A 71,723-nucleotide genomic window follows, 5' to 3' on the forward strand; every position below is an offset into this window, starting at 1 on the left:
GTGGGCTCACGTATATCTCAGGTTATTAAATTTCATCTATTTCTTTTTTGGAGTCTGGAACTGATCCAAAGCCTACTGCAGCCTCTGGAATGACTCCAGTAAGTTCAATGGGTTGTGATTCAGGCTTTGAGTCAAGTCTCAACTTTATACATTTTTAATTATTGAAAGGACTCTAATCCCCCTTCTGCCTCCATGTGTGCTGACACAGAGACCTCATTTTCCAGTGGTTAATGCTGGAATTTGTCACTTTTTGTAGGAAACATACAGCATTTTCATTCAATGCAGTCAAAGACTGTATTTTTCTGATAGGTTTTGTGGGTGTGTTAATGAAGTTGTGGCACAGACTTAGGATGTGGCTGACAAAAATTATTTCTAAAACTCAATGTGTTGTGAGCGTAGAAACAGAAGTATTGTCCTTCAGCTTCAAATTACAAATCTCTGTTCCCTGAGTTGCACTCCCATAGGTGAAGGGTAACGCCCACAGAGGTCTACCAGCATCCCTGTTCAGGTAAGTATTCCCAAAGCTTTGAGGGGAAAAAAAAAATCTGGCTGGTTGCTAGAGTAATGAAAGCAGGCATTTGCCTCACACCATTCACAAAAACAAAAAGTGAAATGCAAAAAATTATTTCAAGACAAAATATTTTTGCTTCTGGAAGCAGAAGAGAAGAAGGGGACATAGAGAAATGACAAGGAAACTCACAAAGCAAGGGTGGCATTTGCCATGCAAGCCTGAGCAAGCAGAACAAAATAGTTCTCTCCGGCTTGGGAAAAATCTTTATTTTCTGTCTGTCAGCAGCAAAGAGGCAGCAAGTGTATGCACATGAGAAGAGGCTGGCACAGCACCAGCCCATATATAAAATTATTTAAAGAAACTTAGATGTTGAGTGCTGAAAAGGAGAGAGAAATCCCTGAGACCACACTGATAGCAGCTGTGTTCAGAGTTGCTTAGGAAATACCCACTAACTTAATTCCCTTTATCGTTTCAAAAAGAAGATAGAATTGAGTGTTGAAAGAGGAGTGCAAGGGCTAATTGTTTTATTGATATAAATAACATGAGGTCCAGACCATTCTGTAAATACGACTTCCAGTTTTGCCTGATTTAATAGGGTTTCTTTACTCGTGGTGGTGTAACAAGACAGTTCAGCACATGGCCAAGGTATTTAGTGAAATGCTGTCACCTCCACACCACTTTTGTGGAGGTGCCTTCACAAGCTGCTGCACTATCAGTGTGCTGAGCTGCTCTCAGAGGGGAGTGCCAGGTATCAGTGAAGTTGGCAGGTTGTAGCATGGGTTCCATTCCTGGTCTTTTTCTTGCCTGCTGTCCCAGCATTTTAATTCAGTACTGGGGACTAATCCTAGCTAGCAGCTAACTATTGCAAGCTTCAGAAAGGTGTAATTTTTCTGATGACCTGTCCTGAGCAAATACTGAACTTCTAACAAGCCAATTAACGAATCATCAGTGCGATTAATGGTTTCCTTTTATTTAGGACATTTAAAAATCCGGATAAAGAGATATATACCTCTCTGTGCTGCAGTGGTTTGTGAAGTGTCATAATTCAGCACTAACTCTTAGCATGAGCAAATCTCTGGCTCCTCTTAAAGCTCTGGAAAATCAGACTGCAGTTACTGCAGCCACCAGCAAAGGATGAATTGGTGCATATATAGCAGAGGTTATTGGTGAGGGAGATGCCTCCTCCCCATAAGAGGAGAAGTTCCTTCATGGCTTGCTTCTTCAAGCTGGGAATGGGATACAATAGTTTTGATGCCCACTTGCCTTTGCTATCCCTTCCTTCTGGCAAAACAAGTGCTCTTCAGGATTTATACAGAGTCTGAGACTAGGGCCATGAGAGATCTTTAACCTCTCAGACTGATGCAGTGCTCCTGCTGACCAGCCCAGCATTTTAGAGGACAAAATAGAAGCACTATATTTATCATCCTAAACACATGTATCATCAGTATTTACTTCATTATTGATGTTTTTTTTCCAATATCTTTAAGCACATTTTTTCTTTTGCTTTTGTTTATTTTTAAAAAGAGATTTCTCCCTTCTGGTATTTACTTTGTTGATAATTTTTCAAGTTATTTATGCTTCTTTAGTTTTCAATTTGACAGACTGAGGTAGCCAAACTCTCTGGATGCCCTCCCACTTTCAAGGTGCCTCTTCTCTTCTACTGAAGATTTCCTTTTTATGGCTATTCTTGAATACAGCTGAACAAGGTCAACCCCGTCCCTTGTAGAACAGCACTTGTTCTTCCACCTCTCTGATGTTAATTTCTGTCCTGTTATATATATCCTGTTATCTGTTTGCTTTTTTTAATTTATTTTATTTTGACTGTTATATCTGTAGGAGATCAAAATCATCCCATCAGTCTACATGTCTTATATCCACAGCAAAAACTGTTCATATCCCATTGGTAGATGATCTTGCACTGTTTCATGCCAGATTTCATCTTAGTTCTCTTGCTTCAGTTCTTAACTTCTTTTTTGCCCACTGTCCTGGTCCTTTTGCCCACCAGTGATTCTTCCCAGCTTGATGCCAATACAGTATATTGGCAGGCTCTTCCTTGCTGCTCTAGAAAGGCTTCTGAAGAGTTGTGTCCTTTGCAGTTCTTTGGCCTCCTGGAAGATCCACATGGATACTCTTTGTTGTTACTGGCTGCTCAGCAAATGCAGCCTTGAGCTTCATCACAGCCTTTAGATATATACAACACCTGGGACTGGAAACTTACCGCACTGTAAATTCTATTCCTCACTTTTTAATCTACAAGATGGCCTAATGGTTCTTAAAGGAAATGACTAATTTCAGTTCAGACATCTTTCCATATTTCTGATGATGAATATAAATGAAAGGAAATCATGTACCTTCTTGTGGCAATTGTGTTGATTTAAAATTTTGTCTTTTATCCTTAGTGACCCAGAAAACTCCATTACCTTTCTTTAAGATCTTCCTTTCAATACAGGTAAAGAATACCTTACTGTTTGCTTTAAACTTTGTTTTTGTGCTTCTCCTTATGAAATCTATGATGACCCTTCCTATTCATTTTCTGCCTAATATTTGCCAGCTGTAATTTATGTTTTCTTTATTAGGATCTCAAAAATCTGAACTCACTGTCTGACACAGGACCATGACTGTCACACTTGGCCTGTCAGCCATGTGACTGCAGACTCCGGGACAGGCTTATTTATATTTATATATATCCATTTATAGATATTAATGTGTATAAAAAACATCTTTTTTGGCAGTATCCTAATCTTGACTGATTACATTCTGCAAAAAACTCCCAAACAAGCCACTGTTGGAAACAAACCCAGGTGTGAAGTGAAAATGTAGATAAATTAGGAAAGTTGATGGATAAAATTATGCTGGCATATATAAGTACACAGAAGGCTACAATAACACATTGCTTCTGCATATGGTTTATTCATAATGTTCCCTATGTTTTATTTTTTCAGTTCCCTACTCTAGACAGTAATAAAGCTGGTTTTGTCAGTTTCTGTAGTAGTTAGAATACCAAACAATAGATTATTGTAATCTTTCTCTGGAAGAGGTGGCTTATGAAGTCATCTACATTGATCCAGAAATGGAGCAATATCCTTCTCTTCTGAAAATTGCAGTTCTGTGCTAAGAGATGAAAACACAGGAGAAGAATTGCACAACTTTCCCAGTTTATGGGAATATGTCAGGTCATGTAAATAAAACAGCATTCTTGAAATCAAAATGTAAGGTAACATTACCAACTTGAAATTATGCCTGTGCCTGCATATTAGGTAAATATCAAAGTGGCAAATAAGATACAGTATACTCAGCAAACTTGGCATAGCTTTTTTTCCTTATGAGAGAGCTATTCAATTTTTTTTTTTTTTTAATAAAAGGTGCCTTGTGAAAATATAAAACTCAAATATTAGGAAAACAAACTAATATGAACAAATAATGTGACAAAAATATTTCAAAGGAATTCCAAAAGAGATGCTTGAGATAGCATTTCAAAACTCTGCTAGTGGGACTTGATTTTTTCAAAGGATATCTCCAATAAGAATCATAACAGCCCAATAGTGATCAAAGTTTGTAATGAAGCAAATTTAATGCCATGATATAACTTTTTGATCTATGTCACCACACCCTTCAGAAAAAAATGAGTGACCTTTGCACTTCAAAATCCTTTTAATATGAGTATAGGAAATGAAAAATCTTTCTAAAATGCTATTTTATGTTCAAAGCAGTTGTCAAATAAAGTAAAAATTAACCTAAATATCATATACAGTCATATTCTTCTACTTTTTTCTTGTATTAATATTATCTGCATTGCTGAAAGTGCCGCATAATCTCATTTTCCTGAGGCGGCATGCCAAACACTTATCAATATTTTCATAAAACTATGCATTTTTTTTCAACATTTCCTGTCATTTTGTGTACATAGGAACAGTTAGGATTGCAATCACCCTGCCTGTTCAAGCCACATCAACCAGATAATACTGGAGGCAGAAGAGACTGGAAAGGAACTGTGTGCATTTTTTGGATCCTGTTCTTGTTTTTCATCACTCTCTGTTCTCAAAATCGTTTAGAGAAGCCTTGGCATCCCTGGGTTGCCCAAGTCCGTCAGAATCTCCTTCCCTCTCAGGTATCTATCTGCTAACTCAGTCCAGCACTGCAGCGAGCACCTACTCTGCCTGTGCCACAGGCACAGCTTAAAGCCTTTTTGCCACAAAGGAGCGAGCACTGACCTGTCTTTCCCTTGACCCAATTTTCCTCTGGTGCAATAAATGGGAATGCGCTACTGTCTGAAGACAGACAGATGGAGGAAGAGTCTCAGGATGTGACTGTTGCAATAGCTTGAAAATGAGCCAGAACAACTTCATCATTGCACAAAGGAGTAAACAAGCTCAACTGGAGTATGGAGTTGAGATAACCCCAATGTTCAGTGTCAGCTCTCAAGCTGAGGAGAGTCACCATGCCGCAGGAATGTTTCCCGTTTTTCTCTCTCTTGTTCTTCTTTTTCCTATATTCTTTGAGAAAAAAAAAGAGTAAAAATTAAACTCAAATAAATGTAGAAGATGGGAATCTGGTAGTGCTTTAAATAGCTTTTTTTCTGTACTAGGCTCCTATTTGGATCTTCTTAATTTTGTCTAAAAGGAAGAGATCTCTTGGAGGAAAAAAAAAAAAGTCTTCCACAAAAGTCTGTTAAAAATTTCCAGCAAAAAGCAGTGGTCTGTTTTGGCTTATTGAAGCTTCTTAATTTATGTTAACAACTGCCAGAAGCCCATTTGGAGCAGTGATTTGGGATGGAAGATATCCTACTTGATGATGATACTACTTGGTCTATCCAGTCCTGACAAGCTACATTCAATGTTCTGAGTTTCTTCCATAGTGATGGTGAAAAAGAACCCCTGACATGAGGAGATGTACATATTGGTATAGCTTGTTGAAGTTTTTTAACCACCTTATAGTGAGTTTTAGAAGCCCTGATCTTAACTCAGTCTACAGGTAGTATGGCCAAGCAGAAAGACTTTTTATATAAGATATGCAGAGGTATGGGTTTTGACCAAATGTTTATGAAATCCCTAATTAATTCTGATGTAGTTATTACAACTATATATATATATATATATATATATGTTATGTTTGGGAAAGAGCAATACTTGCAAAAATATTCTGTTGTATCTAATTAATTATATTTCAAGATTAAAAGCTACTATACTACCTCTGAGTAATGTCACTCACTACTTAAATCCCTCAGCAACTTCAGAAAATATTTAATTTAGTATGCTACAGCACATTTTTTATTATTTTTTTTAAATTACCTTACACTAGAGTGGGCACCACTTGGTGAGAGGAGAGGGAAGCAGGAGGGTGGTGGTTTACCACTCTGTAGCAGGCATAGGCATCCCAACAAATTTAAGACTTTTATTGACCCTGTTGTCCTCAGGATCAGTTGTCTGGTGGCTACAGAAGCCTCTTTATCTGCATCCTCCCTCTACATGATAGCAGCAAATCCAGTGACTCCAGCAGATGCAGTGCACAGCCTCTTTGATGAGTGCCAGATGTTGCTAGTACAATGCACTTCAAACTCAGAGAGCATCTGAGCCCAGCTGATCTGCAGGGAGCAAAGAACTGCCTTGGTAATATCTGCCAGTTCAGAATCCAGAGACAGAGAATTTCTGCACATTTCTGGGAGTATGTGTGCAAAACAAGTAGGGTACCTGCTGGCTGTGAACAGAAAGTAGAATAATGAAAGACACTATAAAGAGGAAGGAAAGAAGCAAAATCTGAAAGCAGCCCTTACAGGACTATGGAAGGATTTCATAAAGTTCTGAATCTACTTTATGAAATCTACTCCCCTGCAGGGTCATGAGCTGTTGTGTTAGTCTGGTTTCAGACAGGAAAGGATCTCCTGGCTCCATCACTGTGCACTGCCACCAAGGGGCCTCGAGGCTGTTCTGTCCCACCAGCTCCACGCACACTGGAATCCCGTTGTGTTTCTTCCAGAGGCGCCTCTAAATCTCCAGGGGCAGGAGTCAGTTTTGGATGGCATGCAAGAGTGCTTGAAATGCCTGTGTAGAGCCTGCTCCTCTGTTGTGAGAGGCTGAGGAATCTAAGTGAACGGTCAGCTTCTTGAGATTTAGGAAACAGTCTGGTATTTAGGCTAGAGTAAAAACAAATGTTGCCTGCAAGAGCAGATGAGGATGCTGTGTCTCACTTCCTGGAATTTAGGGCTGGCAAAGGCAGAATCCTTTTAATTCATATCATATCAAGGTCTTCCGCACATTCCTTCTGAATGGGAGATGCTGGAAGTGGAAAGTTGGCTCTGGTTCTTATTGTTTCCAAAACAAAGTCCTTTTGGTGATATTCCTAACTGAAACACTAAAAACTTTTCTTAGAACCCCACCTTCAGTATACTGATTTTTCTGAGAGATATCTAACAGATCCCTGTAGGTACAGCTTGTTACATATAAAGTTGTCCTTACAGATTTTCTGATGTACCATTTCAGTTTTCTAAAAGTGAAAAACATCATGGGTGATCACTAGGAGCTCAAAGAGAAAAAACATCCTCTTGGTCCCATTCTTTGCTTGCTGTAACTTTGTGGATTTCAGCTATCATCCCTCATTTACATTAATGTAAATGATGTAATGTAATCACTGTGAAGTGATTGGTCTTTCTCCCTGCACAGATAGCACTAAACATGAGCTGATCCATTTCATTTACTAGGTTAACTAGTCTTCTGGACCATAACTCCAAAGGGGATTTCATGTGTTGGTATACATGGGCCCAAAGTTTTCCAAGCAAATATGGACAGAAATAGTAGGCAGTCTGAACTTTCACCTTTGTAGCCCTGTAGCTGCTTTAGTGAATGCTAAGTGCATCATTAACATAAATGCCAGCATGAGGGCACGGGCCACTGCCTATGCTTTCTCCACAGGCTTAACTGTTGTGTCTACCCTGAGTTTTGCCTGCTGCAGAGAAACTTGTGTCCCTAATGTGGACCTAATTATCAGCAAAACCTCTCTCCATTCAAATGGAGGTTTTGAGGACTGGCACCAATGCATTTCACTATGCCTGGAGACCTGTCACCACCAACCTGAAGACTAAGAAGTACCCTGCCTGTACCTCTGCACGTGGTGTTTCTTGCGCTGGGGTCCTGCTCTGGTTCCAGGTCTCAGCACAATCCCTGACCTCAGGAGACCACAGATTGCATCCAGGTCTTTTACAACAGAAAGCCTGTCCTCCAGTGTGTTATTCTCCTGTTCCTCTGGCCACATCTATGGGCTCAGATGTGGGGGTCCGGATCCTTGGTCCTCCCCAGCAAATGGTAGAGACACAAGTCCACAGGAGTTAGTCATTACACTGCCATCCCGATGTGACACATTCAAACTGACATCAGGATGACATCGTATTTCTCAGCACTGACTCCTTACCAGAGCCACAGTGCTGCTGTGTTTTGGATTCATCACCTGCTCTCATAATGAAATGGTTATTTTTTTTCACCTGAACAGGTTAAAAACCATCATCCCTGGCACTTTTTAATGTCTGTAGAGATCTGAAAGCTTTTCTCCCTGAAGGACACCTCACCACAGACTACTTTGGGTTTGACTTTTGTGGTGTCTCCTTTCTGTTGTGGTTTCTGGAGATTCTGCAGGAGTTGCAGAGCAGGCAAAGCCATGGAGCTGGGTGGAGGGAGCCCATGGTGCCTGTGCTTACAGACTATGCTCATTTTATTTTTGCTTCTGGGTGGGAAGCCAGCAGTTGGTTTCAATCCCAATTTGAATGTGTCTTTCTCAGATTCTGGCTCTCTTCTTGTGTAACGCTGTGACGCTGAGATATTCTGGGACACTTTTACTAACCATGGCAGAAATGCATTCCTGGAGACTGGAGAGTGGGTGTTTTTCAGTGCAGGGCCACATGTTTGAGTGATTCCAGCTGGGAAACCCACTCTCTCTGGTGGTCTGACGGAGCCGAGGTTTACTGACCTTCATAAAGCTGTGCCACCCACTGCAGTGTGACCGCCTCCCCCCTGTCACACACATCCCCCTGTCACACTGTACACCCCTGAGACTGGGGCTTCACCCCTGCTGCTCCTGGGTTTGGGCAGGCAGGCTGGTTTAGGAACAATGATGGCAGAGAGAAGGGAGGAAACAAAGCTACCCAAGAATGACAGCAGGCTTTACTCAGGCTCCAGTGGATGCTTTGAGGGATCCAACATGGTTTTTTGAAAGACGGTTTGTTACGTCCTTAATTCCAAATAATCCTCACTGCTGAAATGGGATGCAAACATCCTCCACTGTGATCCTGCTTCTCTCCTGTTCTTCAAAATAATTGAGGAGTGATACTTACACAAGGTGACTGCCTACTCTAGCTCCTCTTGTCCCTTTATCTTCATTCAGATGCTAATGATGGTTTAAACCAATGTTTGTGATTCACAGGCCTAAAGCAAAGCTAGGCAGAGGGTCTGTGGACAGTAGGGGAGCCAGTTATTTTTAACTTTCCTTCTTTCCTAAGTCAATATTAGGATAAGCAGCAATGAAAAAGGCCAACATACGGAGAAGGAATTTGAAGCCAGGAGAGCTGCAGAAGCTGTCAGAACAAGCAGCCTCACAGGGCAAAGGGCAGCAGAGAGACACTGGCAGGTGCTAAGTGGGCTGGGGGACCATTTGTCTCCCACCAAAAAAAAGCACTAGACTCCTCAGATATTTACAATGGCTTCTGTCCACTCAAACTCTCTACCTACCTATATATTTTAACCTCCCCTAAACAGAGCTGCTTGCCTTCAACATCCCTGTTAATGGCAGAGGCTACGATTATATTTCTGAGCACTGTTTTGGTCAGCCCCCAGCTGTACAGCTGGCAATGTTTCTGCAGTCAAGCATTTCCTCAACCCTTCATCTTGTCAAGTTGACTAAATCCTACAATGTTTTGGAAAAGGATAATTGGGGCAGGCTTCATAGATTCATTCAGACTACCAGACACTCTGCTTGCAGCTTGCTTAGCAAGGGATTCCCAACAAAGTTTCACAGAGGCATGGATTTCAAGAATACCTTTTTACGACAATAGTATATAATGCATTGGTAGAGAAAAAAAAAACTAAGAAAATAAGAATATAAGATTGGTGGTGGAAATGATGGATAGGAATTGCAAGAATTTATTTGGATTTATGTTGGCTTTACAGATGTTTTCTCCCATTGCAAAGAAAGAATATTCTGTATTCTCTTGACAAAAAGGAGAGCACGCTTGTATTTCCTTTGGCTATGAAATAAAAACCAGATATGGAGTGACCTGTGCCTATTCCTCCTTTGTGGTGTCCATGACTGATGGACAAAGAGGACTGTTCTGAATTGGGCATCTTTTTGTAGCCTTACTGCTATTCCTTCAGCATTTAGCCTGTTAATGAGGGACAAAGGAAGCAAAACATGGATTGTAATAGGGGCCAGGTTGGTGAGGGATTACCCTGCAATTCCCTTTCCCTGAAAGAAATCTCAAATGTATAAAATCAGAATGGGCTCCATCTCCCTGGCTCTTGCAGTACATATTCTTTCAAAGCTGCAGTCTGGGTTCTTTTCCCATGTTTGCTTCCTGCAGCCTCCCAAGGCACTCATGCAGGACAGAGGAGGGATGGTGGATAAGCTCATTACTACACAAGGTTGGGGTGTGATGTGTCTTGGTACTTCCTAATTCTACGAACCTACTTAACAAAGAGGTTAAAAGATTGTTCTGTGAAAGAGTCAGCTTTGCCATGGTGTCTTTGTTCACTGATTCACCAAGGAGTCCTCTGGCAAAAAAAGGCTGACAAGGTTTGATACTCATGTGCTTTTGACATAACAAAATAGATTTGATTCCTCCTACATGCCAACCACACTTAAAAAGAGGAAAATATATTTTCCAAATACACATTCTTCATACACCACAAGGAATCAAGGAATCCCCTTCAACCCTTCTTTTCCTATGCACCCTAAAGAGAGATCTGATTCATCCATGATGGAAATCTGGGGCCAGTTGAGGGAATGACAAATGTCCTTGTGATTTCATTGGGGCTGAAAGCCAGGCCTAGCAAAAATTGATCAGCATCTTCTCACCCAATTGTAATAAAATTAAGGTGACATGTTTCCTATGATGGGCATGGGCCTAACAAATACATTGATAGTGGACACAGAAACTTAAATGACATCTTGTTTTCTTATAGAAAATTGTGTAGTAATTTACAGTATTTCAGTGTTCCTCTAGGAACGCTTTGCAGAGTTTGCTTTCCAGGGATACTAAGGAACTTGACAATTGCTCCTTCTCAGTGTGTTGAGTTTAGCAGTCAGATAACAAGATTTGCACCATGAATAAAACCCATGTTAATTAAGGTATAAATTAAGAATTATTTCAGTGCTTGTGCAGTGGCTAGAGCAGTGAAATTCATGACTTTACCAGCAGGCAGAAGCTTGCAACTGCCACAGCAGCAATCGTATCCTTTTAATAGAATTTCGTGTTTGTTTGGACAATGTCCTGCAAAATTAGAAGTTTCTGTACATAACAATTTAAGCACAGTTGGTTGTCAAGGGTTAACTTTGTTAGTGGAATCTAAGTGAAAGTTTTAAAATACTGCTGTCATAGAGAACAAATGCCTTCAAAGCGTCTATAGCATATGTTATTTAAAAGAGCACTGAAATAAAGTCCTGGTTTTAATTATTTTTCTTTGCAGAACTTCTCTAATTTTATTGCCAAAGAAAAGACTTCCAGAGCCAATTTTTAATCTTAATTATACCAGATTCAATCTTGAATATTTCCCTTGAAGTTAGAGTTACACCAGGTTTACACAAAGCAGAATCTGGCCCAGTTTCCACATTAGACTCTCTCAAAAGATAATTTAGATTAAGAAGCAAAATATCTGACTAAAAAAACTCAGCAGTCTGAGGATCACAATGTAACTAAATGCTGCTGTATCCTCTGTTCTTGAGCCACATCAGAGCTTTCCTGTCAAAGCTTGAACTGTAGCTTCACGTGCATGGCTACAGGAACCTTTACCTGTATTTTCCTATCATCTCACTCTCTCATTTCTCTCTCTCCACAACCACCTTGCTCAAGAGGAGAACATATATCTGAGTTCTCTAAAGGATTTCCAACAATAAACAGGCAAATGATGGTGTAACTGAGGCAGAAAGTTCTCTCTGCAGAATTAGATGAATTACAGACTGAAAACAAGGTGATCTTAGAGAAAAAGGCCAAACAGTCTTTTAGAGAATTAACAAAAAAATAGAGGAATGGTTTCCCCTGACATTTCAGTGTTTCAGTCTTTCCTGTCTCTGAACTAAAGAAAAGAATGAGGACATGGACATTGGCCACTCCTTGGAATGGCTTGAGGTGCAATTGGTGCCTGTTTGATGTCTTCCATCACTGATTAGGGCCATAGAACCTTGAGTACAGGAGACACACAATGCTGCAAGAAGAATGACAATGTGATTCATGCCTCCTGCTGACATATGTCCAGCATAATCTTGGTAAATATGAGTAAAATGACTGAAAAAATTAAATGAATAAGGGGAATGGTTACATTCATTTCCAGGTCTGGAGCTTTTTGCTGACTGTGAGAACATGGATGCTGCTTCTTGAAACTCTTAGTAATGGTTCCACACAAAACCCAATTCTGCAAGCTCTTAAGAAACATTAATGCTTTCCATCTTCTTAATCCTTAGGATGGGAAGATCCATGTTCAGTAGCACTGCATGTCACAGAAATAGAGGGACAATGTTTTGTTTGCAGGGGTATTTTGGAACATGAAAGATCCAGTGAGGAGAAGGATCCTTTTAGAAACCTAATTACAATTCATAAACCTTGGCTGTAGCTCCAGTATTTCCACAGCAAATCACCCCAAACCTGTGTGTTAATCACTAAGGATCAGAAGCAAACCTGAACAAAGCAGAAAAATTATATCCTTTGCCTGGAGCATGGGCGGTTCTGGGTACCCAATAAACAGATACGTTTCTCTCCTGAGTCTGACACTTCATGATGCTCATCCTATCTTGGCCCTTCTGTGCCCATGGCAGGAATGTATGGTAGATGTGATCAGCCCAGGCATATGTGGGGACCGACACAGACACAGATGTTGGCACATGCCCACAGTTTCATGGGGACCACGACCACGACATCCAGGGTGGTCTCCACACTGTCCAGCTCCCCCGTGCAGAACTAAGGGCTGGGTTCCCAAGGACAGTAGCTCGAGGGAAGCAAAGCTGGTACTAACAGTAAATAGCTGCAGAACGAAAGCAGCATGGTCTAGCTGTGGTTTTGTCCTACTGTAATCCATTAATTGCTGCAGCTCGAAAGAACAAAGGCAGAGAAAATGGTATCGGGAGTTACGAACTGAAGTCAAACCTGAGCTGAATCAGCGGAGGATCCTTTGATTTCAGAGAGAAAGCTTCTCATTTGCGGCACGGGAGGAATTTATCTCTCAGCTTTACTTGCAACATGCCACATCCCCCGAGCTGCTAAGCCCGGCCCTGGTTGGACCTGCGGGGCTGGACCTGCAGGGCTGGAGCCATGAGGTTCCCGGGACGGCCCCTCTTCTCCACATTCTCCAGGGCCGGTCGGTCTCTAAAGAAGCGCAGCGGCAGCAGCGGCTGGCGGGGCGCGGTGCCCCTGCCGGGCCCGGCCGGCTGCTCCCGCGGGCTCCGGTGCCCTCTAGTGTCGCGGGTGGCGGTGGCACTGCCCCAGAGCCCTCGGCCGGCAATGAAGGCACCCCGGAGGCGCCCGCAGCCCGGCTGCGCTGCCCCTCGGGGCCGGGGCACCCCTTCGGGGGTCGGAGCGGAGCGTGGAGCCCGGCGGCGGCCGAGGGCCAGGCGGGTAGCCAGCCCTTTCCCCCTCGCTTCGCCTCGGCCCTGAACTGCCTTCAGCCTGCTTCTGGACCAGAGCGGGCTGTTTATCCTTCGCAATTAAAAAAGTCAGGGCGGGAGCAAAAGGAAAAACAAAGTCTGTTTTTCAAAGAATAAGGCTTCCACGGCTGTTTTGGCGTCTTTTAATGTCGAGGGCCAAACGCAACGATGGAAGCCAAGCAGCTCGACGTCGTGGCAGCAGCGGCCGCGGTGGGAAAACGACGGGCATGGGGAAGGAAAACGACGGCTACGGGGAACTACCTCAGCCATGTGGGGAATAAAGAAAAAGGCTAGGGAGGGCAGGCTAGGAAAAGTGAAATTCTTTTGTCTGTCGGCCTCTCCTCCCGGTGACACGGGATCCCTGCTATTCAGAGCCAAATTCTGTTGAACAAACAAAATGAGGGAATCTGTACTTGTGGAAAGATTGAAAGAAATAGAAATCTAAAAATCTGGTAGGACTGTAAATGTACACAAGACCCTCCCTCCGCAGAACACATTTCCCGGAGAGGCTCGGGCCCTTGGCTCTCCTTCCTAAGTGAGGCGGCGCTCACCGCTGCGTTCTCCTCCCTAGGCGATAGATGTGAGCACAGACGTGAGGCCGTCTGCTTTCTCCCTCTCTCAAGGGTTTGAGAGGTCTCTGCTCCAGGCCGTAGCCGCTTTTCATGCAGGCGTTCCTGCTCTAAAAGGTAAAAAGGGTGACTACTGCTCTGTGCATCGCTGAACGTGGGTAACGATAATTAAACCCAGACATGCCTTCCTATCCAGTCAAAAGGCTGCGGCTCTTCAGCGGGGGTTCCCGTGGAGCCCGGGCCAGGACACCCCCTCTCGCCTGCCCAGTCCTGAAGGTGGCCACACAAGTCACCTATTAGGTTATTCAATAGGCTTATCCAGTTAACCGCTCCCCGGCTCACCCTTGGGAGAGAGCCGTAGGAAAGGATTTATTACTTGAAACAAATTGTGACTTCCCCAGGGAGAAGGATGCTGAGCGGGGGAGGGGGAAAAAAGAGGTCTCGAAGGCTCCCAGTCCCTACTGGAAGCGTCTGAGAGTGGAGAGAGCCGCCCCGCAATAACCCGAACCGTCGGTGCTCCCGCTGCCCGGACTGTGACGGCGCCGCTGGCCCGGGGAGGGGGCCACACACCCCCGCCCACCCCGGGGGACAGGTTGGGAGCATAAACAGGCGAGAGCGGCTCTAGCCTGGGCGCCGCACTTTGCTTGAGACGTGCAGTTTCCATCTGTTACCACATAAACACACGCTAACGGGATGCTTTATGCTCCAGCCCTTCAGGGGAGGGGAAGGCGGGAGGACAGGGGAGAGGAGAGGTAAAAAAATCCCCCCACCCCCAGCCTGTCCTCTCGCTAACCCCACGTCCCCCTCGCCTCCCTGGACGGGACCCCCTGCACCACACGGGGCGGGAGGTAGAGCTCAGCAGCCGTCTCGGAGGGTTTATTTTAACTACTACCTCCTCTTCGCGGGACCAGTCCATCGGCACCGCCGGCACAGCGGAGCGGGACCGGCACAGCCACCAGAGCGGCTCGGTGCTCCTCGGCCGGCCCTTAGTGTGGGGAAGGGAAAGCTACGTCGGGGAAAGTGTCACCGTTCCCCAGAAGGGTCCCGGGGCGACGGGACACCTCCGTCCCTATCTCCGCAAAGCCGTCGGGCCCCCACCCGAGGGGCCAGACTGGCCTAGCAGGCAGCCTTGCCAGTTCCCCAGTTTGCAATTTTTATTTTTCGCTGGGTCTTGTGAGATCCCACGTGGAAGCCGTTAACGACCTCTCGATAATGATCATGACAAAGGCATTATTCAAATGAGGCAGGTAATTGCAACCAGAAGGCGCCTCCTCCCCTTCCTTTCATTTTGTTCCTTTCTTTTCGAAATGGTAACTCTCGCATTACATCCCATCCTGACGGTATTTCGCCAGGAATCGCCCCGAATGTTCAACCAGATACGCTCACGCCGGTACATCGTGCCCGAGCCCTGCAGGATCGCCCCGGCACATAGGCAGTTGACGTTCGTCTTCGAGGGGCTTGAATTTGCTAGAGCCCGCAGCTCTAATCCAAGTCATGATAAAGCATTTCCCTCCACAAATTAAGGGTTTCAGGATGCTGGGTGCGCTTGCCCTCTCAGATGGAGAGTTCCAGGGCGCGGTATGGGTTTTTTTCTCCTGTGTTGTTTGTTTGGTTTGGATTTATTTTTTTTCTCAGTGCTTTTTGACTCACTGGGAGCCTGTTGTTTATTCACAAGCGTTACGGTATCCTGTTAGCATTCCGACCAGGGGCTGCTCATAGATGTGACTCCGATGATTTCCTGGAGGAACATGTGGAAGCAATAGCGGGGTTGTGCACTCACCCGAGCCGAGGATGCACTAGTGGAGGGCGTGCAAAGGGCCGGGAGCTCCGCCGGGAACCCTGAGAGCCCAGACAGGGGTACCTCAGCCTGAGCGCGCATCCTTAGGAATCGCCTCTGTTCTCTTCGGGGCATCTTCGTTTCAGAGGCTTAACTCTCCCTTGCTTAGGAAAGAGAATAACCACCGGCTCCTGACTCTTGACTTAGAGAAAAACTTTTGTTTAATACTAAATGAGAAAAAGAGGTGCGGGTGGTGATGCTGCTGGACTGGGGAGGCAAAGAAACGGGAGAAGCCCCGGCACGCAGCTGTGGCGCCGGTGCCCTCCCCAGAAGGCAGGCGGCGGGCAGGGACCCGCTCCGCTCCGTTCCTGGGGCTGCACTGCCCCCTCTCCCGCGGCCGCCGCATCGCCGCGCCCCGCCGGCCCCGCTCGCCTCGCTCCGCACGAAGCCTGCAGCAAAAGGGCGGCGAGGGCAGCTCCCCGGCAGCTCCCTCGGCCACCCCTTATCGCCAGCGATAGCGACGGCCAACAAAGCAGAGATACCCAGCGCTGGTTCCCCGGCGGGGATCAAAGCTCCGTCTGGAGCGTGTTCAAACAGGACGGGCTCGGACGTGCGCTGCCCGCGCCTCCGCCGCCACCTCCGGCCCTTGTCGTGTCCCTGGTTTGGTTATTACTGGGGACTGTTTGCGCTGGGCAAAGCGAAGACAGAGACGAAGAGAAGAGTGTTCTCGGTCCCGACGGAGCTGTGGGCTTTGGGGGGGCTGACTCCTGGCGAAGGTTACCTTTCGTTGTGTCTTTCATTCATAAATGTTAGTGATTCGTCTCTCCTCCTGTTTCTCTGTGCCCCCTGGTCCTGGCTGGCTCACGGCCGTCCATCCAGCTTTCTAGCCCAAACCCGAGCTCAGCGGTGTACAAAGGACCGGAGGAAGCCGCGAATTCGTTTCCAAATCAAACTCCCCATCCATAAACTCACACTGTAAGCGTGGACACCGAGTCCGGCGCCCAACCCACCGTCCTGGAGGGTCTGAAGAAGGAAGGCTCATTCATGAAATTTGGGAGCACTCTGAGTTTTCATGAAAGTTTTTTGGGTCTTTTATTTTTTTTTTAATTTTTTTTATTTTCTCCCCCTGCAGTGCAAAACTCCCCGCTTCCCCCTTTCCTCCCCCTCGCCCCTGCCATATGGCCAGCCTCCCCCTCCCCTGCAAGGCTGCTGAAATCTGGAGGCAGAGACGTGGCCCCCCTGCCTGCGTAAGAGCCTCCCGCCGGCGCGCCCGCCTCCGGCCGCGGGGCTGGGGGCGCCGGGCGAGCCAGCATGCTCTTATTCTGAAGGGGCCTGAGGGGGGCTTCATTTCCTGACAGCTATTTACTTAAAGCAAATGATTAGTTTTGGAAGGATGGTCTATAACATTGAATCAATTACGGGACGCGGTTTGTGAGACCATTACAGTCGGATCGGGAGGGAGGGCGAGCGAGAGGAAAGAGCGAGGCTGAGCAGGGAAAGTCACAAAAAGACGTGGACATATTTTGGATGTTTTACAATCTGCAGGATTGGGGCTGCGGATTGTAAAGGAGAAGGTAAGAGGTGCGGGACATTTTTCCCACCTTTTTCTTTTTTTTTTTTTAAGTACCTTTTCTGCCTCGGCTTTTTTCTCGTTTATTTTATTAGTTTTTCTTTCTTTTTTTTTTCCCTTTTCTTTTTTTCTTTTTTTTTTGGGGGGGGGCTGTGGGTTTTTTGTTTGTTTTTTCCTTTTCCCCGATGCTGTGAGCCGAGAGGAGGGCTTCTTCTCGCGGGGCGCAGGCAGCGGGCGCGGGTGACCCCGCGGAGGGCAGTGAGGGTGCAGCGCTGCGCAGCGCCGGCCGTCGGGGTGCGGCGGCGAGCAGCGCGGGCAGCGCTAATGACAAACACATTGGGACGGCGGGGCCACCGCGCCGCATTCCTGCCGCGGGGGCGGGAGCGACCCGCCGGGGCTCCGCGGGCAGCGGCGGTGCCCTCCCCAGGGGGGAAAGCGGGGACGCGCACCGACCAAGTAAGCGGCTCCCTCTCTTCTCGCATCCCTCGCTTCCTTCACCCCGCCGCTCTCTCGTCCCTTCCCCCACCCTTTGTTTTTCACCACCTTCCCTCCTTTAGATCCCTTTTCTCACCTCGCTCCCCCTGACCCGGTAGCCTAAAATGCCCCGAGATCCCGAGCGGAGGCACGCATACAACCCCCGAAAGGCGACCCCATCTCCATCCCTGCGCGCCCCGTCTTTTTTTTTTTTTTTTAAAAGCGTCTCGGTGAAAGGGAAGATGCTGAATTTAAACAGGGCTGGTACCTGGAGCCTTTCCAGCCTGCAGCCCCTCTCTCAACGGGAATGCCAGCACTGCCGTATGTCCTGCCGGACTTCTGGACCCCACTGCTTCCTACCCCGGGAAGGGCAAAGTCGTCGCGGCCACCTTTTGGATTTTGTCAAGCGCGGAGTTGCAAACTTGCCAGCCTCTGCCAGGCTGGAGTCCCCTGGAAAAGTCCTAGGAGCAAGTAGGAAATAGCTTTTTGGCTGTCCGCGGCATTGCTCAACATTTTTGGACGCGGATCCCATAGCTCAGGAACCGTTCCAGAGAACAGGACTTGGACAGCTTTTTCTGGAGCCAGCAGCGACAGATCTAGCGAGGCAGCAGCAGTCCCAGGGCACAGCCGCCAGCCCTCGGGGCTCGTCCGCACCCCGTCGGGGAGGCAGCTGCGGACCAGAGGCGGGAGCGCTGCCCTGGTCCCCACCAGTGCCCGGGGCACGTTTCCAGCGCCCCTCGACGGTATTTTCGACGCGTCTCTGGCCAATGTTCGAGCTCCCTAGCGCTCCTTCGGGGCCTAAGTCTGCAAGCCCGGAGAGTGCAGCGCATCGCCTCGGCCCTTACGGGAACCGACGAACCCGTTCCCTGCGCTGCGGGCGCATCGCTCCCTCTTGGTCCCGCAGCTTCCAGGCGGGCAAAACCTCTGTGTCCGCCGGGACTCCCGGCCCTCTCCAGACCCCCCGCCCTGCAGCTTCGTGCTTCTCCTGACGGAGAGGGCTGGAGAAGAAGCGTCGGGTCGTAGGGGAACACGTCTGTGCTCTGCTTCTCTTCGTCTGCCCTACCCCGCTTTTTCTTTTTCGCTGCTACCTCGCATTAAGAAAAAAAAAAAAGTCTCTCCGGCTTGGCAAAGGCTTTCCTATTGTTTCCCAGACGAACAGTGAAGTGGCTGGGAGCTGCCATCTCTGCTAGGTTTGCTCGGTGTCCGGGGCATATTTTGATCTGTAGCGGCTCCCGCCGTCGGGCTGCGCCGAGGGTGGGCGGACCGAGGGGAGCCGCGGCAGCGCCTCTGTCCCGCTCCCCAGGGGCTGCAGCCCGGGCTCCCCAGGGTCTGTCAAGCGCCTGCAGCCTGATGGGGGCTGGAGAGTGTGAACGGATCTTCCCACCACCACCCACACCCCAGTCCCGACTGGCTGCAGGCGGCCGCTGTCTCCCCGACGGGACGTACCGGGGAAAGCGGGATGGCTTGTTATGCTCTGTGCATCTCCCAGGGCCGATGCAGAGCTCAGCTGGAGTCCCAGGTCGGCTGACTGAGCTCTGTGTCCTTAGATGGGACAAGACACAGGATCAAAGCAAGGAGACAGGCATCAAAGGTTCCTCTGTCATCGTCTCATCAAAATCTGAGCTGTGGAGATCCGACTTTTAACTTTGTGTGTAGAAACACTAGGGAAGGACTTCCCAGCAAGGGACTTCGGGTTTAGCTTCTAGTTAACAATGAGTATTTTAGAATGCCCCACAACTAAACAGCAGTTTAGCCAACCTCAAAGTCTGGTGAAAAAAAGTTTGCACAAAAATGAGACCTCACAAAACACTGGGATTTAGGAGTCTACAAGCAAACCAGCTCTTTCAGCCTGCAGGCACTCTCCTGCTGCTTTTAAATGAGATTTCTTGTTCTGATACTCCTCTCCAGGCACTGAGGGGCAGGAGGGATGCTAGTCCAGTTGCCATCGGGTACTGGGGCCATCTTTGCTGGTGCTAGTTTGTTGATGTATGGGAAATCTTCATGTGGCTGTGAAGGCAATATATAGGTATTAGGTTTCAAGAAAGCAGGAAGTAATAAATATTTTTTAAAAATACCTCTCTTCTGTACTACAGCATTGGGCTAGGATTGAAGTATGTGTAGACAGAAAGTCTTGTGTAGCCCAGACCTCACAGATTATTTCCAGCTATACCAGTTGGTCTAAAAAGGAGGCTGAAATGTATAACTTTGTATAATTCTTGCCTTGCTTGCTTCTTTATTTCATCATGACTGCAGTGGTACCTACTTTTGCATGTGAACTCTAAAATTTTTAATAGAAGATGTTTCCATTTTTTTCTTTTGAAGACTTAAAGGCAAAGGAATGACTTTCGAGAGGTGATTTTTCATAATGGTGGTGAGAATTACTGTTAATTTAAAAAAGAACAAGCAAGAAAGCAAGTGATCCTTTCTCTCCCTCTTGCCTTGCTCTCCTGCTTGACTCATCTCTTTCAAACCTATAAAGCTTTGCATGGGCACCCAAGGGAAAAGTTTGCAATAGCTAGCCTTCCTAGTTCTTGTAGTCAACGGAGATGGATATTTTAATGCTTCTCAGCACTTGAGTTTGGATTTGAGATATTCTTTGATTTGATTCTGAGAACCTAAGGAAGATATATTACTTGGAAGTGCCAGCTGTTTTTTTGGGTTTGGTTTTAGTTTGATTTTGTTTTTGTTTTTGGTTTTTTTTTTGTTTTTTTTTTTGTTTTTTTCCCTTCCCTGTTTTCTAGGACAGTCTGGAAAACCCTCCTTGGATTATGTGGGAAAATTTAAGTTTTGCAATTCCCCCACCACCTTTAGCTCCTAGACTAAGGGACTCTGTCCTGGAGGGTTAGGCTAAAGAATTGTGACTGACCAGAAGGCTCACTGGGAGGCAGCCTCACTGTGTGTCCTGCAGAGCCCAAAGGACTCAGCAGGAGCCCAGCGCTGGGCTGTCCTTGGTGAAAGGTTATTCCTTGGGCTTTTCTTGATGCATAGTTTTTCTATGTACAGGCTATACTGGATTCAAATATTAGTAAAGGGACATGGAACAAGCCTCATTTTGGGAGAATATTTATGCCAGTCTTTTTCATTGAAGAGCTTTGAGCCCTTCCCCAGCAAAACCATCAGACCCACATGTTAGCGCTGCAGGGCAGCGCTGCTTTTGTGGAGAGTTGAGTTTGCAGTTTGGGAACTGAGGACCAAGAAATGTTTCAGGAGGTCCTGTCTGAACATTTACATCCAGCTGGTGACATATACCACAAGAAAGAAATATCTTTTCTTGGGCTGGCCTTAGCTCTTCCTGGAAAAGATCAGCTTTCCCAGAAGGACAGACTGCCACTCTGACAAAATCATGACTGAAATTACCCAGCCCTCTCATAACAAGGATAATCATATCATTACGTGCCAAGATTTACAATCCAAATACTGTCCTATCACTTATGTAAATACAGAGAAAATGGGACCAGGGTTGGTGTGTTATTGGGGTTTTTTTGATTGTTGCTTTTTTGTTTGTTTGTTTGTTTGGGGTTTTGGGGGGGTTGGTTAGTTTTTTGGTTTTGTGTTGCTTTTTTTTTGGTTTTGTTTTGTTTTTTTTTTTTAATCACATGAAATTAAAAATATAGGGATTTTGAATTTTTGAATTTTAAGTTAATCAGGGAGACCCAGTTTGGGCTGCCGCGCTGGAGACCAGCGCTGCCTTTTGCAGGACCAGGACTGTGGCTCGTAATGTGGATCAACATTGCCATCCTGTGGCCGCGAGTACCAACTGCGGTGGCTGGGCGGCTGGTAGGAAATCGGCCCAGCAGTCTCCCGTGTCCCGAGAGATGGGCTGGTTTTCTGTCTTGAAAGAGGTCTTCGGTTGATTCCCAGTAGTATGAAAATAACATATACCCTGGGCTTTTCTTGGTCCCCCTCCGCTCTTTCGCTTTAGAGCACTCCTCTACGAATATCATAATTTTCTAAACATATATTTCCATTGAACATTGATTATACCTTGTCTTTTGTACCACAATGAAACTTTTCTTTTTGGAAGCCAGTGCTTACCAGTTAGTGTTTAAAAAATCGACTTCTGAATGATAACAATTCTTCAGAATTAGTTTTTTTTATTTTTTTTTTTTAAACCACAAAAATGCACAAGAGAGATACCAAGATTTCAGTCAGAACCTTTCAAAATATATGTAAATTCAATGACTGCTCAACCCAGGGCAAACCCCTGCAAATAGTTTGGCAAATCCTCCAGCACATTACCTAGCTTTTACTATACACCACCATGTTTGTGTTTTAGCTAGCAGTGTCCTAAGTATGCAAGAAGTTAAGGTTTGCTCAAACTCATATAGCATGTGTCATATAAATACTGGGTTTCAGCTTGCATAACCTACTGGCTTCAGCAGGGCTACACCAAGTTATGGGCTGATAGATAGACCAGTGTTAGGAACTGAACCTGATGTATTTATCCAGGCCTGAGATTTAGGTAGCTGGAGACAGAGACAACTGCTCTGCCATAAGGGAGGTAAAGGAGCTAAAAAGGTGCATACAAAGGTGTATGTGATTATAAATAAAGAAAACCAGGATAGGTGTACCTACTTGGTGTTGTGGGAATGAGTAAACTCTCTTGCCCACAAGTGTGAAATGGTGCTCGTGATAAACCCTGAGTCTGGCATGGATTTGTGAGGGTATGCTGGTGATGGCACTAGCATTCTTAAATCAGACATGTGATGTAGCTAAATTCAGTTCAAATAGGTTTTGAATACAAGTGATGGTGAATCCTTAGTACATTATTCTGTCTTTCACAGTGAGGAAGTGTTGCACTGGGTCTTGATGAGATTAACGGGTCATTGAGGAAAGATCAAAGCTCTGGGTTGTGAAAGAAGAGCCAGATGGAGAAAGCAAATTTAGTTAAGTCCTTGTGTTTTTAAACTGCAGTGCTACATTGAGACACTCATTGATTTCAGTGTCAGCCCAACCAGGTCAGCAAGTTCAAAGTAGCACTTTGGAAATGCCATCATCTCTATTTACATCATTTGGCTTCAGTCCTCACTTACACACACAGCTCTGCAGTAAGTCCGCTTCAACAGAGCTTCTGGCTGGCAAGAGATGAGCTAGCTTTGTTTTTTCTCCTCCTGTGCTGCATCACTTGCACTGAATAGTCTGGCAAAACAACACAAGAGGGGGAGAGATTTTCCTTTTCAGTCAGAAAAAGGAGGGAACTTGGCAGAAGTGGCATAACATTGTCATGTGGATCTTGGGAGATTAGGAGTCAGATCAATAAAGCAGACCATCGCAAGTCTTTAAAGAATTACAGAGAGTTGCTTTTTTAGAAAAAAAATGGAGGATACAAATGTGAGAAAAATGAGTAAGGAGGCTGAAGCTGAGGGAACTATTTGATGTCCAAGAGTCTGTTACCGATGGGAGACAGATACATAAACACATAGCAATTATTGCTAATTGAAGAATCAGACAAGATGCCTTGTCTCTGCTGGAATATCGTTAGCTGGATTTCTGAAGGTGTTTGTACATGCTTTTGAGGCAGGCAGTCTTCTAATCTTGCTTCTGAGACCTTTGAGTATAAAATTCTTTTGCTCTGCAAAGGGGTGCTATCTGCTCCACCCATTGCATGAGGAAAGCAGGGCTAGATCAGAAACACTCCTTGGCATATTGTAAGCATTTAGCCCCCATATGGCACTGCTACAGTTGTAATAACTAGACGTAACTACGTGCTTTCATATCTCAGCGTCAGGAACTGAATCCCAGAGGATAAATAGAAACTCTCCAGAGCCTTTGAAAAGTAGTCCCTGTCTTGGCACATCATCCTTTATTTTACTCTTTGGTCAGTGTTTCAAATTAGGGGCTCTTCTGTGAAGTGTTTTTTTAATCTATATTGGATTTGGGCCTAATCCAGTTGCTATTAGAAGTCACCAACAAAACAAACTTTGTTGTCACCAACAAAACAACAAATTTGTTGGTTTCAATGGGAGCAGGGATTGTAGGACCTTCTCCTTTAGAAATGACCTAGCATGCTGCTTCAGGGTTTTATGTAGAAATATCATTACATGGCACAAAAATTACATAGATGCTGATTGTTATTGTTGCCTCTATAAGACCAATGCTTTAGGATTATATGTTTGAAAGCTGAAATAATTACATGTGATCTATGACCCTCTGCACTTTTGGGGGAGAATAGGTGCTCTATGAATGGCACTGCCTACAGTCTGTCATGGATTTATTTCATTAGAAAATTTCAGCATGTGTTTTAAATAACGTGTCTCTCGATCAAGGGAATTCTTGCTAAATAAGCAATAAGCACTATTGTATTACATTGTATTCTGTAAGCTATATATACACATATATACAATGGCAAAACAAAAATATCACTCAGGGTTGTACTATTTGTAATAAGAGTAGCTTTAAAACATGCTTTTTCTCCCATAAAAGCTGCTTGCAGCTGAAAAGTCAGAACTTACTGCATGAAGATGTTACATCTTCATCGATGCTTGTGAGGATGCTTGTGGCAGTAAGTGGCATGAGTCTCACTCAGCTGTGGCTGTGAATTGGGGTCCCTGGGCCATTCCTCTTTGTGGAACTGTGTGGAGCAACGGGAGGCCACACTTGGGCACTGCAGAAGAGGAGTCCTCCTAAGTCTTGTACAGTTGTCAGTCCATTAACTGTGTCTCTCTTGCCTTCTTTTTCAGCTGTTGGTAGCTATGGGTACTTCCCCACAGACCTTCCTGATCCTGGGATGTTTTCTCACAGGTAATGTTCCTCAATCCTCTACGCTTCTCCACCCCCAATTCTTCATAAATCTGTATTTAAACTCTCTCTTGTTCTGCCCACAATAACAAATGCCACAGGGTTGCCAGCTGGTCACAGACCTGGTTCTGCTGCTTTTCCTTCCGCTAGGCTATGACATGGCCTACTGAGGAGGCAGTGCTTTTGCTGGCCCATATCGGCCGCTTTGGCTCTGCTGTGCTGCTCTAACCTCCCACCAGACCTGTGTGAGTGTGCAGGGGAAGCGGGCCTGCCCTCCTCCGGCTGCCCCACGCCTGCCCCGCTGGGGATGCCCAGGCGGCGCAGTGCAGGCCGGGCCGCCTGTGTGGGCTCCCCGCATCCCGCCATGCCGCACCGCAGCCGGCCTCACCACATCTGCTGGGCTAATGGCCCTGGGAGGGCAGGACAGCCTCTGCCACCAGCTGACAAATGTAGAAAGGGCCTGTAGAGAGACGCAGCTCTGGGCAGGAATGGAAATTGATTTCAGAGACAATCTGGATTCCTGGTGCTGGTTTATTGCAGAGTGCCAATTTCACTCGGTGGGCCTAGGTGCTTGTTTATTGTACAGGCCATTTGGTAGACTGAAACCACAAACATACTTCCTTGGCAAATTCCTCATTTTGTAGGGTTTGGATCCTCTAATTTTCCTTCTGACAGTTGGACCTGCACCAACCCACCTGCAAATTACCTAGACTTACAAATCTGAGCCTGTAACTGGAGACTGCATCTGAAAACCAGTGCCATCTACAACACCTAGTTCAGTGAATTCCAGTTTTATTTGGCTACAACCCTTTTGTACATTTTGGCTAGAAAGCAGATCTGATGTACAAGCTCCTGCTCCAGCCCTTTGCAGAAACTGAAGTCAGATGTAAAATGCAGATTTTAGTCTTGGGAAGTGGTTTCCAAATGTCAGCTGTGAGCTTACTTGTAGGCTGACAGGACTGCTGGTTTCCTGACCATGGCTATGAGAAGGTGTGAGATGCCTGTGACCCAGCAGTCAGGGCGTGGAATTCACTGGTCTGCAGTAGAGCTGTGTACACCTTTGGGGCTGGAAAGCTGTGGTGTGGATTGGGAGCTATCTCTAACTTCACCTCAGTCTTTCACCTCTTGATTTCACAAAGAGAAGTCAGCAAGCAAACACTTAACATTTCAAAGGAAAGCCATTTGCTATTCCTGGGGCAAAGCTTTGGCTTTTAACAAGGGCAAATTTCCTGGGACATCAGCAGGTCTGAAACAGTCAGAAAATAAAGCTGCTCTGGATCCTCTTTGCTTCCTTTCACATCCCCATGATGAGGCTGTGTTGTGTATTCACATGCTATTTATTTGTGTCTTTTTGCAGGACCATTCCTAACATTTTGCCAGCTTCCTCTGCCAACCATTGTTCCCAATAGGAATGAAATGGTGGTACAGCTGAATTCCAATTTCACACTCAAATGCTCTGGAGACAGTGAAGTGAGCTGGCAGTACCCAGTGACTGAGGGAAACCACAGGATAGACATTAGACACGAAGAAAACAACAGTGGCCTCTTCGTGACAGTGCTCGAAGTAGGAAATGCCTCGGCCGCCCATACAGGCTTGTATGTTTGCTATTATAACCACACACAAGTGGAGGACGGGGAAGTGGAAGGGAAGGACATCTACATCTATGTGCCTGGTAAGTGGGGGATGTCACAGCTGTACCTGGAGGTTTGGGTGAAAGAGGTGAACCATGGATGTTCAGAAGAGATGTGTTGCTGGTGACAATTTTCTGTCAGAGGAAGGGAAATAACCCCAGGGACATTTCCGCATGTGTAAATCAAGACCAACACCAGTGAATCTATGGACATATTCTTATTTCTTTCTATTGGTTTTCACTTTTTGACAAGAGTTTTAGTTCTCAAGAAGAGTAATGAGCTCAGAACTTTAGAGCTGAGGTCTTCTGACCACCAGGGGCTGGGGAGTAGATTGTGGTGCCCAGGCCAGCTCATCTGCAGGAGTATGTGCAGCCTTCAGGTTTGCCTGGCTCCCAGGTGGCAATTAACAGAAATGTCAGTCTTTTCAGGGGGTATTTGGGTGGATATTTTGGTATGTGTACTGACCAAACCAGTGCAGTGTATGATACTAAAGCTGCTGCCAGATGAGGAAGGCCATATCTTTTTCTTAACCTGAATTAGGCTTGAACTAAAAACTGGAAGAAGTTCATGTGTACACTGGGAAGCAAAAAGCAATGGAGATGTCTTCGAGGTGGCTGTCAGAAGGAGGGGAAAGAAATGCTCTTGCTGGCTAGTCTGATGCAAGATTAAACATATGGGGGCTAAGTGGCGTGCCCTGTAATTTTCAAGGCAAACATAGCCTTTCCCAGGCCTTGTGTTGCATTTCTTTTTAGTGGTGGAAAACTGCTGGACTAAGAAGAAATGGTATCCCTTCTTTCTGAAAGTGCCTATTTCCAACTTTGCCTTCCCACCCCCTTGTTCTGACTGGAAATCTGCTTAAAGGCTTTCCACAATCTCTATGGGATGAAAATCTTCATTGTCATAGCTGAGATAGGTACCAAAGGCTGAGCCACTACTGACTGCTTTTGTAAAGCCCTGTCTGGATGTTTCCTTGGCATTGGCCAGGTTTCAGGGGGTGAGGGTCACAACTGCAGGGCCAGAAGAGATCAAGCCACTGGATTTGCAATAAATATTTGGAACAGGGAACAAAAGAGAGAAGAAGAGATTGCAAATCGTCCTGCAAATGTGCATCATGTTCTGAAAGAGATAATGTCTGCAATGGCAAGGAAGATTCTGGAAGGGCAAAAAAACAGGAAGCAATAACAGGACTTGTTTTAAAGGCTATTTTGCAGTTGCATTAAGCTTTTGCTGTTGACAGCGTGTGATTCAAGGACAGTGATTCTTCCAAAACTTTCTCTCCATTTGCCAGAACAAATGTGAAGTGTTTGTGTTCGTTCTTGAAGCAAGATGTTTCAGCAGAGGCTGCCAGTTTTGGCACATATATTTTACTATCCAAGCAGCTCTAACCAAATTACCAGAAGACGTTGTTTATGTTAAGCAGTCTTGCAACTCATCCAGTGGAGGAATATAAAAGCAAGAGATGGAAGATTTCTTCAACAGGACTTTTTGGTTTGGTTTTCAAAAGCCTCAAGACACCAGCCTACCAGATTTGCAGGGCAGAGACACCCTGTAATTTTTTCCACTTGCTAACCATCAAGATGTCATAAATGCAGAAACATCCTTTTCTCCAAATTATAGAGAATGTCTCTGTTTCCACTATAAACTTTGTCTTTACAATTGTTTTTCCTGCAATGAATTAGGAGGGCAATGGGTGGCAGCAATCCACTTTAGCCAGGGAGGATTACGTTGGGACTTCACACAATATCCTATTTTCATTAACAGCACAGAAAACCAAACTAGGTGAATCTTGTTTCTGTTTTAAATTACAGTGGGAAAATGAGTACATGGAGTTGGCAGCATTTTTGGGACAGAGTGCTGTGTTTGGAATATTGCTACAAAGAGCCCGCCAGTGCAGCAGAAAGTCTATTGTTGGAGGGATTTGGATTGCTATTTATTAAATTTTATTATGAAGCTTTGCACAGAAGCTTCAGGCTAGCAGGGATTATTTGTTTATTCTGAATGGCCAAATGGAGACGATTTGAGGGCTATGCTTTTTATGCATAATGTTATGCAATTATGTTTTAAACTCAGACTTTGGATTGGCTGGGTAGGAAAGTTGGCATGTATTTTGTTGACTTTAAAAGAAATAAAACTACCAGGTCCTTGTTTGCTTTTTTTCCTAGTTGAATACCATATTTTGAAAACCACATGCTGTGACCATAATTATGTCTCATAACTGTAATGTTGGACATGTTAGAAATACATGAAGATAAGTACCTTGAACTATTTTTGATGAAATGTGGCTTTAGTGGTGTTCAACATATACAACATGAAGCTGACTTCTACTTTTTGTTTTAACTTGGAGAGTGTTTGGATTTTTTCATTATTTTTCCCCCGGTTCTATATTGGATAGGAGACAGCTACTAATAAAAAAGGGGAAAAACATCTAACTTAAAATCATGTGAGTTCTGATAGATAACACTTAACATTTTGTGGGGAGGATCTTTTGTCTTTTTCATTTTGCATCTTGAATTGTCACAAAGGAACCTAAGCCATTTCCTGCTTTGTGCTTAGGAGAAATGTTTCATTACATGTCACATCAATTAGCTAAAATGAGATACCACATGAAATTAGCAAACCTTACCTGCAATATCTGAAACATGGGGAGAATGAACGGTGCAAGTTTCACTTATGGCCTGTAAGTGGTCATTGATACTCAATTCTTGTACATGGACTTGCTACAAACAAGACAGTGTAAGATTGCCTCTTGTTTTTTACAGACCCAGACATGCCTTTTGTTCCTTCTATACCAGAAGACCAGTTCATCCTAGTAGAAGAAGGTGATCCTGCAGTTATTCCTTGTCGGACAAGTGACCCAGATGCTCAAGTGACTTTAGTTAACAGTTTAGACAAGCCCATGTATGCTTTATATGACACCAAACAAGGCTTCATAGGCAATTTTCCTGCGGGCTCGTACACATGCAAAACAATGGTTAAAGGCGTGGAGTTCAAATCTGATGAGTTCCTCATCTATATTATAAGAGGTATTTATTTCTGTTCATTTAAAAAAAAAAGTGATTGTGTTCTTTCTTCACACTGTAAGAGCACCAGCATCATGGGGTTATATCAGATATTTCTCCAATGATGAGCTTCTTGCTCCTCTGGCGGTACTGCCAGTTACTTAGTTTCAAGTTTACTTACAATTTTGATGAGAATTTTGTGTCCCTAACTTTATCTCTCCAAAATTATTGCAAGAAAAATGTTTTATAATCCATGTATTTTCATCATATTTGCTGAAACACAACTTAAAAAGCTGGTCTTTCCCAGTGGCTTTGAGTTGTAGAACTCTGGGCAGCCTGAAAAACATAATGATTTAATTATTTTTAAAACATTTTTCCTGGCTATCAAGGGATTCTCAAAGACAGTCACTGATAAGCAAAATGGGAAATTGCTCTTATATCTAATGCCTTTTTACATGGGCATTTGAGATAGGAACCTCTAATTGAAATTTTATTTGTCGATTATTTCTTTGTGGGATTGAACCCAATGCCTGTGTGGTTCATGCTTTACATACAAATTATTTATATTGGTATAGATCAGCAGTGCTTTTACTGAATTTTTAAGGGGATGCCTCAGTAGAGGAAGTGAGATGGAAATTTTCCAATTAAACTGCACCATGTGAAAATTGCAATCTTTTAAAAACTAAATGAGATCTCTCTTTCTCTCTCTTAGCTACTTCACAGCTGCCTGTTGAAATTGAAGCTCTTAAAACTGTCTACAAAACAGGCGAGACCATCGTAGTAACTTGTGTGGTCTTTGACAATGAGGTGGTTAATTTACAGTGGAATTATCCTGGGAAAGTGGTAAATCTCTTTTTTTTTTTTCTCTCTCAATGTTTGTAGTTACTTATTAGGCAAGCAAGTGGGGCTGGAAAATATTCATATCTGAATTAGTTCAGCTGAGGAGAAAAAACCAAGTTCTTTTAATTTAAGGTTACCATAAAAAAAGTCAGTCCCAAAAGGTGAATTTTCTGTTAGTAACTAAGCAAAGCATGAGAAGAAGGTGAGGTATGGCTGAGGAAGGAATGTTGTCTCTCAGGTCTTGTGCTGCTGCAAAAAAGAAATGTGAAAACAGAAAGATCTAGATACGTGGAATATCTGAGTAGAGCTCTGCTGCTGAAGGTCTGAACCTCTAAAACAGCTCACCTAAATCCTGGTTCTTGGGAATAATAAAGGACAATGGAGAATCAAGTCTATAATCTTAAGTGTTCTTCATTATGCAGATGTAAACTGAAATGATTCTTAAGGTCACTGAATCTACTAATGAGAAACATCTAGTAAGAAAATATTGAAACTTCTGTATAACCCTGAAATTTCTCAGACTGGTTTAATATCCTTTTGCAGTGAAAGCTTTTATTGAGTGAAACTTGGCTAGGGCCAGTACCAGACAATTTCAGAGTACCCCGTGTAAAAAGTCTGGTTGCTGAAGGAATGATGTAATTGAAGTGTACCTAGTTGTTACTCCACATCTCACCTTTTATTTAAGAGCCCCAGTGGAAAAATTATTTGAGCAAGTTTTGTTTTGTTTTCCCTCTTACACATCAGTACAGTCTCTGCTATATGCCACCTTTCAAAACTAACTCCAGCATATTTTTGTACCAGCCCCTCATGACAACACAGTCTGTCATTTTCACCATCCTTTTATTCTGGATTTTTCTCCTTGTCAAGAAATTATTCTTGTTTTAAGAGGAGGTGGAACACAGCATCTATTAACTGGTTACTTTTTGTCTGATGAAGGGGATAAAAATTAATCTTCCTTCATGGACACTGGACAAAGGGAACTCAAGTGGCTTTTTCTGAGGAAAAGGTGGTGCATAAAGAGTGAATTGATCTATCAAGTTGCTTACCCAAATTTTCAAAGGTATTTGCTTCTTGTAAACAAAATATGGGTTCTCAACCTCAACCTTTTGTGCCTGCCCCGAAAAGGGTGTATTTTTCATAGGCACAGCTTTTCTGTTGTGGCTGAAAAAGGCATCCTTAACCGAGTAAACAAGTCTTCTGCCGTACAGGATTTAGAGGTTTGCTCCCACTTCAGGAATATCAAAGATCCTCAATGATGTGCTTTCAGCTCAGTTACTTAAGCAAAGTTTTTTTTCCTTCTCCAAACTACAGAAAGAAAAAGGTCTGATAAAACTCGATGATATCAAAGTCCCATCGCAGAAGCTGGTTTACACCTTGACCATTCCTGAGGCATCAGTGAAAGACACAGGGGATTATGAATGTACTGCTCGGCATGCAACCAAGGAGGTTAAGGAAAATAAGAAAGTAGTCATTACAGTTCATGGTATAGTCTGATTTTAGTGTCCAAAATTATTAACACATTGGAAAACACCATTCTTGAAAGATGTTTCATAGATTTTTTTACACAAGGCTTTTTCATTTACAGACAAAGGCTTTGTTCACCTGGAGCCCCAGTTTAGCCCTCTGGAAGCTGTCAACCTGCATGAAGTCAAAAACTTTGTTGTTGATGTGCAGGCTTATCCAGCACCAAAAATGTACTGGTTGAAGGATAATGTGACTCTGATTGAAAATCTTACGGAGATTGTTACTAGTTCCAACAGAGTCCAGGAAACAAGGTAAAAAAACTTCTGACCCTTACTTACCATGCTGACTTGAGTTCCTCCCCTAGAAACCTGGGCACTGCTCCTGCTCACTCTTTACACCTCAGTTTGTTGCTTCTTCCTCAGTGGCATTTAAAAATAGTTTATTTGTTTTCCGTTCTAAAGGGCAATGCCTAATTTCCTTTCCTACCTTCATCACATCAACCTCTTCAAGGTTCCTGAGCAAGAAACCTCTTCGCTCCCTTTAACATGTCTCCACACCAGTAATTTCCAGCTATTTCCAGTAAAATCAGGGCTTTGTCAGGTCCTTGCAGAAAGTAACTAGGGCCACTTCTTTCTCAGTTGTAGGTTGATAGTTATTTACTGCTTGAGTAATGACTCAGCTAAGGGCATGCCAGAAATGCTAAATGTCACTATGTTATAATCTCAACATACCCACATTACGTGTTGCACTTAAACTACTTTCTTATGTCTGCTTTAAAAGTACTAACAAAGGCTTGCATTTCTGCAGGTTTCAGAGTATTTTAAAATTGATACGGGCCAAGGAGGAAGACAGTGGATACTATACTTTGGTAGCTGAAAATGAAGATGAAATTAAAAGATACACCTTCTCCTTGCTAATACAAGGTAAGCAGCCCAAAGCCTTGCCCCCCAGAACTCATGGCACACAGCAAAGGCTTGATCCACTTACACACTGCATTGCCTGGAGTATGGATATATGAAAGGCATGAACCAGGGTGAGCGGAGGAGTGCGTGCGTGTTGGTCTCAGGAGCTTTTCTAGCCCCATCCTGGCTTTCACTTCTGCACTGGCCTTGAGCCAAAGAGAAACTTTATCCACCCAGCTAAGTTATTCCAGCTGACAGTAGGACGATAGCTCATTTAACATGACATGAAGACGTGGCACAACTGCAGCACTTCCTTCTCATTGCTCTAGCTTAGAATCCTCTCTGAGCTATGGGAGATAAGCACCTCCTGGTTGAGTCTGTGTCTGTAGCTCTTGCTAAGGTGTTGGCCAAACAACACCTGCCCTTGAAATTTGAAGCTGTTTTTTTTGTAGGCACTGACAAGCATTTTAACAAACTCCTGACTCCTTCCCAGTTCCAGCTCTGATCTCAGCTCTTGTGGATGATCACCATGGCTCTGCAGGTGGGCAGACAGTGAGATGTTTGGCAGAGGGGACCCCACTTCCTGATGTGGAATGGCTGGTTTGCAAGGACATTAAAAAGTAAGAGGAATGGTTGGTTTCTTACCTGGAATATGACTTGTATCCTCAATTATCTTTACAAAATTACTTACTGTACTATGTTTTCCTCATCAAGAGCCAGTAAGTTTCAGAAAATTCTTACTTGTTTTCAGAGGCATGTTGCTTATATTTCAAGAGAGGTTATCAGTGCCCTTCTTTTTCATTCTATAGGACACAAAACAATACATCAATTCATGTTTCTCTCATAAAGGCTTTCTGTTCAGTAAGCCAACTCCAAGGATTCCACAGTTTATGTTTGAGTGAGAATTTTGAGAAGTAGCTGTCCTTCCATTCAGGGAGTTGTTGTCAATCTAAAGACCCTTCTGGCCCTTAAATGTCTTGTTGTCAGAAGAAATTTGCAGGGAAAGATGATCCTTGTTCTGTTCACTCTTATTTATCCATACCTACACCAAACGCCCATTTCCCCCATTATTCTTCTCTACAGGTGCAGCAATGACACCTCTTGGACCCTTTTGACTAACAATATCTCTGATATACACATGGAAGCCCACCTGGATGAGAAAAATATGGTGGAAAGCCAGGTGACCTTCCAGAAGGTAGAGGAAACCCTGGCTGTGCGATGTGTGGCAAGGAATGACCTCGGTGCTGTTACTCGAGAGCTGAAGCTTGTGGCTCCCAGTGAGTTTGCTTTGTCCTTCTATGCAATTACAGCAGCCAGTTTGACCCTGCTCTCACTCACCCCAGTTCAGTCCTAATGGATAAAAATATGGATTGTTGTAGATAATAGATTAAAGTGGATTTTTTTCCACCCTGGTATTTCTCAGGATGAGGCATTTTGTAGCTCTTTATGGTGCACCTGCTTTTTGCTGATTATGTGGTTCCATAATTCATTTTAGCATTTTATTCATACTGGCTATGGGACATTCTTCTAGACAATCTGCATTTGGTTTTGAAACAAGATGGCAGAGCAGCATTGGGCTTTACAGTCACCAGCCTCAGGAGCTGCTCCTGCCACTTCTGCAGGACACGGGAACTGCAATGATAGGGGAGGTGGTTGTCTTATGTGTGTGATGTTCCTCATGGCTCATGAGGAAAATATGGTTCTCTTTTACTCCACAGCCTTGAGATCAGAGCTGACGGTGGCTGCTGCCGTCTTAGTGCTGTTAGTGATTGTGATAATTTCACTGATTGTCCTGGTCATCATATGGAAACAGGTATGTAGAAAAGTATTTTGGTTTGGGTACTGAGTCCTGCTGGGCTTCGATCTGCTCTAAAGTCAGGTCCAGGACTAATGCTTGGTTTTGCATTCAATGTGCTCTGCAGAAGCCAAGGTATGAGATTAGATGGCGAGTCATTGAGTCTATCAGCCCTGATGGCCACGAGTATATTTATGTGGACCCAATGCAACTGCCTTATGACTCCAGATGGGAATTTCCTCGAGATGGGTTAGTGCTTGGTAAGTTTTCTGTAAGGGACTAGCCTCACCCTTCTTTGAGAAGAAAGACATTCAATGGCCACTCTAGGGTCTCTGCAGGATTAGCAATGGAAGTTATGGTCACAAAGTCCAGAGTTTCTCTGTCTGTTCTCCTCAGTTCTCCTTCCTGATCCTCTTCTACAGTGGCATCAGCCCTGAGGTCCTTGTGTTAGTCTTTCCTGGGCCTTCGTTCCAGTTCTCCTCCACATGCCCTGTGTGCAGTGTCCACCCCTTCGTGGCTTAGGGAACTCTCAGTGTTAAACGCCCTTTTCAACCCTCACTTCTGCTAAGGCATCCAAAAGAGGGATGTCAGTATATTTTTATCTGCAAGACATTTATATACTTATGCACAGAGGCCAATAAAATCTGCAACTAATTATGCGGTTTTATTAAAAATATTTTTTAAATTATTAATCCATGCCATGCACATATCAGTGGTGAGTAACTGCATATTTTTGTGGCTACTGTCCTTCTTTCTTCTTCCTTCCACTTCTTCTTTCTTGCTTTGCTATTCCTCATTGTAATTCATGCAGAATTCAGTTGTAATTATTTCCTCAAGGCTGGCCCAATCTCTCATTTATATCAATTTAAAGTGTAATGACTATAGAAAATTTTAATGTTCTATCCAGATAGTTCTTTAAACATACAAGGCTTTCCTCTCTTGGAGATATTTGTGGACCAAATTGTATTGCAAAACACAGGAGAAGATAAAATGTGTACTTTGTTTGATATATTTTAAGAAGCATACTCCCCTGGTGTAGTTCTTCACCATCACTGAGAAAGAGTTAATTCTTGAAAGAAGCAAGAGAAAAAATTTCTGGTTCAGGAACAATATCCTTTAATTAAATTCATGTTGCTAATTGAAGACTAGAGGAGGGTGAATGTTTTATGGAATTATTTTATTACAACCCAGACTTTAATTATGTGCCTAAATAGGATTTGTCAGATCTGACTTGTTAAAGACCACCACTGTGACTTTGTCTCCCTCTGACTCATGAGCACCAGCCTGCTTCAACGCCTTCTTATTTACAAGTGTATTCAGAATAGTCAGTAACTTTAAAACCCAGTGCTCCATATTCTTTTGGCAATCTGGATTGCACAACTGCTCTACTTGACACATTCACCCGCTGGCACTTCTGCCATATTAAATGCTTGCTGGTGAGGGGGGGGACCCTCTTTTGTTTCTGTGTCTGACAATTCTGGTTTGTGTGGATTTTCTCTTATCTAAGTGGGAGATGACAGCAAAACAATAACACCTTTAGTTCAGGGAGGCTCTGAAGCAGGTTAGATACCCATTTTGGCTCCACCAGATGAGTATTTCCCATCCTAGCTGTGTGAGCCAGATGGCATTTATTTGTTTTTTCTAGCCAGTAGTGCCTGGAGTGCAGTACTGTGTTAAATGCCAGCTCTGAACATCGGCTGGATGGAGCTTCAGTTGATAAATTTGGGTTATACTGCAAATTTCCCTTTGCAATCACTGATCCACAGTATGTGCAGTGCACTGCTATTTAAAGGGCTTACAAAGCAGTGCAAGTCCAGAAGGTGCAGACCAGAAGGAATAGTGCAGTAATGGTATGAGCTGTTTGAACACCACTGCCATCTCCTGACTCTGCTGAGCATTAGTGAGGTGCCAGCAGGACATGGACCTCCTCATCCAGCTGACAGAACTGAGAGCAGTGCCTTTTGAGGCATGGGGTCCGAGTGTTGCTGCTCAGGATACCAAGGTGGCTGTACAGAGACAGCAGAATTGCTCTCATCATTTCCCAGAAAGCCACTGATTTGTCCCAGTGACCTTAATAAAATTAAATGCTGGTCTGACACAGGATCAGACCCGTGCCCATTTGAAAAAGGCAAATTAAGATTCAAGTCACACAGCAGTCAGAGATGTGGTACCTAGTTTCATAAGTCTAGAAACTGGGTGTAGATTATAAAGCCTGACACTTGTTTGGTTTTTAATATAGACCAAGAGACTTATGGTTTCATTTGGGGTGGGTTGATTATCTCAGGCCAATTCCAGCAAAAGAAATGTCCAGCTGAGCTGGTTGCATCTGGAACAAATTCACACACTTCACCCGTGTGTCCTCTGAGCAGAAAAGCAGCACCTCTCTGGCAGGCACAGCAGATAAACTCTGTGGATGGGTACAGAGGCTGAATTAGCTGCTCTTCCTCCACTAGTCTGAGGGGTCTGGAGCTGCTGCTGTGTCTGCGCAGTCCCTCTGTGGTGGTGAAGCAGCGCTGCTCCTTCAGCCAGCAGATCACAGCAGTGCCTTTATACTGAGAAGTAAGATTGCAGTATTATTTTGAGCTTCAATGAAGCGCTCATCAAGAATTTGACAGCATTACAGATGCTTCCAGTTCTTGGGCAGTTAGCTCCCACCTGGCTCCGAATTTCAAATGCAAAAGACGTGGGGCTTGGGCTACATCTGCAGAGAGGGTTGAAAAGGGGAAATAGCGGTGATGGCTCCCTGCCATTCTGGAAGTGCTCTCATTGTCTCCACATGCACCCCAGGCCAGCAGAGGTGATGGAGAGGGAGACGTGTGCCTTGTGCTCAGCTGACAATATGGTTTTGGGGAGGAATTGGCTTGTGAAGACAAGAAGATCAAGGAGCATCAGCAAATGCCATCATATTCTGAAGGGCTGCATCCTGCCATATGGCTCCCAGATCTTCAGTCTGAAAAGTTTCAGGGTCCAAATTTCAAACTCAGGTTGTTTGAATTAGTCTGAAATTTAGTGTGAAGCTTTCTCACATCCTGATTGGGAAGGATAACCTTTGGAGCATGGGAATCTTGAAAAGAAATCACATAGCTTCTGTGGGCATGACAAACTATGCTGTCATAATCTTGGAGAAGTTTGCCAGTGTTAGCTAAGCATTCTTTAACCACTTTTTGTGCTTGCTAATGATGTAGATATTGTTTGGCTGGAAATTTTCTTTCAAAAGCATGTGTACAATGAAAGTGTGGGGGCAGTAGCTAGAGGATAAGGGAAACATATGGCATTGCATGCCAGATAACACCTTCAGAAGTGTAAAAGGTGACAAGTTCAAACTGCAAATGAACGTCAAAGACAAAATGCCATATATCTCCATAGTAAAAGTCACTGCTTGTTCTTTCTGTGCTCAAGGTTAAAAAGTAACATAAAATCAGAGCAACAGCTTGTCAGGCATGTGACTGTATTCTGGCATCTGGACCTCATATACAGGTTCATTCACTAAGTGTTCCCTTGATGAACTTGGTTTTCAATGCAGAAGCTATGAAATACAGTATTTTGGAGTATGACTGTGCAGTTTGTATTTCTCTAAAATCTCAATCAACCTGAACAAAATTCTTCTGGAGACTGTATTCATATTAGAAGACAGGATATATTAATCCCAAATTTTTGTCTAAATTGATTTGTGAGAGGACTAAAGGGTCTATAAACATTAGCTGTTTCATTACAGCACTTGGAAATTTGCAATACAATTTATTCCAGCAGATGAAGCACACTTGTACAATAAACTTCAGAGAAGTTTCCCCTCATATGTGATCAATGTGTATTTCAGCTTCTTGCAGATCTGAAATGGTGCTGCCTGTCTGTTTCTGAGTGTGCTATCGATGTGCTTTAGACCATTTTACTGCTGGATGTATCCAGCATTATGTAATAGACCTAAACTACAGCTGAGGGACCCAATTCAGATTTGCAAGTCAGGAACATGCCTGTATTTTAATCAGGTGCTGACTGAGGCAAAGAGGTCAGCCTAAGCCTAGGACAACCCATGATGTGAGAGGATAAAGTGAAGATGGCAGAGCACAGGAAGGGATGAATTGGAATGATCTGAACTTCCAGGTGTAGGTGTGCTCTTGATGTTTGCTTGCATCTTTTTAAGAACTGTGCTTAATGACAGCATTTCATATCTGCTTTTTCTACTTAAAAATGACCAGATATAATAAGAGCAATAATATCAGTGGTCTGCCTAAGGGAATATGCCCTTTCCACACAAGAATCAACTTGTAGAGGAATAGAGACAGGAAAGGAGCTGAATTGCTGTTACTATCTGAAATAAATAATGCTCTCCCTTGTGTTCAGGTCGGATCCTCGGTTCTGGTGCATTTGGAAAAGTAGTTGAAGGGACTGCATATGGATTGAGTCGCTCTCAACCAGTGATGAAAGTAGCTGTGAAAATGCTGAAACGTAAGTTGTCATGGCTCCATTTCCCAAGCTAGGTAGTGCAAGTTCCCATGGGGTTATTCAAACATTGCTTGTTATAAATTAATTCTTCATATCTAAAGTTGAAAATGAATGGTGAAATGATGGGATTTTAAAATTATATGTTAGATTGCTTTATAGCATTTCAAGCCTGAAGGTACCCAGGCTTTTGAGAACATCCAAAGTTTAGGTTTAGCTGAACAGCTACAGTAACTCAACAAATATTGGGAAAGATCAAGTACTGTGAACAAATGAGTGCTATACAAAAAGGGAAATAGGCAGGTCTTTTACAAGAATCTTAAGTTCACTGAAGATTTCCTGGTTCATGAGAACTGAGAATCAGATGCAATGATTCTGTAGGAACCATGGGGAGCTTGCTTGTGTTGAGTGAGCAGTTTGTAGAGTGCTTCTGTGCCACGTGAGCAACCCACTACACCCCTGGAGAACGACAAACAGACTGGGTCAGCCACTGAGCCACATCAAGTGAATCCCTCACTAATCATTTGTGGCTCCTCTCCAAGTTTTAGGAAAGACACATATCAAGTAAAGGACACAATGGCAGCAAAGCTACAATGAGGCAAGCAAGGAGAAATTTGTTGTTAGTATGAAAAAGGTGAATTGCTCCCACTGAGTGGTTAATGTGTTTTTTCTACAGCAACAGCTAGATCCAGTGAAAAACAGGCACTCATGTCTGAACTGAAGATAATGACACATCTTGGCCCCCACCTGAATATTGTGAATCTGCTTGGAGCTTGTACAAAATCAGGTGGGTTTTGCTCACAAAATAAAGGCTTGCTGCGGGGTCATCATTCAATATTTAACAAGCACATTGATGCCTAAAGATTTTTAGCTTTTTATGCAATCTTCATGTATTTGTAGCTTTTTAGATTATTAAATGCTTAGGTATAATTTCTAGTACTTTTCCAGCTTTCTTTCCCACAGTGAACAAATGCTTATTGATGTGTTCTTTAAATTTTAGTCTTGCCTGTTAGCTTACTACAGACCTTTTATTTTGCACCATGTAATCATAGACACCATAAAGGTAGGGTAGGAGATGGGGGGGAGAACTCCAATGGGGCAGAATCCAGGGTGGAAGTTACCTAATCAGCTGCTCCTCTAATTGGACAATATTGGCTAGATATTCTAATTGCCAAATTTTATAAAACTGTCCAAATTTAATTTGGAGCATGTTTTTGGTTTTGGTTTTTTTGCCATATTGTGTACCTGAACACTTTTATATTATCATTCTAATGTTTCTTGGAAAAGTTTGTGTTCTATTTCCAGACATCAACACAGGTTTCAAGGAAAGGATTTACCAACAAATATAAACAAATATCAGTTTTTCAGAAAAGTTCTTGATATTTGGTAATAGCTGCAATCATAATTTAGTAGATAGAAATGTAGTAAGTCACAACTCCATTTTCTACTACTTTTGGAGTCTTTTTGTATTTGTTTCTGTTTTTCAAAAACCCCACACATCAATGCATAATTTTGCTTTATTTTAACAGGTCCTATTTACATCATTACTGAATACTGTTTTTATGGGGATTTGGTGAACTACCTGCATAAGAATAGGGACAATTTCCTGAACCGACACCCAGAAAAGCCTAAAAAAGATTTGGATATCTTTGGGATGAACCCCGCTGATGAAAGCACAAGAAGGTGGGGGAAAAAATGAAAAAATTAAATACATGACCTTAAGGACTTAAGTCATTATTAACCCTTATTGAATTTACTCTAATTTATTGGTTTAAACTCCCCCCTAATTTTTCTTGTCAGACTTTTGTCAGGTTTAGGTCTGGGAAAGACAGATAGTTTTTATTCAGTCTCCCTGACATGTGTCCTCGATTTCTGTTTCCTGCATGTAGACATGCCTGCAGTCTGAGAACCCCTGTGGTTTCTCCATAGATATCCTGATGTCCTAGAGATTTTGAATAATAAATCACAGCCCAGTGTTTCTTTTTTTTTTTTTTTTAACAAACAAACAAACATCCTTTCAGCTCTACATGCCAGAAACTTTTAAAAGTAAAGTGCATCTACCTGTTTCCTTGTTTCTATGCTTGGGGAATTTCCACTGTCTAAAGCTCCTTCCCTTCAACACTGTGGCAGAGCTTGCTCTCCAAGCCCAAGTCCTCTCCTTTATCTACCCATGGCTTAGCCAGTCTCAATAGTGTCCTAATGGTTAATGTTCATCCCAGAACTTTTTCCAGATGGTGGTTGAGGAAGTTTGTCATCATACATTCAACAATTTAATGCCATAAAATGAGCTAGGATTTAAATAGTGAACAGAGATTCATTCAAAAAATCACTCAGACAAACAGATCAACTGACTGGGTTGCTGAGTAAAGCCAGTACTATTCATCTGGGCATGGGTTTGTTCAGCAGGACTGGGTTTGTTCAGCAGGACTGGGTTTGATGCAAACTGTCTGGGTGAATAAATTACTCCTATCATTTGGAATATCTTGAGCTAACAGCCCTAGGTAGTAATGCTTGACTTCAGTGGGACTTTGGGAAATAAGGCATGGTTACATACCTGACTGATGGCAAAAGGCTAAGATCGAAGCGCTTGTGTTTGAGTACAGTAATACACAGTAACATGTATTAATAAATGATGATTATGTTATATATATGGTAATGATCTTTATATATGTATATATTGCCTAGGAAAAAGCCAGGTGTTGAATTTCACATCAGTACAATGGTACACCTTAAGTCAATGGTTAGATATGCACATGCTATGACAGGGGAGTCACTAGCTGATACACTTGTATTTTTTTTCTAATTTCAGTTATGTGATACTATCATTTGAAAACACTGGAGAATACATGGACATGAAACAAGCTGATACCACTCAGTATGTGCCAATGCTGGAAAGGAAGGAGGGCTCTAAATACTCTGATATTCAGAGATCTGTGTATGATCGGCCTGCTTCATATAAGAAGAAATCCATGTCAGGTAATGTAGAACTGTCCCTTCTGCATATATCATTAATACAAATGACTCTTGTGTAAACATGTATGTTATTTTTGTCCTCTAAATGTATACAAACTGTTTAGTTCTGTTCAGCAAGAGTGTGAGCATAAGCTGTAAGCTAAAAGCTTGTGGTTTTGTTCTTCCATTCTGCTTTGGGGGTAGGAGTGCATGTTGCTAGAGCAGAAGGGGTCCAGTTGTGTATTCGTTTCTGTGCTGGAACACTGTGTGCTTGTGTTCTGCAGTAGGGCTGTAGGCAGTGATTTTATCAGTCTTGTAGTCTGAAGGATTTTGAGCAATAGCAATAACCAAAAATAATAGTAGTTTGTATTGTACATTTTCCACTTACATTTTGCATTAACTGACACTTAGCAAATGCAGAACACTCCCAAATACTTTCCTGGATTATGTAATGAAGATAATGAATGCATCCTATTCCCTTTCCCTGTTCTCAGAAACCAAATATGCTTTTGTTTAAAAACAGACACCATCACTTCTGCCTGCAGGCCTCAGAAACTAAACCATATCCAGTCCAAGACTTACATGGCAGACTTATGTACTCATGCTCCAGGACAGTCAGAGAAAATGAATCACTGAATTTTGACTGTTTTTTTTCTGGCATTTTTTCATAAAAGAAATAAGAACTGTTGCCATAGAATTACTGACCCTTTTTGCTGGTATTGGATTAGTCCCAGTGAATACTTCCTGGGAACAGTGTTCAGCAAAAGTAAACAGATAAGAATGTACATGCATGCACAAAACCCTAATGAAGGCATCACCTCTAAACAAATATTTTTGTACCACACACTGAGTAAACAACATATGTGACAGTCCAGTAATGTCCAGTAACACTCCTTTTTCATTTTACTTTTTCTTACTCTTCCCAGGGGAAAAAATTACAGACAGAAGAAAACCCAAACACATTATTTAATACTGGCTGTTTTTAAAAATGCAGTGTGTGTCAGTGACTGATGCAAACATTAAAACTGGTAATAGTTGCTATGAAAAGACTGTTTTGGTTATGGTACTCTGCTAAAATTATTGGCTCAGAATCATGATAGGTAGGGGAAATGGATGCTACTTTCACACTCCCTAGCAAACCCACATTTTTTTTCTTTTTTCAATAGAATCAGAAGTCAAAAACCTTCTTTCAGATGACAGTTCAGAGGGCCTCAGCCTACTGGATTTGCTGAGCTTCACCTACCAGGTTGCACGGGGAATGGAATTCTTGGCTTCTAAAAATGTAAGTAAATTAAAAAATAAGCAAAATGGAATAAGGTGTAAAAATGTCTTCTGCAGCTATGGTTTTAAATTTAGATTTTCAGCATGTGACACAATATAGTATTCTTTTTGGAGACAGAGTCAGCTTTCTCACTTACCTGGAAATAGAGATCACCATGATGGGAAAAAATCAAAGCAGCAGTCACTTGTCTTCCCTGCTGCATTCTGTGACATTCCCAGAGTTAGGCTGCCAGAGATGGTGGAGGATCAAAGTAGGGTCTGGGTGAAGGGCCCATGCAGTCACAAACCAGCATGGTCAGAAGAACAGGCATATCATTAATACATGATGGGTAGAATGGGAAAGGGTGACCTCACTTTTGTCTCCTCCCCCCTCCAAATGCATCCATGTGAGAACTGGCTGGTCCTCAGGTGTGATGCATCCCCTGCCCCTGTTAGCAGGTGTTTGTTCAGTAGAAGGTCTTGTTAGGACTGTACCTAGAAAGTCAACCCTTTTGTAAAGGCAGAGGCCAGCTTGCAAAAAACATGTCCTTGAACAGCTTCATTTTTCTCCATACAGTGTGTGCACCGTGACTTGGCTGCTCGTAATGTCCTCCTGGCTCAAGGAAAAATTGTGAAGATCTGTGACTTTGGGCTGGCTAGAGACATCATGCATGATTCCAACTATGTCTCCAAGGGCAGTGTATGTACTTAATCTCTGGAGCTCTGCTTTAACTGAAATGAAAATTGTCAGTTTTAAATGCTATTTCATGTTCTTGCCATTCAAGATGGTTGCAGTAATTGACCACTGGGATGAATGTTCCTCAGAGCAATTTATCTTCAGTTCATTAATTCCTGTAACTTTTCTAACTCTGTTTTAAAGCCAAAAGGTACACATTTAGTACTTCACAGTCTGACATTTTTAACTGGCAGGTTTTGTGACTGGATAAACTATTGACAAACTGTCAGACAGTGACATAGCAGACCTAGTTCAGAAGTGCCAGATTTTGCATCATACCTTAATCTGCTACCTGGTCATTTGATAGTAATGAAATGAATATGGTTTGACTAGTTTTTGTGGGGAGCAACAAGTAGCATTGCTTATAATCCTGGTACCTCTGTATTAAATTGAATTAAAATAAACACTAGCAAGGTTATCATAACTTTTCTTATAGAGAGATGTTATTCCTGGCTATCAAACAACAATTGCATTTGAAAGCATTTACTTAATGACTAATTGGTGTGTTTGGGCTTTCTTTCTTTTTATTACAGACTTTTCTCCCAGTAAAATGGATGGCACCTGAAAGTATTTTTGACAACCTGTACACAACGTTAAGTGATGTCTGGTCTTATGGCATTCTGCTGTGGGAAATATTTTCTCTTGGTATGTACTATTAATATTTTCCTTTGTGTAGTGATTAATTTTTTTTTTCAATTAAAACTGTTCTACATTAAATATTTAAAATTCTGCATATAAAAATACATGTGTGACTGAATGCTGTTAGCTGTATGGGATTTCAGATTCCAGTGTTAGGTGCAAAGTGAAATGTCCATATTCTCCCAAAGTTCTTTTGGTTTTGGTACAGATTTTCTTGTTTGTTTGCTTGGGCAATTTGGTTTGGGGTTTTTTGCTTGTTTTTGCAATATACTTTTTTTTCTGTAAATCTAAAAGAACCGTGTGAAAATCTTTTGTGGAAAGGTATTGGTGTGCCACAACAGGATTGATTTTCTGTCTAATATGAGAAAGAACATATTTCACCCTTGCAATGGGGTGCCTGGGGCTGCAGCCCAGCTCAGCAGCTGCTTTGGAACAGTCTCTTCATACACATTTCAAAAGAGCCTGTCTTAGTCCCATTAGAGAATGAAAATAAATGTCAATCTTCCGGGACACTGATTTCTCATTTCCAGGTCAGCACTGTTCACACAGTTGGTTTATGGCAGCATAAAGTGGTTATGACAATATATAGCAGTTACAGACAATGTACAGTTCCCAGCTGGGAACAGCCTGGCTCTCTCCTTAGCCTCATTAATTAGCCTCCTGGATGGGTGGATGGCCTGCTTCAGTGGGCATACATTGCCCAGATTTACTGCCAGCAGAATTACTCATGCCTGTATGGTATCTACTGCTGCCCCACAGCAACCCCAAGCCTAATGCTATTTGCTAGAATAAGTTGTCACATAACTGCTTCTCAGAAAACAACAGTTGCACCACTATTTATGGTATCGATTCCTGAAATCTCTGGGCATCATAGGATCCTGTAAATAGCCATTCCTCCGTATCCCTGGGAGGCATTGGAGAGCTCAGGAACTGAAGCACTACACTTCACTGCTCTATGTGTAAAGAAGGCTCAGTTTTAGGTGAAAATCCTGCTTTTGAAAGGGCAGAAGTTTCTGAAGTAACATTATAGTATGTCTTCTCCATCTGAGAAAGTTGTTCCTTTTTGGAAAGCAAAACATATCCTCAGCAGTGTGTGTTAAGAAGGTCAATTTTAACATCTTTCTACCATGCTGACTTCAGCTTGAATTACCCTTTTACACATTAGCAGCAGCTGAGACTGAGTGTAGTGATGTCTCTGTGTTGCAGCCCCAAATTACCAATTAACTGTGTCAGATTGGGCCAAGTCCAAACTTCTTGAGAACCCATGCACGTGACATGTTAGCTATTGTCTAAAGCCAGCTGCCCAGCTGGGATGACTGGGGTATGGAGGGGACTTACCAAGGCTTTGGCCTTGCAGGCTGGATGAGGTGTGTTACTCAGACCATGTCACTCTCAGCTGTCCTACAGGTGCCAAAGGCAATAATGCACACAGAGCAAGTATCCGGGCTAAGTCCTCACAGAAAGGCAGTGGCAGAGCAAAGCCATGACCTCAGCCATGCCAAATGCAGGCTGATGACCTGATCCAGATATCATCCAATCTCTGTCCCCTATACATTCTATAAACACCATAAACATACTTTTTCCTAACTAGTGTCGACTTTAATCTTTCCTAGCCAGTGTTTTACATTAGGGTTTAATGTCATCAAGACAATAGCTCTGATGTGAAATGCTGGCTAGGAAAGAATCATTCATAGTGTTAACGTGTCATGACATGAACAAGGAAGACAGTATTTAGGAACTCTGCATGGATGGTCAAGCACAGAGTAGTACTTTTGCTTCTCTTTTATCTGCAGGTGGCACACCATATCCTGGCATGATGGTCGATTCTACTTTCTACAATAAGATCAAGAGTGGATACCGAATGGCCAAACCAGATCACGCTACCAATGAAGTGTATGTGTGCATTTGGCTTTTCCCACCTGCCCAGTCTCCAGAGAACTTTTGCTTTAGTTTCTGTTTGATCAGTTATGTTCCTCTACCACCTGGATAAACTGGTTTCCTTCTTATCTGCAGGTATGAGATTATGGTGAAGTGCTGGAACAGTGAACCAGAGAAAAGACCGTCTTTCTACCATTTGAGTGAAATTGTGGAGAGCCTGCTGCCTGGAGAGTACAAAAAGGTTTGAATTTTGTAATTTTGTCTGTGTTTTCTGTATACTGCTTCAGAGGGTATTATCAGCATTGTTCCAGCCATGAGAGCCATGAGCACTGAACTGGCACATTCTAACCTATGTGAATTACGTGATTAGCACGGGGACACTGCATGTTTGGTTTCTTCATTTGAGCTTGCTGTGAGAAGCAGTTCTGCAGTATTAACTGGGAAGCAGGACTCTTCATGTCTAATTAAATCCTAACAACTCAATTTTTCTACTGGAGAACTAGTTCTATATATTTTCATGGGATTTTGTATAAATGTATAATAATTCTATAAAAGGACTTCTTGGCCCATGTGTATAATCTCCCTGTCTCCTTCTTTGGACCCTGACACCTGCAAGTTTTCCCCTCACACTTCCTATATCTCTGGACAAGTTGTGCCTGCCCCATCATTCAGTGTTTCATTTTTCCCACCTAACTTAGCTCCTTTCTCCCTACCCTTCTTTCACATCTATTTGCCTGCTTTGTGCTGCCACAAAGCTTTGCTCTTGCATCATCTAAAACTTATGTGCCACTTCTCCTTTCAAAGCAATTCTGGACTTCTCTATCCTGTGTTGCTGGCTCATAGGGCAGAGTGTTTGCTAGGCTAAAGAATCACAGCTGCCCATCTGAAGAAAGGCAGCCTTAGTAAATAACATCTAATGAAGGGGTTAAAATGAATGTTTTCAGAGCTATGAGAAGATTCATCTGGACTTCCTGAAAAGTGACCACCCAGCTGTCACACGCATGAGAGGGGACTGTGACAATGCTTACATTGGTGTAACTTACAAGAATGAAGACAAGCTAAAGGACAGGGAGAGTGGATTTGATGAGCAGAGGCTGAGTGCTGACAGTGGATACATCATTCCCCTGCCTGACATTGACCCTGTTTCTGAAGATGAGCTTGGCAAAAGAAACAGACACAGGTAGGTGCAGTTTACAGATCCCTTAGCCCATAGTCCCAATTCGGGGTCATGTTTGGCAATGTCCATTTATGCTTTTCAGCATCATACTCCGCTAATGGTTTCCTTAGCTCTGTTGAAACTACTTACTGGGGGAGTTGCATATGAATATGGTAGTATGACTGGCCACAGTGTTTTCAATAGGAAAAAAAATCATTTTGCCTTTTTGTGGTTGCCAGGGTTAGGTCACTGCTGGTAGGGTGCTTCCGTGTGTTTTTGGGGCTCCTTTAATAGCTTGGTCAAGTCACAGTGGTTGTCTGGCGGATCTGTGGGCATATTTGGAAACATCTTGCCTCCTTGGAGCTTCATATGAGATCTCAAATGATTGATTTGTTTGTATGAGACAAATTCCAAAATCTGTGAGAAGTTGTTTGACCTGAGCCCAACAACTGTTGTTGATAATATCTTCTATGATAAAATTTTCTGTGAAAGCAGGGTGTCCAGAACTTTTTACTTCTCTCTTGTCCATTTTCATGACCAATGGCACTACAACACAGCACTGCCTGACCCTAATTGTGAATGGTGCAGATTTAAGTCATCCCTTAATTCATAGTATATAGATTCAGCAAACTAGAAATGTCTCTTTTTTTATTTATTTCTTTTACATTTTTTTTGTGATTTATTCAAGTAAGGAAAGAAAGGAGTCCCTAAAAGTACTATCAAAATTAAGACATATTATCTCTCTCTGTTATCTTACTGTCTGTTTTTGCTATCTTATTTTCACCTGACCTCCCTAGATTTACATAAGTGACCTATTGTCACAGTAGTGTCATAAAACTATTTCTCCAACAAGTGTCTGGCTGAGAGTGCTTGGAGGAACATAAGAAGAGCATGCTCCTTTGAATTCCAAGGTGGTTCACTACTTTTGATATACAAGATATATCATGTCCTACGAAACTGGTGGTCACAGTCACCTAAGATTGCACAGAAATTGGATGAGAAAGCATCTGGGGTTGTAGCATTCAGTTCTGCTAGAGATTGGAGTATTTACCCAGCCATAGTCACCACGTACTTTATCTCTGAGATATTTGTCTCTTCCAGTTCGCAGACATCTGAAGAAAGTGCCATTGAAACTGGTTCCAGTAGCTCTACCTTCATCAAGAGAGAGGACGAGACCATTGAGGACATTGACATGATGGATGACATTGGGATCGACTCCTCAGACCTGGTGGAGGACAGCTTCCTGTAACCCCACCGACACCTGCCAGCTCTGCACACAGGGAAGCTTCCCGTGTTGCCTACAGACTTCTGCTCCACAGAGAAAACCACTTTAATGTAACGACAAGGACGTGAAGAGGAGGTGGATTTGTAGAAAGGAATTCCCAGAAATGGGCAGAGAAGTCAGCCTGAGAATAAATGAAAGAGATATATTGAAGATGGATTTTTTTTAGTGTTGCTTCTTGCAGTACTTCAGTAGCATCTCAGTGTTGCTTGCCATTCCAACTGGTAGGAGGATGAAGGGAAAGGCCACAAACTGACCAGTTTTGGGTTTCAAGGGCATTCATATGACTTTGATGGACCAATTTTCCACTGCAGCAATACTTCACCATTGTAATTATGTAAATAACTGTCTACTCAAGGATCTTTTGAGGTGCACATTGAACATATGCCATGGATTTTAGAAGAGGTCATTCATGAATTTTGTGTACTCCTCCCTCAATCTCAATGTCAGCTGCTGTTGAACTATCATGTGAATTGAAGAACATGCAAAAACCACTTTTGGACCATAAAGGTCTAAAACCACAAGGGACTGACTGGTACTATAAAGCACGTTACTTTCTACCATTAATGCAAGTAAAGGGGAATAATAATGATAATAATAATGATAATTAAAAGTCAGTCTATAAATAGGTGTTAGAAACCTAGTAAGTCTTTATTAACTATAGAAGGTAGCTATTTTCAAGATAATACTACTACTGTTTTCAGTAACACTAAATGTATATTTTACAATCCATTGTCCTTCAGTAAAAGCACAGTATTGAAACACTTTTTTAAGTGCAGGGGAGAAATTTCCAGCCCAAAACATATTTTTTTTTTGGATCTACACAGAATGGTAATAGTAACATGGAGAAAAAAATTAAAATTATTTTCTTTCATGAGCTGAGTGCTTTTCTAATCAGATATACTAAAAACAATTACTTTTTCTCTGATTAAGTGAGGTTTTAAAAATTTAAATTAAAAAAAAGCAACAAAAACAACACCAGAAATATCCCATTATTAGTTTTTCATGGGTACTCAAAAGAAATCTTATCCTGAGGTTAGCTGTGAAGAATTGATTTTATATTTAAACTGTTCAAGGAATAAAGACATTTCTCTCATCCTGAAACATGAGTTCAAATAAGCAGAAATAAATATGCAGAAAATATTCTTGTCTTAGTTTTCAAGTTTAAACAGGAGCAGAAATCTCTACTATCTTTGCAGACTAACTACAAAAGGTAAATGCTTCTATGAATGTTTTTTGGAAGAAGGTGCATGAAAATGAACCTGCTCTCAGCCTGCAATTGTTTTTTGACACCAGTTATATGAACCAATTATTATAATTACTGTTATCACTGTACAATGTGTTATTGAGATATGATGCTTCAGAAGACTTACACGTGAAAAAAAGTTCATCACTGCCAAGGGCCCCATCCTTTCTGGTACTCAACTTTCAAGCTTTGCCTTAATTCAGTGCAATGAGCACCTAGTAGGATATGCCCAGCCTCTGTTACGACATAACCAATGCAAATGCAGTGCAAACTCATTCCTGTGTTACAGTATTTTCCTAGGAAGTGTGAAAGAGTGACTGACAGAACATGCTGCCATGTTAAACTACAGTTTACCTTCAAATGGCCCTACAAAAAGCTTCATAAGTCCCCTTGACTTCACTTGTGGACAGATCAAATAAAAGCAAATGCAATATTGGCAATGTTACAGTGTGGGATGCTGCACAGGCAAATAATTTTGGGTCTGGGTTTCAAGCTGTCACCTGGCTGAGGCCACGCACAAGATCACAGCAAATGTGAAGCGAGCCCCTGCATTTTCAACCGCGATGGAAGCTGACAATCAGAAGGAATGGTGAATGATGGTGCATTCTCTGCTTCTTGCATTCAACAGACCAAGAACAAGTGTCTTCCTGGGACCATGCTTTTGCCAAACACGTCACTGAGCTCTGTATGGGGACAACTGTGAAACATAGACTCTTGATACAGCCAGGACAGATGAGATGGTGTGAAATCTCCCTCCAGTTATGAACTACGAATTGAGGAAACACAAATTGTCTGTGGATATCCCAGATATCTGAATGGCCACTTGAGATGACATGTGCCTTAACTTGCACGTGTAGTCTTTACAACTACACATTCAAATTAGGCAAGTAATTTCACCTGCATTTTTGCACATGGCCTAGTGTTCTTCAGGATTTGAAAATCAGCCCCAGCATGTTTTATTATATCAGTTACTGGAATCTAAGGACATTTTTATGCAGATTTGCCTTCCCCTCACCAGCCTCATTCTGTATCTCACAGTGCATCTCAGGCTAGACTCAAACAGTGAACCAGAGCTGGATCACTTTCTGGTACACAGTAGTGTTAATTCCCCATCTTGTCATGAGTATTGTGCAGATCAGTTGCATCCGTGGCAGGGGTCTAGCCAAACCCAGCTCACTGCAGGCTTGTCATCAGACAAGCTGGCCTGGAAACTGGAATGAGAAGGAGAGGAAGAGAGAGGATTTACTAGACAGGGAGAAGTGTGAGAGGATGAATTGTTTAGTTTCACAATATTATCAGTATTACAGACTTTTTTCTTTTTATGGCTTACTTTTTGAGAAGCCACTGGAAGAGATATTCCCAAACCTTTTGCTACAGTAATTGTATAACGACAATCAGTGTTATCCTACGAAGTGCAGCTTTTGATTTGGAATGGCCAACCAATTCCTTACAGCGTGGTCTGCAACTTGTACAAAATGGTCCTATTACATGATGAAGGACGTGAGATATGATGATGTTATACATCAATATGTATATAAGTATTTTTATATAGACTTCTAGAATACTGCCAAAACATTTATGACAGCTATATCACTGCCTTTGTTTATATTTTTTTTACTGTGATATATTCCACAGGCACGTTAACTGTTGCACTTTGAATGTCCAAAAGCTATATTTTAGAATAATAAAAAAGGAAGTGTTTCCAAAATGATGGCTGTTGTGAAATGTTTGAAGAAGGGCAAACTGGCCTGAGCAACGGTAGGCACAAAATGTTTTTCAAAAATGCCCCTGTTGATATTTTGTCTTTGAAAAAAATCTTGTAAATTAAGATCTCTATATTTCAATAAATGATATATAATTTAAAGATATGTGAGGGGTCTATACTCACTTATTGAAAGATGGTTGTAAAGAATCAGTCTTGCTCAGGGGCTTTTCCCCTCAAGAAAGAGCTCTTTGAGCTCTCTGCAAAGCCATCAGGCAGTAATGACAAGCATGCGTCCGAGCCCTTCCAGTGGGCATAGTGAGGAAGTGCTGGCAGCAAAAGACTGGGATACCGAGTGACATCTGTGGGGAGTCACATTATCTCCCAAAACACAGCAGGTAAGGTGCTCCAGCACTGGGTGGGTGAGTGGGTGGGCACTGGGCTCCCCGCACAAGATAAAACCCTTGGCCTCGGCACCATGTGTGCTGGGGCATTGATGCCTGCTGGTCTGCACACACCTGGGAAAGGCCCCTGGCAACAGGGGAACAAGAACTTGTGCTGAACTCACCTCCTTTGTGAATCAAACCAGATTATTACTATGGTTCTGGGCTCCCACAGTGATCAGTTTTACACAGTGTATGTAACTGAATGGGAATTTGAGGAGATTTGCAAGATTTCAACCTGAAATCAGAGTTAAACTTGACAGCTGCACTTCCTGCACAAAAGTCTGTCGGTTTTCCAGTGGGAGCCAGGCAAGGCTGACTGTGGGAATGCCCTGTGAATGGTAGGTTAGCAACCTTCTGTCCTTGGGGTGGTCACTATTCTTGCTGGGAACTTGCTGGGAGATGAATTCTCCATCTAACATCTCCCCCTCCTCATTAAAATAGGGTGCAGCATCCTGGGCCCTTTAGATAAGAGTTACAGTAGGTTGTCTCTCCTTTGTGTGTCCTTGCTGAAAGGAGTCTTTATCCTGTAACACTGCACAGACACACCACTTCCTGTCACCACAGGGGGACAGGAAAGAGTTCTGGAAGTGCTTGTGTCCCTACATCCTGCTCAGCTGTGCACCTGCTCTTCTGGAAGCCCAGCAGCTGTGTGAGACACAAGGACTGATGGACTCGTTATTTCTGCTGTGTGGGGTAAAGGGTGGGGGTACCCAAATCTCTCTCTATGTAAGAGCCTGGGTACAGAGCATTCACCCAAGCACAGGGCATGACTGTGTGTGCCTGTGAGCACATCTGTCCATGCTGGGGAACACGGACAGTGAGTTTCTCACCTTCTTGCTGAAGTACACCCATTTTGGGCAAAATTCTAGCCCCTTGCTCCACCAGACTGGGGTTCCACACATCATCTTGCTCTCTGTCTCAAGGCCTCTGCAAGAATTTGGCTGGAAAAGTGCTGAGGGCATGCGCTGGCACACGGCAGAGGCAGTCTGCCCAGGAAACAGGAGCTGTGAGAGAGCAGCACTGTGCCAGGAGCAGAGAAGGGCAGGCTTCTGGCAAGGAGGATAGGAAGACCAACCCCAGTTCATTTCCATCCAAATGACTGGAGGATGGAACAACTAAGGATTAGAACCACCTCTAAAAATTCCAGCATTTCCTTTCATTTGTTAATAATAACTTTACTGAAATAACGACCCAAATTTTTCTTTTCCAAGTTGGCCACAAGATGGAAGCAACAGACAAAAATATGTGAAATTGGTTTTTTCCTCATCCTTCCTCTGTTTTTGCTTGCACAGCAACACAGATGTACTGCCACTGCAGAGGCAGAGCTGGAGCTCTTAAAGCAATAGGAAGAACACACAGTGTCCATCAGCTCCAGCTGTTTTGTTTGGAAGAACTTTGAACCTATTATGATAACCATAGGTTTTTTACAGGATGAGACTGGCAACCACCTTGCTATCCCTGATAGGGCTGAAGGGCACTCTGCTTTTTGCCTCAAAAAACTATTACTTGTGGAGAGAGAGGGAGGAATTTAAAACAAAATATGATTTAAAATGTGGCAAGAAGTGAGACATTAGATATCCTGATATCACCTGAGACAATGTCTGTTTCTTTGCATTAATTCTTTTGTTGCTTTAGTGATGTGCTGGTGCTAGATGGGGAGCTAAAAGCACTGCTGAGCTGAGGGCCAGGTTCATGTACCTTCTTGAGACTCAAAAAAAGAGTTGGGACCAGCCTAATGTATGTACCAAGACTCCCAAAATGTAACCCCCAGGGGGCACGGGGGTTGGAGGTAAGCTCGTGTTTGCAAGCTCTTCCCTGCAGCAATCTGATGTATCAGACTTTGCTGTACCCACCCTGCCATTAGCTCTGCTGCGCTCTGCCAGCAGGAGCATTGCCTACTCCATCATTTCTCCATAAAAGTGATACAAGCTTTGTCAGAAGGGGGATGTAACTTATTAGACCACCTGATAAATCTAAAAAAAATGAGAAGAAAATCACATCAGGTACTCAAGCCCTTGACATAGGGCTTGGGTAGCTAAAACCTGGGTTGTGTTTTCCAGCTCTACTAATTGGCCTCATAAAAGCCGTCTTTCGCATATTACTTCTATGTGGCTGAGACAACAGCCCTTGTGTTGCTAGCAGAAGCATGTGCCAGCTGATACCCAAGTCTAAGAAAAGCCTATTTAAAGGCAGCTCTAAGCTTTGAAATTGCAGCCACCTTGTCTAAGGTAAGCCAAGTATGTGTGGGTTCCAAGGTCTGCAAAAAAGTGGCTCCCGCCAGGAAGCATATATAGGTGTAATTGTATTTATTCCAAGTGTATTTGTGTTCTCATTGATTGAGTGCTTTTAAAGGCAGAGTTCTACTTTTTTCACAATCTATTTGACATGCAAACATGGGTGCTTTGGTAGGTAAAAATGCTGCTATACTGGTGTGGGAACGATGTCAATGCTCTAAAGCTAATCTTCAATTATACAGGAAATAGAGTCTACTCTAGTCATTTAACCTGGCATGCTGTATGATACAAACCAGAGGGTTTTCCCAAATTAATTCCCATTTGAACCAGAGCCTGCCATCTAGAAAAGAAAAAAAAAAAAAAAGCAGGCTTTTCTCATCTCTGTGAATCCTTGTGTAAATATCAGGTTTTGCAGCTGCTTACATATGAGACAAGTGTTATTAGTTCAACACTCTGGGCATGCACCAAACCAAGACTTATATTTTCACACTGTTTGCTCAGAGGAGCTCAGAAACCCCATCATCTAGACTAGAGTCTGATGGGCTGGATGAGCAGGGAAGTGGGATTTCATGAGCATATTTTAATTGTTTTTAGTGTAGTTTCTGGTGTCTGCCTGTGGCAGTTCTGGTCATGTGTGTGCAACACTCTGATGCTCTGCGTATGAAGCTCCTCTGGCTAAAAGTTAGTGAAGGTGGACTGGCCTGAAGGAGAAAAGATGCCTGTAGGAAAAAAAAAAAAGCCATAACACTTCTATTCAGTAAAAACATGCAGATGAATTTAGTTAAATGTGTTTTCTCACGCTGTCACAAGACCTTCCCTTGCTTCTTTGAGCTGTATCTCCCTGTTGGTTGGCTCAGAGAGATTGCTCTGTGAAGAGCAGGAGGGGCACCACTGCCAACCCCTCCTGGGCTGGATCAGAGCTGCTTGCACATATGGAAAAGCAGGAATGTACAGAGGACCCTCCATAGCATTTCCAACCACAGTGCAGTGTAGCAACATGAAGGCTTTGACACTGCCTTTGGTTGCAAGTGCAGGGGAGTGCCCATGCTTCTCTTACAGCTGTGGGCTGGTCAGGAGCTCTCTCTTGTCTGCAAGGCTTGGCACAAGTAGTGAGACAATGCTGGGGCATGACACAGTCTGTTTTTTTTTGCTGTCTTTGCACCATTTGATCAAAGGTGCATTTGACTTGGCTCTTTTCTCCTGTGCCTACCCTTTTCAGCTTCCCCCCAGAGGTGGGCTGGGAGCTCTGCTGCATCTTTGCCCCACTTCAAACTTGGGCAACACCAGCTGCTGCCAAGGGCCAGAATCGAAGGGGCCCAGTGCCACTTCAAGCTGCTCTTGAGAGCTGGCATATCTCATGCATTTCCATGGCTCCTCCCTGGATCCTTGGCTGTTCCCCTGGCAGTGAGAATCCCTGAGAATTAAATACCGTGGAAAAGCGTTGTTGAAAATGTTCAAGACAAACTGCATTTCAAGAGAAAATGCATTTGAAAATGTCAGCATACTGTAAAAGAAGATGAAAAAAATGGTGCGAATATATGTTGCTTTACTGTCAAAAACTGAGCAGCCCAAACCTGTCCTGAGCTGCCAAAAATTAAAAGCTTTATTTTTTGGCTTGAATATTTTGGTATTTAGACTTTTTCCTGAAAATTCCATTTTTACTACGGACAAAAAAGCAAGCTACTGGGGTTTTTTGACCCAATTGAAATCCACTTTTACCTCCTCCCTCCTGAGGTTCCAAATAAATGCTGTGAGAGGGTAGGGGCACGAGAGCTGTGTCTGCTTGGTTGCTGCTCAGACTGCATGCCCAGGCATGAAAGATACATTTTGTTCCCCTACTCTGCCCTGCAGCAGTCGGATCTGGGAGCCAGTGAGAGCCTCATTTCCCTGGGTCCCTGACACAAGGGCTCAAACATGCTAGCACAACTCAGTGGCGCTTGTATGTGAGCACATCTGCCCACTGGCTGCTCCCTGCCCACGGGCTCCTCACCTTTATGGCTCAGGAGTAATGTGAAAGAGGGCTCTGAGCCCCACCACAGCCTTACAACTTCACACCCGTCAGAGATGCTGCCAGTGCTGCCTGGGTTTTGCCAGCCATGTGGGCTCATAAAAGACATTGCCAATGTGCCACATATTAATCCTGAGACCATCTCAGCCAGGGGAGCTCTGCTGTGCCAGCACTGAATTTTGTCACAATACTGCTCAGGTTATCTTCTTCTCCCTCACCAGGGAGTGAGCAGGAGGCTCATGAGAGTCCTGAGTCAGTAGAAAAGAAGAATTTTCTTACACGTCTGCTGAGCAGTGGTGATGGAGTTCATGGCAGACCTGCCTCCCTCCCTGCAGCACTATATATCTGATTCCAGCAGCCTGTCTGTCATGCTGTCCCCAGGCTCCAGTCAGGGTCCTTCAGCCACACACATACTGCTGTCCCTACTGCTGAGACCTGTCTGACTCATGGTGTGGGGGGAACAGTAGCTCTGCTCTGGGAGACCTCTCCAATAACAGGATCTGCTGCTGGTGAGGGAGGTAGAAGAACCCCTGTAAGTGATAGGAGAGGAAGCCATGCCATGTAAGCACTAGACAGGATAAACATCATAATATGGCATATCCTAGAGTGCTAGCAGGGATTAAACTCTGTCAGCTTGCACAGGACAAAGTGCCTCAGTTCTCACTCCCACAGGAGCATCAGGTAAGACTTTGGCCAAGACCAGTAAGTCAAATGTGTGACACTCCTGGATTACCAAGAGGGACAATTAAAGATTTAGCCTTGACGTTATCACCAGCACACCTTCACAAAACCTTAAAAGAAGCTGCTGGATTGAAGGAGGCTCCTTTAGGACTCAGAGGATACTGTGATTCTGGCTTGAAGTTTCTTACTTCCAGATACGCTTACCATCACTCGAGACATCCTCACCAAGTTTTGTGCATTGACACCTCTCTTCTAGGGAGTAGCCTGAGAGCCTTTTTGGCACTGTCTAGAGAACAGAGGGATGGGTAATGTAAAACAAAGGGAGTAGGCCACTGTCTCATTTTACTCCAGTCAAACAGCTGCCAGAAAGTAATGGCAGTGATAGTTCCATTACTACCCCTACTGCTATCAGCAGCCTGGGCTAGATTTGAGCAGCTGACAACTGATCCTCCTGTCAACTCCCCAAATCACCCATTTTTCATTTTACCTAGACTTTTACATCAAGTGGCCATGCAGCAGCTAAAGTACTGTCAGATTATTATTTTTATATCATTATATTGTTGAACCTGACAATATTGAGGTTGGATTGTCTATATTTATATATATTTAACTGTACCTTCTCTCTGTTTGAACAGACGAGCACTCCAAATATTGGGAGTGTTTGCAAGTTCCTAGTTTTTTAATGAATCTGGAAAAAAGAAGATAGTAGAAAAATAATTAAAAATATATAAACCATTTAAAACATATCAGTAAATAAAACAAATAATAAAATAAATTATTATCTGTCTCATATGAACCACAGCCTAGGCTGAGATCAAATCTTTTTAATACAGCAGGCACATCTTGAAGACCATTTTGCTAACCATCTGAATTCTTCTGGCTTTAATAGCTCTGTGATTGGAAGCACTCAAAGTCTAGACACAAGTACTAATATTTCAGAACAAAAGTGAATATTCATTTATTACAGAAATTGTACATCTTTCAAACTTTTCATTACATTGTCATGACTACATCAAAAACAACTTGTTGAAATGCAGTTTTAGCTCATTAACCTTTGCATGTGATCTTATTTGTCAGTAATTCTGTATAATAAATTCTGCTAAATATGTGAATACAAAGCTATATATCTGCTATAATCTGCAAAGCTATAAGTTTCTCAGCAGAGAACATTTTGCATGAAAACACAGTTATTGTTTTGGACAGAGTAATGAAAGCAAAGGATGTTAGGTAATGAGATGGTCTTGGGAGAGCTGGAGGAGCACGGTATGCCTGTGCAGTGTCTGGGTTTGCCCATGTCCTGCCCCAATATAATCCCCCATCTTATATTTCAGCAAGCTCAGCTCTTTTAGCAGAGAAATTATCAGAAATATTCCTTAGCATGCAACAAGAAGTAAGTGGCAACTGATAAATACTTGTCTTTCCTGCTTCCCTCCCACCCTCCTAATTCTGCAAACATATAATTATGGAAGTCAGAAACTAACAACACTATTGTCCTTTCCTTTCCTGTCCTCCCTCTCCCTTAAGGCCACATCACCCCCCTGATATGTCTGTGGTCAGTACTTTGGAAAATCACTTTGACTCCTTCTTCCCTCCCTGCAGATGCTGTGAGTCACTTGCCTGAGCATTGCTCTGGAGAACAAAAATACTTTGCTCAGTGCTCACTGAGGTACTTTGCTCCATGCTCACTGCATATCACATGTTAAAACCTATAGTTTATGAAGGGCTGTACATGTGAGCAACTCTGCAGGAACTCAGTGGGATTGTATCTTTAAAAATATGTATTTTGATGCAAAATGTGCCAATTGGAGAAGAGACAAACAAAGCAGAGAAACCGTATTATCAAAATGATAAATGGACAATATGCACCTGTGTCCCAATATCTTCTCCAGTTCCTCAATTCATGACTCTTCAATCCTTTGTAAATGAAGGCACATTTTCATCTCTGTTTCCAAAATATTATCAAAGGGTTATTAAAGAGATTCTCATATGCTGTTTTATCCCTATTCATCTTCTAGTACAAGTCTGGAAATATTCCTACTGGCATAGAAAGATTTTGACTCAAAGTCTGTCTTGATTACGTAGTGGGCAATCTGCTCCTTGCCAACTGGCCTTATTAACCCTGACTGATGCCAAGGAGGCAAAGTGATTATGATGCTCAGGAAAAAAACATGAAGCACTGCTGTACCATATAACAGGAGTCATAAGCAGATCCTCCAAGGCCAGATTTAAAATCAAGACAAAACAAGGTTCTTTCAGTTCCACTTGATGGACTTTCAAGTTGTGCTTGCTTTCATGTGATGTTTCTTTAATGATGAGAGCTAGCAATGCACAAATGAAAGTGAACAATCTGTGATTCCGTATCTGGGACTCCACCATCCATCACAAAGAGATGGCAAAGGAATCTGATACAGCCCATCACCAGTCCCACTCTCCTGCCAGAATTCCACAGGAAGTCACAGATTACAGGGCTTCTCCAGAAACTTACTCTGTGGGGAAAACCCACCAGCATTCAGCTGATTAAGTAGAGTTGTATACTTGGTTACATATTTTATGAGGGAAAATAATATCCTTTCCCTTGTTTTTTTTTCAATTTTCAAGTAACTTTTAAAAAATGAGAATCCCAGAATCGGTTGCTAAATAGTTCTAGAATTTGCCTGTTGAGCTTTAATAACTAGCAGCACTCTGAATAAAACTGAAAGTAAGTTCAGGAGATATACTGAATAGGATATTCAGGCACTGCCTTCAGTCTCAGATATTCACACTCATAAGGCAGAATTGTAAGAAAGCCGTGATTAATTTCTATTTATCTCTCCCATTTCCAAAAAGTCAGGTTTATACTCAGTCCTATGTGCAGTCATTAGCATGTAATAACATAAATAGCTATAGTCCCTTATCAAATTGAGTTGTCATCTGCTTTTCATCTTCTGCAGGTTCAGATGGCTGTGTGCACACAGTCACAGGTGTACGTGCAGGGTCTGGTTTGGATTTGACACTTCCTCTTTCATCTCACCCATTCCAAGCGAGGCAGTGATGAGCGTTTTGTATCTCCGAAGCCCGTTTCCTTTGGCTGCTCCTTGTCATTTCCTAGCAGGATTTGTCTGTGTATGGGAAAGCACAGCTGGAGAGGGGTGATGTTTGTCCTTTTTTTCCCTACAGCTGCTCTCTCTCTGTGTGTTGAAGCTGTCAAGGAGGCTTCTTGGTCACAATGAGGAGCAGTAGAGGACTGTGACCTTGGAGTCTTCTCAGGACACAAATCAGCTCCCTGGTTTTAATTTGGTACTTCCTGGGGTTTTCGTTGTATACTTATTTTCACTTTTTGCTTCTTGGAAAATAAATTAATGAGAATTGGGGAACTGAGAAGGAAAAGCTGAGTGTCTTGGGCTAATGAGAAGAGGCAGGAAAAGAGCAGGGCAAAGTCCACGGCTAGGGAAGGTGCTAGAGATTAAATGAACCAAAGTTAAACCTGGCTCAAAGCTTGCAGCAAAGGAGCAGATGAGGAAAGGCCAATATCAGAGGCAAAGGTGGTGTTTTTATAGAGGCTGTGAAACCAAGGGCAGGTACTAATAGACTAACTTCAATCTCTATCACACCATAGCTGTCATTCAACAACAGCATTAAAAGGCACTGAAAGCTGAATTTAAAATGTCCTTTTCTAGACTGAGTTCACAAAAACTCACGTCGCAGCTATGACTGGTAGTCAATTTACCAACAGAATGAGGGCTAGGTCCTCTAAGAAGAGCACATCTTACCATGTAAATCTTTACCTTTTTTTTTGTTAGAAGCGTGCTGTCAAAATGATACCTGCATGTTTCCTAAAATGAGCTAAATGTAGCATGAGGATTACACCTGTCTTTGCCAATTTCTATCATTAAACAATTTCCTGTCTCCAGTTTTGTGCTTTATTTCCTGCTGATGTCTAAAGGATGCACACTGACAGCTGAAGAAAGCGACTGTTGTGAAACACTGGCACTGCCTGTGGGGCCGTGATCAGCAGCAAGACTGACTGGTGAGCCTGGGTGAGATGTTTTCTTTTGTTTTGATCAATCGTTTAGCGTGAGAAAAATGTGGCTTTGGCAGATCTGGCACTATTCACTAATTGGGCTGAATGTACAGATTGACTAAAGCACATGCTTATGGTTTGGGTGATCCAAGTTCAACTCTACCATCTGCTTCAAGCCTCGTCTTCCTGCAGCCCTTGCTGAGCAGGCTCTGGGCTGAGCAGAGCTGGCAGGTGCAGCATCTCTCTCAATCTTTGCATACAAAGATTAAATATTTATTAGTGCTGATGGTCCTCTGTGTCCCAGCTCCCACCTGTGTGCCCCAATCACCGCACTGTAATGCTCCCTCTGGAGCAATCCTTGTTCAATGTAATGTGCAAAGTGAGACCGCGCCAAGGGCAGAGGCGGCTAAAGCCTTTCAGTGCTGTGTAACAGTTTGCAAGGATAAGACTGTCTCCTGGGGAAGGGTTGCAGTTATGAACCTCCTTGTACAGAGGAAAGCAGGGCAGAATTGGGTTTTCCTTCACTCTGAATACGTGCCAAGACTGAGGCTCTGTGGAGTTCCCCTTTGGGTGTGGAAACTTCTCCAGTCTCTGAGCTGTGCAAAGGATCATGAAAAGTGCTCAAGAAGCTTAAGCCTGCAGGGGGTATTTAAAATCCTTTGTGCTAGCACCCTCACCTGGCAAGTTTGGGGAAATTCAGTTAACCAGAAGAGCTGGAAACAAGTGGATAAAGGATAAACAAGTGGAGCTGGGGTAAAGGGCTGTAACACTCTGTAGAAGAATTAAAACTAAGACTGGCTGCATTCTCTTTTGGCTTTTATCAGTTCAGGTGAGATGCATTCAAGTACTTCTGAGATCTAAAGATTGTCCCAATCAACAACACAGCTGCAGAACTGATTCTTTCCTTTAAAATTTCACAGGCCATAGTAGGTAAATATAGTTCAATCACAAATAGATGAAGAGTGTTCTTTCAAATCTTTTTTTCTATCTTCTAAGAGTGCCAAGTAGTTCCAGTTTGGAAGTAATTTCTGAAATGTGGACATCTGTCTTCTAGGATCTGTACTGAAAACACCATCTTTTTTCATATGGCTTACCAAACAAGTCATTCATTAGTAACTAGTTTCAATTTTAATGACTTTGGGTCTGATTATTGGTTGTAACTCTTGAACTTCGTGCCTCTGACAGTGGGGTTTGCATGAGGATACATCTGAGCGCAGAATTGAATCTGTCCCTCTTTCTGGTCAGATTAATTATTTTCATGTGATGTTTTACAGGTCTTCATTGATCTCCAGAGAACTTCTAATGTCTGAGAAAGAAAAAATTGTAGAAGAACAAATATGCCATAAAATTACTCTAAAAGTAACATTAATCTCCTGTTTGAGATGTTAATTTTTAGAAGGAAATGCTTTGGAATATACCCTGAATCTTGTAATTAAGTGACTGGCTTTATTACTGAGGCACTTAAGCAATCTTCTTAGCTGAGAAAGTATGTGTTCTACACCCAGATCTTTTAGCAGTAATTGAAAGGTATTTCACATCAGTCCACATGCAAGAAAAAGTATTTCATCAGTCTGAAGTAAGGTATAAACAACCTCAGGAAGTTTGGAATATGTTATTAAAACTGTTCTCTAGTATCCTTGTTACAGGGTGTTTTGGCATCTCATCCTTCAATGTAAACTTATTATGTAAGTCATTTGTTGGCTCACCTCTGGTCTGTCCCATGATCTCTCATTAGAAAATCACAGTGGTTTGTAAGTGTGGTATGAAAAGAGAGACTGCTATTTGCTGCTATTCATTCATTTAATGATTCATCTTGCTTATCTCCTCTTCTAAACCCCTTCTTTATCTGAATTTCAATCTACCTGTGCCCTGGGCATTTCTTCTGACTTGCTCTTTCCCATGTCTTGGGCACACCTGCACTCAAAGATGTCCAGCTTGGCTTTGGTCACTGCCCTGAGCACGGTGTCAGGCATGTGCTGGCCCTCAGGCCTTGCTGCAGCCAGGGGAGACACCCTGTGCACACAGCACTGAAATGTAAAGGACACTGAAGAGGAGCCCTTTTGCTCCCCTCTGCTGAGCCTCCCCAGAAGCTGTCCCTCTCTAAGGTCTGTAACCTGTCCCATGGCAGGCATGCAGCCACACTCAGGCTTTGCAGAGAGAAGTGATGCGGTCCCTAAACCTCTGCAGAAACCAAGAGGTGTTTAAACCTCTTTAAAAAGGGAAATGGGACACACAGATATTTGTGTTTCCTGTTTCCAGTCAGTGCCTTTGCCTCTTACCTCACATTTGATGTATTAAACTAAAGGATGCCACAGACAGATGCCGTACCTAAAGGATTTTGAAGTTCAACCAAAATATCACTCTTTGAAAAAGCTTTAAAGCTTTGAGGCCCTGTAGCTGTGGATGCAACAAGTGTTGTTCATTAGTGCTAAGGAGGTACATCTGTATGTGGCCACAGAAAAATATGAAACATGAATATGAAATATTTACAGCACTGAACAAATATCAGGTAGTTAATTTTCTTTCACAGCATCTCTTGAAATGAGTAGGTCAGTGTGTTCCTAGGATGATATCTGATACCTCCAAATCTTCAAAAGTCTTCAGACTTTTGTCACTTCTTAAAGAGACATCTATCTCTTTAGAAGACCCTTGACCCCATCCTTTTATTAGCCATGCTCCTCACGCTGAATAGAACAATGTTGGTAAATCACCCTGCAAATCAAGTAACAGAACTGAAAACATCTGAGCAATGGAGACTGCTCAGCACCACCACCACCAAAGAAAAGTCAGCTCGAACTTGTGGTGAGGTTATCTGAAGTGTCCAGAAGCCCCAGAACCAGTATGAGCTCAGCTTCCCTCAGGGCTTCCTGCACTGCCTATCTGACCATCAGGAATTGCTGGCACTGAGGCCACAGGTGGGTGGCTGCAGGAGGAAGAGGGTGAAGACAGGGGCTGAGCAAACCTTCAGAAATATTCCTGCCTTGCCAAGATTTGACATGCTCATGCAGGAGTAACTGGAAGAAATGCATTGGTGGCAATGAGTCCAAAAAGAAACCCTTTAAGTGGGGGCATTGCCAGTGTTTGTAGATACTTTTTCCAAAATTGCTTTGGAGGTGGAAACAACCACCTTGGTTCCTGAATATTTCTTTTCTTTTTACAAAGGTATATTTAAGACACCATTTTGAAAAGCTTTTTAAGTGGCTGCAAGGTGATATATTGGGGACTTAATTAACAGAGCTGTGAGGTGAGGGGTGAGCAGCAGGATCAGAGAAACCCAAACCTTGTGGTGGCAGGGGTGGTGAGGCTGGGGAGGAGAGTGGGTGGCTGCAGTGGCCAGGAGGGAGGGCAGCAGCCTGCATCACTGTGGGGAGAGCAGAAAGCCTGTGCTTGCAGAGGGAGAGAATACACAGCAGCTGTCCTAGTCTGTCCTCGTGGCAAGTTGAAGCCCATCAGTAAAAACTACTATGGTTGATATACACTGTAGTTATGATATATAACAATAGTTACACACTATTGTCCCTCAGGAATTAATAATGTGTTAATGATACCTTATCTATTAATAAGTGCTATAATTTAGGTAACACAGAATTTTTCTCTTCTTTCTCTGGCTCTACATTTTACTCCCTGTGAAAAAGGCAGGTCTTATTTGCTTACCTGAATTGCTTTTGCTGTTTTTGCTACCACTGCTATAAATTTCCTAGGAAACCACCCTGCAAAGCCACGGTAGGAATTCAAAATTTCTTCAAGGTCACTCACATCAGAAGAGTTGTTCAAAGCTTTTAAAATAGCTAGCCTGGTGCTGAGTCAAACATATTTTTCTTGACTTGATTTGTATTAAAGGCCTGAGCTACAAACCTTACTCAGGCAAAGCTTTATTTTAACCAGGGCTTTGGCTCCTGTTGTGGCCTGGCTTTGCTTGCTTCAGTAGAAATCAACTTGCACGATACCCTGACCTACACATAGAGTTTGACATTAACTTTCTTTGACCAAAGCATCCTTGCTCATCCTGTGCAGGCAGATATGGTTATCACAACAGATATGGTTACCAGATATGGTAACAGAGAGGGAGGGTTTGGACAAACCACTGGGACACAGCCATTTCCTGAACCTCAGGCACAACTGGGTAAGGTCATTGTGAAGATCAGTCCATTCTTCTGGGACAGCAGTCAGATCTTTGCAAAATATTCCCCCTCAACTCCAACACCATTTTCCAGCTAATTTGTTTGATGCTAATAAATCTTCCAAGACCCCAATTTTTTCTCACTAGAGCAGAAGTAGACTTATTAGCTTGAGCTGTTATTTCAGGGAGCAGGAGAGTGAGGTGGGTCAGTAGTAACTGAGTAGAAAATGAAGGTGGCCTGTACACACAGCACAGATGTTCCCAGGTGGTGCACTAGCTCCTGGAGCTGCTCTGGGGGCAGGGCTGGGCTATGCAACTGCATGGAAAGAGCAGAGTATCTGGCTTGACTCTGAGGCTGGTGTTTACAAGGCAGGCAAAGGAAAAATGGATGTTTTACTTGAAATGTTATGGAAATCATTCAGAAATAATGCCTGCAGAAGGCAGTTCTCAGAGTCTATTTCTGTTCATGAAAGGCGTGCACCAGAATCAAAAATTCAGCAAATCCATTTCCTATTGTTTTATCACTGCTAAGTTCATGAACTAAAAGAGGAGTCTGAGCAGTTTGACTCAGTTTCCAAGGGAAATTATTAGGTGTAACTTTTTTTTATATATACGTATACTCAAACCTATTGCTTTCTTAAGATAAGCTTGGATTTTTCCCTCTATACAACAATAGTTAAATATGATACTCAGTTGCTTGGCTAAGACACTGATAGGATTAAAACCTAAAAATACAAAAGATAGAAACCAGATTGCGTTATCTAAAATATACATCCTCTCCTGTCATGCTGGTAACTTAAGTTCACACAGTGTAAACAGAGAACTAACAAGCTCTGGTATTGTCATTTGGGCTAGGGATTTTTTCTTTTTTTAACATAAACTAGCTCCAAGCAGCTCACAGAGCTCTCTGAGAGAGCAGGTACATAGGTTTCAATGTGCCTTCAGTCCACAAGTGTTTGATTGATATAGTACAGTACTCCTGTTCGTATAAATATTTGAAAACCTTCTGGTTTTAATTCCGTTAGGAAAACCCAAGAGTTTAAGCCAATTTCCCATGGCAGAATGGTACTTTCACACACACTCACATATCTGTGTGCAGCTCTGTTTCTTGTGTGTAGATCCTCACCAAAAAGGATGGGTTTCATGTAACCACTTGGCCCTTGTTGTTTCTTACAAACCAACAGGAAGGTACCAGGGGCCTGATCCAAAGCCAGCTGATTTTTCATATTCCTCATGGAATTTGGAGGACACTGGATTAAACAGAGCTGTAGTGCTACTTGCTTTCTGGGTTTCACATGTTTCTAGAGATTCCAACCCTTCTCACCTCTCATGCAAGGTGCAGTCCCAGCACAGCAGTTACAGAGTGCTCACAATAAAAGGCTTGGAGACCTCACAGAATCTACTAGTCTGGATGTTCAATTGATATGGAAGCCTTTTTGTTGCAATCACAGCTTTCTGAAAAAAAACCAAACATCTTGCTGTTATGAGAAAAAGTGTTACCAACTAGAAAGATCCCTCATAAATGAGTATCTGAGAGAAGGGAAATGAGAACACTGCGGATTCTTGTCATCCTGGGGCATGGGAAACCCAGAAGAGAATTGTTAACAAAGAAGAAATTGCAACAGACATTAAAAAAGATTTCTGAGATGCTTTGCTTGACAAGCTCAGAACTGGAAACCATGTGTAAGAAGCCTCAAACAAGGAAAATAACAACTAAATGTCAGAAAAATCAAGAGGGTGATTCCATAATCAATGAAGGTAAAAGACACAGCAAAGTCAAAGGCATAAGACAAAACCAGACTTCTGTGCTCTGGGATTTGCCTGTTCTCAAGTTTTTATGTTTTCTTCTTCTAGCTTCTCAGTTTCTCTACTAGGAATTCTCCTTGCCTACAGTCTAAGAGTGAAAATACCATTCTCCTGGTTACCAGTGTGGATCACAGCATTGACGAGCTCAGTTATCACAGATGGGGAAGAGATGTCTGACATACTCCAGTTCCAGCCTTGGAAGGACTTTCAATTCAACACTAATAAACCCAAGCACCAGCAGAAGTCAGAAGCAATCTTTCAGATGCTGCTCATGTGTAACTGGATGTCTGCAGCAGCTGGTGACAAGTGTGACTCACCGAGCACAACGTTGCTCCCAGCACAGCAGGGAAAGGCTCAGAGATGTGTCCATCACGTGATGCACATCCTCCAGATTCTGCCAAGCGTGTTGGGAGCCACAGTTTGGCTTTGCCACTTCACCAGCCTAGTTCCTCCACGTGTTGGAGTGGCTTTGTTCATAGTTTTTTTTTTGGGAATTAGAGATTGGATTGCAATGGCAGTATTTTTAATTTTAGGCAGGAATGTTAACTTTTTTTACACTAAGTATCTACCCACCTGGGAAATAGGAGCCTCCAAGCACAGCCAAAATAATGAGAGGTGTTTGCACTGGTTTCATTGTCAGGGTGGCCTTTGTCCTTCATCCTACATAGAATCATGGAATAGTTTGGTTTGGAAAGAACCTTAAATCATCTAGTCCAACTCCCTGCCATGGACAGGAACACCTTCCACAAGACCAGGTTGCTCAAAGCCCCATTCAGCCTGGCCTTGAACATTTACAGGGATAGGGTATCCACAATTTCTCTGGGCAGTTTACTCCAGTGTCTCACCACCCTCATTGTCAAATTTTCTTCCTTATATCCAATCAAAACTTCCCCTCTTTTAGTTTAAAGCTGTTGTCCCTTGTCCTGTGACTGCAGACTCTAACAAAAAGTTTTTCTCTGCCTTCTTATCTGCTTGTGCCCACACAATATCTGTGATGCATAGAGGAGCTAACAAATGTGTGTCAGCAGGGGAAGAGGTAAAGCCACCTCGTTGTGAAAACTGGGGTGAAGCAAGGTCACTTGTAGTGTTTATTCCAAGCTGTCCAGACCAGGTCAGTTCTATATCCCTGCACATTGCTGCCCTAGAGCAGCCTGGTAACCTGCAATTAGCAGCTTCCCTCAGTCCTGCACCCTTGTCACCACTTTTCCAGGAGAAGTTATTTCAGAGTCAGGAAGCCTGTGCAAGGAATAAAAGGCTGCCTCTAGTAACATGTGAGCTCAAAAGCCTGTACAGTGTATTGTCCTGTGCTTCTCAATACTTGGAACTGAATACAATTGCAAAGTTTAAGAAGGTAGGCTGTTTGATTTAACTTCACCTCTGTACCTTTTAATTTGTTTGCTGGTTTTGTTGGTTTTTTTTTTTTTTTTGTTTTTTTTTTTTTTTTTAATTCTGGCTTATACAGGTGGAGCCAATCTATGCATTAGCTTGTTCCTGTCTTCCTGTGGCTTAGCCATGTATTTTAAGACTGTTTTCCTTCACAGGAAATGGGAAGCTGTGGAATGCAAAGTATCATTTCAGTAAAAATAATACTGCCTAACAAACCCCAAATGATTTAGTGTATGCAAAAAAGCCAGATATAACAGAGACTCACTTGGAAAGTGTATTTGGTGTTTAACTTTTTTTCCATGCTGCACTTTTTAAAGTTAATTGGATACATCTAGAGAGGCTGACTTGAGTAGGTGGTTTGTTATTCATCACTTATTTTTCAGCCATTTCTCCAAGCATACACAAAACACAAACATATTCATTCTGTACCACCGTCCCCAGCAACATTTCTGTCTCTAACACAGTCAATCTGAAGCCATTATCCTATACAACACAGAACTGTCACCAACAACATGAAGTCCAAGAAAAGAGGGCAGCTAGTTATCCTTTGGGATGAGTTACTGGTTAAGAAGCAAATATGAATGTGTCAGACATTCCTTATTCACTGGTGAAAAATCTTTCTGCTTAAAATAATAGAACACTACTACTTTCAATGTTATACTGAGGACTGAGAACTTAATCAAAAAGGTGATAGGGAGTGTTTCTAATTACCTAGAAGACAGATTAGTGCTGGGGTGGTCAGTGGCTGCAGTACATGGCTATGGTCTGCAAGTGCAGATATGTCCCTCATAGGGACAAATTTGCTTTCAATAATTTCACCTCCTCAGTGGTCTGGCTGCCATTCCTTTAGTCCCTGTCTCCCCAGACATGCAGAGGTGAAGCAGATCAGCTAGTCAAGTAGAATATGAGCCAATTTGTGAATATTCTCCTTGGACAGAGGTGAAAATTGGGGCAGTCCCTTCAGTTTGACCTTGGGTGTGGGGCACAGGTACAGCCCCCAAATCCTTTGCACTTGCAGGTGCTGAAGGTTCGTGATTATGGCTGTAGTTTGCCATTTGCAGCTTTCACACTCCAGGCACCAGGAGCTGAGGTGCTGGTAGCTTGGCAGAGCTGCTGGGTGTTGGAAGGGGTCTGTGGCTTAGGTGCCCACCAGGCAAGATGCTTTGCCCAGCAAGCCCTCATGTGCCAGAATGCCTTCAAGAAAAGCAGGGAATCAGTTTGCAAGCTATTAATTTATTTAAGCTGGAAGTTGTTGCACACTAATTTTATTTGCACTGAATAATTCCATCCTCAGCAGTGAATGGTTAGTTTTGTTTGTGGATGGACTGCAGGAATGAACACAGACTTTTCAGCATCTGTAACTCAGTTTTGACCATGCAGAATAATTAAAGAAAACATATTAAATAAAGTATGCTTTAGCTTGTGTGTTGCAGAGGCTTCCCTTGGCAGATCCAATTACTTTCAAATGCAGTGATAGAGTGACATTGTTCTGGCAGAAACTCTCCACAGCATTCTGATAACATTATCAGAACAACTTTCAGCCGGCACACATGGACAAGAAAGTCAGCCCAGCTTCCATGGAACTGGGACCACCCCTAAGAGCCTAGGGCTCTGTTTTGCTTGCCAGGAAAATGAGAGAGGATGTGCATGGTGCCACAGCAGAAAACAAATTAAAAAGAAGCTGTGAATCCACTGACAAGCAAGGTAACCATACCAAGCATATCTCTGCCATGCAGCTGTGTCAATTTGGTTAAAATATTTACATTTTATACATGTAAAAAATACAAAGCATGCTACTGTGTCTTTCTTAGAAAAAGATAGTAAGTTTAATAGTGCAAGTTAGAGAGAGAAACTCTTATTTTATCAAAAATTTTGCTACTGGTATTTTTCTTCTTGTGCATGACTGCTTATAACAAAACATCAGTAGGAAAACATAGGCCATTGCTACAGCAGGTCACCCTTTGTGCTGACCATAGCATCAGGCAAGTACAGCTTCCTGAGACACCATTTGGCATCATGATTTTGTTTCTCCTGGACATCATCTGTTTGCTTTGAAAGAGGGGAGAAAAAAACAACATTCACCTGCTGTTGTCTCATGGATGCCTCATGCCTATTCATTTCATTTAGTTGTTTTTCATATTCCAAGATAAACACATTCTTCCTCACAGTGTTTGGTGTTTTCCATGTGCTGAAAAATAGATTGCTGCTGTCTGATACCTTCTTTTCTGTTGAAAAGGAGTCCAAAACAGCAAGGTCTTCCACCTCTGAGTAATGCTTACTCAAATAAAGTCAGTTTTGCTCCTATGAAAACACTTCTGAACATGAACATAAAAAGGCAGAAATACAAGCCGAGAGAAGGAGCAGAAACAATAACAAAACTAATGACAAGAACCTGAAGGCCAGATCTTCAAGTCCTAGAATATACCTCCTGCACAGTATTTGCAGGTAAACAAGTTGCAGGCAAAAATGTTATGTCCACAATTAAGCGTTAGGGAGTTAATTCCATTTAGGTCCTTCAGTCCTTGATATGTGTGTACCACCAGATGATCAATGGTTACTTATATCAGTCACACCTGGTCTTAAATACTGGCTGGGAAAATTATACCTTGGTGCTTAAAATCCCAAAAGCAAATCAGATGCTAACATCAGGGCAGCCCAAATAGCATGCCTCATTTCTTTAAAAGAATTACAAGTAAGAAAAAACTCCATCAGTGCCAGTGTTTCTTGGTCAATTCAGCACCAAGAAGAATATACAGTGTAAATGGAAGCATCTGAATGTGAGCTGGAGTTTTAAAGTGGTACCTACTGCCAAAAACATCCCATAAAGCCTGACACTTCCCCTGTGGTGTGGTTAAAACTCACACCAACATGACTGAGGGAAGGATAAGATCCAAAAATGTGGCCACAGGTAGTGATGGCAATTTGAATGTTGTAAAGAGTGAGCTGTTAGATCTAGGGATGCTCTCCAAATCCTCTAAGTGCCCCTCCCAGCCGGGAGCACTGCCCAGAGGGCTGGCTCTGATTACCAGGGAAGCTTTTGCCCACCTGCTGGACTAGTCCTATTTTCATGAGACTGCCTGTGCAATACTGGTTTAAATAACTGGCCTTTTAATTTTTACTCTCAAACAAAATGAGGCTTTTTAAAAACCAGAACCACTGGATTAGATATAGGCTTTCCAATATACTGTATTAGCACTACCAAACTATTCAGATTTGATTTCAATCACTTTGCAATGTCCTTGTAGTTATTAAATGCAAAATAACTTTGTTTAAGGCAAAGTGAGAAAAACAAAAAAATGCTTTTGCCCTCTTGTGCCTCAGCTGTTAGGCCATGGTGCCATTTCAGTGGTCCAGTGTGCTGGAAATAGGTGAAGATATAGCCATGTCTAGAGTAAATCTGAGTTCCTCACACCCTGTTACCTCATTGTGAGATTGGTGAAAGTTTTTTTACTAAGTTGCTGTAGGTCCAGAAGTTGAAATGCTGCATTAAGATGTATTTCTGAGTTGTGCTGCTGTGCCCAGCTGTCCTCAGAACAGAGAACTGGGAATGCTTTTTGTTAGCTAGAAAAGGCGTTCTATAATACAGATATATATATAAATATATAAATATATATTTATAATATATATAATAATAATATATATATATATAA

General features: G+C 42.9%; 1 protein-coding gene across 3 annotated transcripts; it reads left to right on the plus strand.

Moving 5' to 3' along the window:
* Window positions 1-17,057: 17,057 nt before the first annotated feature.
* On the plus strand, window positions 17,058-51,558 carry PDGFRA (platelet derived growth factor receptor alpha). Of its 3 annotated transcripts, none has more exons than XM_014262884.2 (23): window positions 17,058-17,269; window positions 24,413-24,473; window positions 25,828-26,142; window positions 28,861-29,124; window positions 29,813-29,943; window positions 31,252-31,423; window positions 31,526-31,715; window positions 32,212-32,327; window positions 32,800-32,926; window positions 33,390-33,583; window positions 34,025-34,119; window positions 34,229-34,361; window positions 38,443-38,547; window positions 39,218-39,328; window positions 40,071-40,224; window positions 41,351-41,517; window positions 42,660-42,775; window positions 43,331-43,453; window positions 44,023-44,134; window positions 45,922-46,021; window positions 46,142-46,247; window positions 46,951-47,186; window positions 48,264-51,558. In XM_014262884.2, exons 2-23 carry the CDS (start codon window positions 24,425-24,427, stop codon window positions 48,409-48,411), a joined length of 3,264 nt encoding a protein of 1,087 aa, XP_014118359.1. In that variant the 5' UTR covers window positions 17,058-17,269; window positions 24,413-24,424; the 3' UTR covers window positions 48,412-51,558. The 3 variants fall into 3 exon arrangements, with proteins under 3 accessions (XP_014118359.1, XP_005517769.1, XP_087912615.1); XM_005517712.3 differs by having other exon boundaries at window positions 17,058-17,262; XM_088056489.1 differs by lacking the exon at window positions 17,058-17,269 and adding an exon at window positions 17,696-17,714.
* Window positions 51,559-71,723: the final 20,165 nt, after the last annotated feature.

This window comes from Pseudopodoces humilis, chromosome 6 (assembly GCF_049639895.1).
Source record: "Pseudopodoces humilis isolate 2021_Gansu_Grassland_sample_001 chromosome 6, ASM4963989v1, whole genome shotgun sequence".
Taxonomy (NCBI): Eukaryota; Metazoa; Chordata; class Aves; order Passeriformes; family Paridae; genus Pseudopodoces; species Pseudopodoces humilis.

Excerpts from the sequence above, each read along its gene's own strand:
- PDGFRA (XM_014262884.2), top strand. The coding sequence starts at position 24,425 with ATGGGTACTTCCCCACAGACCTTCCTGATCCTGGGATGTTTTCTCACA. Across the intron at positions 24,474-25,827 it reads CCTGGGATGTTTTCTCACAG|GACCATTCCTAACATTTTGC; the intron begins GTAATGTTCCTC and ends GTCTTTTTGCAG. Across the intron at positions 31,716-32,211 it reads AACAGAGTCCAGGAAACAAG|GTTTCAGAGTATTTTAAAAT; the intron begins GTAAAAAAACTT and ends GCATTTCTGCAG.